At 40.8% G+C, this 70,462-nt stretch overlaps 2 protein-coding genes across 2 annotated transcripts; one reads left to right on the top strand and one right to left on the bottom strand.

Moving 5' to 3' along the window:
• Positions 1-21,762: 21,762 nt before the first annotated feature.
• Positions 21,763-22,586, top strand: LOC131292918 (putative nuclease HARBI1). Its single transcript, XM_058321017.1, has 3 exons — positions 21,763-21,875; positions 21,935-22,367; positions 22,437-22,586. The coding sequence occupies exons 1-3, from the start codon at positions 21,763-21,765 to the stop codon at positions 22,584-22,586; spliced, it is 696 nt and encodes a 231-aa protein (XP_058177000.1).
• Positions 22,587-23,031: 445 nt separating this feature from the next.
• On the bottom strand, positions 23,032-23,810 carry LOC131292917 (uncharacterized). Its single transcript, XM_058321016.1, has 2 exons — positions 23,640-23,810; positions 23,032-23,559 (listed from the first exon to the last, which is right to left on the bottom strand). Exons 1-2 carry the CDS (start codon positions 23,808-23,810, stop codon positions 23,032-23,034), a joined length of 699 nt encoding a protein of 232 aa, XP_058176999.1.
• Positions 23,811-70,462: the final 46,652 nt, after the last annotated feature.

The raw sequence follows: 70,462 nt of genomic DNA, 5'->3' as shown, positions 1-70,462 counted from the left end.
TGTTTGGACGTGGTTAGAATTACGAACAAAGTGCTTCAAAGAACGTTGAAAGTTGTTTGGACGTGGTTGGAATTACGAACAAAGTGCTTCGAAGCACGTTGAAAGTTGTTTGGACGTGGTTAGAATTACGAACAAAGTGCTTCGAAGAACGTTGAAAGTTGTTTGGACGTGGTTAGAATTACGAACAAAGTGCTTCGAAGCACGTTGAAAGTTGTTTGGACGTGGTTGGAACTACGAACAAAGTGCTTCGAAGCACGTTGAAAGTTGTTTGGACGTGGTTAGAATTACGAACAAAGTGCTTCGAACCACGTTGAAAGTTGTTTGGACGTGGTTGGAACTACGAACAAAGTGCATCGAAGCACGTTGAAAGTTGTTTGGACGTGATTAGAATTACAAACAAAGTGCTTCGAAGCACGTTGAAAGTTGTTTGGACGTGATTAGAATTACAAACAAAGTGCTTCGAAGCACGTTGAAAGTTGTTTGGACGTGGTTGGAATTACGAACAAAGTGCTTCGAAGCACGTTGAAAGTTGTTTGGACGTGGTTAGAATTACGAACAAAGTGCTTCAAAGAACGTTGAAATTTGTTTGGACGTGGTTAGAATTACGAACAAAGTGCTTCGAAGCAAGTTGAAAGTTGTTTGGACGTGGTTAGAATTACGAACAAAGTGCTTCAAAGAACGTTGAAAGTTGTTTGGACGTGGTCAGAATTACGAACAAAGTGCTTCGAAGCACGTTGAAAGTTGTTTGGACGTGATTAGAATTACAAACAAAGTGCTTCGAAGCACGTTGAAAGTTGTTTGGACGTGGTTGGAATTACGAACAAAGTGCTTCGAAGCACGTTGAAAGTTGTTTGGACGTGGTTAGAATTACGAACAAAGTGCTTCAAAGAACGTTGAAATTTGTTTGGACGTGGTTAGAATTACGAACAAAGTGCTTCGAAGCACGTTGAAAGTTGTTTGGACGTGGTTGGAACTACGAACAAAGTGCATCGAAGCACGTTGAAAGTTGTTTGGACGTGGTTAGAATTACGAACAAAGTGCTTCGAAGAACGTTGAAAGTTGTTTGGACGTGGTTAGAATTACGAACAAAGTGCTTCGAAGCACGTTGAAAGTTGTTTGGACGTGGTTAGAATTATGAACAAAGTGCTTCGAAGAACGTTGAAAGTTGTTTGGACGTGGTTAGAATTACGAACAAAGTGCTTCGAAGCACGTTGAAAGTTGTTTGGACGTGGTTGGAACTACGAACAAAGTGCATCGAAGCACGTTGAAAGTTGTTTGGACGTGGTTAGAATTACGAACAAAGTGCTTCGAAGCACGTTGAAAGTTGTTTGGACGTGGTTAGAATTACGAACAAAGTGCTTCGAAGCACGTTGAAAGTTGTTTGGACGTGGTTAGAATTATGAACAAAGTGCTTCGAAGAACGTTGAAAGTTGTTTGGACGTGGTTAGAATTACGAACAAAGTGCTTCGAAGCACGTTGAAAGTTGTTTGGACGTGGTTGGAACTACGAACAAAGTGCATCGAAGCACGTTGAAAGGTGTTTGGACGTGGTTAGAATTACGAACAAAGTGCTTCGAAGCACGTTGAAAGTTGTTTGGACGTGGTTAGAATTACGAACAAAGTGCTTCGAAGCACGTTGAAAGTTGTTTGGACGTGGTTAGAATTATGAACAAAGTGCTTCGAAGAACGTTGAAAGTTGTTTGGACGTGGTTAGAATTACGAACAAAGTGCTTCGAACCACGTTGAAAGTTGTTTGGACGTGGTTAGAATTACGAACAAAGTGCTTCGAAGCACGTTGAAAGTTGTTTGGACGTGGTTAGAATTATGAACAAAGTGCTTCGAAGAACGTTGAAAGTTGTTTGGACGTGGTTGGAACTACGAACAAAGTGCATCGAAGCACGTTGAAAGTTGTTTGGACGTGGTTAGAATTACGAACAAAGTGCTTCGAAGCACGTTGAAAGTTGTTTGGACGTGGTTAGAATTACGAACAAAGTGCTTCGAAGCACGTTGAAAGTTGTTTGGACGTGGTTAGAATTACGAACAAAGTGCTTCGAACCACATTGAAAGTTGTTTGGACGTGGTCAGAATTACGAACAAAGTGCTTCGAAGCACGTTGAAAGTTGTTTGGACGTGGTCAGAATTACGAACAAAGTGCTTCGAAGCACGTTGAAAGTTGTTTGGACGTGGTCAGAATTACGAACAAAGTGCTTCGAAGCACGTTGAAAGTTGTTTGGACGTGGTTGGAACTACGAACAAAGTGCATCGAAGCACGTTGAAAGTTGTTTGGACGTGGTTAGAATTACGAACAAAGTGCTTCGAAGCACGTTGAAAGTTGTTTGGACGTGGTCAGAATTACGAACAAAGTGCTTCGAAGCACGTTGAAAGTTGTTTGGACGTGGTCAGAATTACGAACAAAGTGCTTCGAAGCACGTTGAAAGTTGTTTGGACGTGGTTGGAACTACGAACAAAGTGCATCGAAGCACGTTGAAAGTTGTTTGGACGTGGTTAGAATTACGAACAAAGTGCTTCGAACCACGTTGAAAGTTGTTTGGACGTGGTAAGAATTACGAAGAAAGTGCTTCGAAGCACGTTGAAAGTTGTTTGGACGTGGTCAGAATTACGAACAAAGTGCTTCGAAGCACGTTGAAAGTTGTTTGGACGTGGTCAGAATAACGAACAAAGTGCTTCGAAGCACGTTGAAAGTTGTTTGGACGTGGTTAGAATTACGAACAAAGTGCTTCGAAGCACGTTGAAAGTTGTTTGGACGTGGTTGGAACTACGAACAAAGTGCATCGAAGCACGTTGAAAGTTGTTTGGACGTGGTTAGAATTACGAACAAAGTGCTTCGAAGAACGTTGAAAGTTGTTTGGACGTGGTTAGAATTACGAACAAAGTGCTTCGAACCACGTTGAAAGTTGTTTGGACGTGGTTAGAATTACGAACAAAGTGCTTCGAAGCACGTTGAAAGTTGTTTGGACGTGGTTAGAATTATGAACAAAGTGCTTCGAAGAACGTTGAAAGTTGTTTGGACGTGGTTGGAACTACGAACAAAGTGCATCGAAGCACGTTGAAAGTTGTTTGGACGTGGTTAGAATTACGAACAAAGTGCTTCGAAGCACGTTGAAAGTTGTTTGGACGTGGTTACAATTATGAACAAAGTGCTTCGAAGCACTTTTAAAGTTGTTTGGACGTGGTTAGAATTACGAACAAAGTGCTTCGAAGCACGTTGAAAGTTGTTTGGACGTGGTTAGAAGTACGAACAAAGTGCTTCGAACCACATTGAAAGTTGTTTGGACGTGGTCAGAATTACGAACAAAGTGCTTCGAAGCACGTTGAAAGTTGTTTGGACGTGGTCAGAATTACGAACAAAGTGCTTCGAAGCACGTTGAAAGTTGTTTGGACGTGGTCAGAATTACGAACAAAGTGCTTCGAAGCACGTTGAAAGTTGTTTGGACGTGGTTACAATTATGAACAAAGTGCTTCGAAGCACTTTTAAAGTTGTTTGGACGTGGTTAGAATTACGAACAAAGTGCTTCGAAGCACGTTGAAAGTTGTTTGGACATGGTTAGAATTACGAACAAAGTGCTTCGAAGCACTTTTAAAGTTGTTTGGACGTGGTTAGAATTACGAACAAAGTGCTTCGAAGCACGTTGAAAGTTGTTTGGACGTGGTTAGAAGTACGAACAAAGTGCTTCGAACCACATTGAAAGTTGTTTGGACGTGGTCAGAATTACGAACAAAGTGCTTCGAAGCACGTTGAAAGTTGTTTGGACGTGGTCAGAATTACGAACAAAGTGCTTCGAAGCACGTTGAAAGTTGTTTGGACGTGGTTGGAACTACGAACAAAGTGCTTCGAAGCACGTTGAAAGTTGTTTGGACGTGGTTACAATTATGAACAAAGTGCTTCGAAGCACTTTTAAAGTTGTTTGGACGTGGTTAGAATTACGAACAAAGTGCTTCGAAGCACGTTGAAAGTTGTTTGGACATGGTTAGAATTACGAACAAAGTGCTTCGAAGCACGTTGAAAGTTGTTTGGACGTGGTCAGAATTACGAACAAAGTGCTTCGAAGCACGTTGAAAGTTGTTTGGACGTGATTAGAATTATGAACAAAGTGCTTCGAAGCACTTTTAAAGTTGTTTGGACGTGGTTAGAATTACGAACAAAGTGCTTCGAACCACATTGAAAGTTGTTTGGACGTGGTCAGAATTACGAACAAAGTGCTTCGAAGCACGTTGAAAGTTGTTTGGACGTGGTCAGAATTACGAACAAAGTGCTTCGAAGCACGTTGAAAGTTGTTTGGACGTGGTCAGAATTACGAACAAAGTGCTTCGAAGCACGTTGAAAGTTGTTTGGACGTGGTTACAATTATGAACAAAGTGCTTCGAAGCACTTTTAAAGTTGTTTGGACGTGGTTAGAATTACGAACAAAGTGCTTCGAAGCACGTTGAAAGTTGTTTGGACATGGTTAGAATTACGAACAAAGTGCTTCGAACCACATTGAAAGTTGTTTGGACGTGGTCAGAATTACGAACAAAGTGCTTCGAAGCACGTTGAAAGTTGTTTGGACGTGGTCAGAATTACGAACAAAGTGCTTCGAAGCACGTTGAAAGTTGTTTGGACGTGGTTACAATTATGAACAAAGTGCTTCGAAGAACGTTGAAAGTTGTTTGGACGTGGTTGGAACTACGAACAAAGTGCATCGAAGCACGTTGAAAGTTGTTTGGACGTGGTTAGAATTACGAACAAAGTGCTTCGAAGCACGTTGAAAGTTGTTTGGACGTGGTCAGAATTACGAACAAAGTGCTTCGAAGCACGTTGAAAGTTGTTTGGACGTGGTCAGAATTACGAACAAAGTGCTTCGAAGCACGTTGAAAGTTGTTTGGACGTGGTTGGAACTACGAACAAAGTGCATCGAAGCACGTTGAAAGTTGTTTGGACGTGGTTAGAATTACGAACAAAGTGCTTCGAACCACGTTGAAAGTTGTTTGGACGTGGTAAGAATTACGAAGAAAGTGCTTCGAAGCACGTTGAAAATTGTTTGGACGTGGTCAGAATTACGAACAAAGTGCTTCGAAGCACGTTGAAAGTTGTTTGGACGTGGTCAGAATAACGAACAAAGTGCTTCGAAGCACGTTGAAAGTTGTTTGGACGTGGTTACAATTATGAACAAAGTGCTTCGAAGCACTTTTAAAGTTGTTTGGACGTGGTTAGAATTACGAACAAAGTGCTTCGAAGCACGTTGAAAGTTGTTTGGACGTGGTTAGAAGTACGAACAAAGTGCTTCGAACCACATTGAAAGTTGTTTGGACGTGGTCAGAATTACGAACAAAGTGCTTCGAAGCACGTTGAAAGTTGTTTGGACGTGGTCAGAATTACGAACAAAGTGCTTCGAAGCACGTTGAAAGTTGTTTGGACGTGGTCAGAATTACGAACAAAGTGCTTCGAAGCACGTTGAAAGTTGTTTGGACGTGGTTACAATTATGAACAAAGTGCTTCGAAGCACTTTTAAAGTTGTTTGGACGTGGTTAGAATTACGAACAAAGTGCTTCGAAGCACGTTGAAAGTTGTTTGGACATGGTTAGAATTACGAACAAAGTGCTTCGAAGCACTTTTAAAGTTGTTTGGACGTGGTTAGAATTACGAACAAAGTGCTTCGAAGCACGTTGAAAGTTGTTTGGACGTGGTTAGAAGTACGAACAAAGTGCTTCGAACCACATTGAAAGTTGTTTGGACGTGGTCAGAATTACGAACAAAGTGCTTCGAAGCACGTTGAAAGTTGTTTGGACGTGGTCAGAATTACGAACAAAGTGCTTCGAAGCACGTTGAAAGTTGTTTGGACGTGGTCAGAATTACGAACAAAGTGCTTCGAAGCACGTTGAAAGTTGTTTGGACGTGGTTACAATTATGAACAAAGTGCTTCGAAGCACTTTTAAAGTTGTTTGGACGTGGTTACAATTATGAACAAAGTGCTTCGAAGCACTTTTAAAGTTGTTTGGACGTGGTTAGAATTACGAACAAAGTGCTTCGAAGCACTTTTAAAGTTGTTTGGACGTGGTTAGAATTACGAACAAAGTGCTTCGAAGCACGTTGAAAGTTGTTTGGACGTGGTTAGAAGTACGAACAAAGTGCTTCGAACCACATTGAAAGTTGTTTGGACGTGGTCAGAATTACGAACAAAGTGCTTCGAAGCACGTTGAAAGTTGTTTGGACGTGGTCAGAATTACGAACAAAGTGCTTCGAAGCACGTTGAAAGTTGTTTGGACGTGGTCAGAATTACGAACAAAGTGCTTCGAAGCACGTTGAAAGTTGTTTGGACGTGGTTACAATTATGAACAAAGTGCTTCGAAGCACTTTTAAAGTTGTTTGGACGTGGTTAGAATTACGAACAAAGTGCTTCGAAGCACGTTGAAAGTTGTTTGGACATGGTTAGAATTACGAACAAAGTGCTTCGAAGCACGTTGAAAGTTGTTTGGACGTGGTCAGAATTACGAACAAAGTGCTTCGAAGCACGTTGAAAGTTGTTTGGACGTGATTAGAATTATGAACAAAGTGCTTCGAAGCACTTTTAAAGTTGTTTGGACGTGGTTAGAATTACGAACAAAGTGCTTCGAACCACATTGAAAGTTGTTTGGACGTGGTCAGAATTACGAACAAAGTGCTTCGAAGCACGTTGAAAGTTGTTTGGACGTGGTCAGAATTACGAACAAAGTGCTTCGAAGCACGTTGAAAGTTGTTTGGACGTGGTCAGAATTACGAACAAAGTGCTTCGAAGCACGTTGAAAGTTGTTTGGACGTGGTTACAATTATGAACAAAGTGCTTCGAAGCACTTTTAAAGTTGTTTGGACGTGGTTAGAATTACGAACAAAGTGCTTCGAAGCACGTTGAAAGTTGTTTGGACATGGTTAGAATTACGAACAAAGTGCTTCGAACCACATTGAAAGTTGTTTGGACGTGGTCAGAATTACGAACAAAGTGCTTCGAAGCACGTTGAAAGTTGTTTGGACGTGGTCAGAATTACGAACAAAGTGCTTCGAAGCACGTTGAAAGTTGTTTGGACGTGGTTACAATTATGAACAAAGTGCTTCGAAGAACGTTGAAAGTTGTTTGGACGTGGTTGGAACTACGAACAAAGTGCATCGAAGCACGTTGAAAGTTGTTTGGACGTGGTTAGAATTACGAACAAAGTGCTTCGAACCACGTTGAAAGTTGTTTGGACGTGGTAAGAATTACGAAGAAAGTGCTTCGAAGCACGTTGAAAATTGTTTGGACGTGGTCAGAATTACGAACAAAGTGCTTCGAAGCACGTTGAAAGTTGTTTGGACGTGGTCAGAATAACGAACAAAGTGCTTCGAAGCACGTTGAAAGTTGTTTGGACGTGGTTAGAATTACGAACAAAGTGCTTCGAAGCACGTTGAAAGTTGTTTGGACGTGGTCAGAATTACGAACAAAGTGCTTCGAAGCACGTTGAAAGTTGTTTGGACGTGGCTGGAACTACGAACAAAGTGCATCGAAGCACGTTGAAAGTTGTTTGGACGTGGTTAGAATTACGAACAAAGTGCTTCGAAGCACGTTGAAAGTTGTTTGGACGTGGTCAGAATTACGAACAAAGTGCTTCAAAGAACGTTGAAAGTTGTTTGGACGTGGTTAGAATTACGAACAAAGTGCTTCAAAGAACGTTGAAAGTTGTTTGGACGTGGTTAGAATTACGAACAAAGTGCTTCGAAGCACGTTGAAAGTTGTTTGGACATGGTTAGAATTACGAACAAAGTGCTTCGAAGCACGTTGAAAGTTGTTTGGACGTGGTCAGAATTACGAACAAAGTGCTTCGAAGCACGTTGAAAGTTGTTTGGACGTGGTTGGAACTACGAACAAAGTGCATCGAAGCACGTTGAAAGTTGTTTGGACGTGGTTAGAATTACGAACAAAGTGCTTCGAAGCACGTTGAAAGTTGTTTGGACGTGGTCAGAATTACGAACAAAGTGCTTCGAAGCACGTTGAAAGTTGTTTGGACGTGGTTAGAATTACGAACAAAGTGCTTCAAACCACATTGAAAGTTGTTTGGACGTGGTCAGAATTACGAACAAAGTGCTTCGAAGCACGTTGAAAGTTGTTTGGACGTGGTCAGAATTACGAACAAAGTGCTTCGAAGCACGTTGAAAGTTGTTTGGACGTGGTTGGAACTACGAACAAAGTGCATCGAAGCACGTTGAAAGTTGTTTGGACGTGGTCAGAATTACGAACAAAGTGCTTCGAAGCACGTTGAAAGTTGTTTGGACGTGGTTGGAACTACGAACAAAGTGCATCGAAGCACGTTGAAAGTTGTTTGGACGTGGTTAGAATTACGAACAAAGTGCTTCGAAGCACGTTGAAAGTTGTTTGGACGTGGTCAGAATTACGAACAAAGTGCTTCGAAGCACGTTGAAAGTTGTTTGGACGTGGTTAGAATTACGAACAAAGTGCTTCAAACCACATTGAAAGTTGTTTGGACGTGGTCAGAATTACGAACAAAGTGCTTCGAAGCACGTTGAAAGTTGTTTGGACGTGGTTAGAATTACGAACAAAGTGCTTCGAAGCACGTTGAAAGTTGTTTGGACGTGGTTGGAATTACGAACAAAGTGCTTCGAAGAACGTTGAAAGTTGTTTGGACGTGGTTAGAATTACGAACAAAGTGCTTCGAAGAACGTTGAAAGTTGTTTGGACGTGGTTAGAATTACGAACAAAGTGCTTCGAAGCACGTTGAAAGTTGTTTGGACGTGGTTGGAACTACGAACAAAGTGCATCGAAGCACGTTGAAAGTTGTTTGGACGTGGTTAAAATTACGAACAAAGTGTTTCGAAGCACGTTGAAAGTTGTTTGGACGTGGTTACAATTACGAACAAAGTGTTTCGAAGCACGTTGAAAGATGTTTGGACGTGGTCAGAACCACGAACAAAGTGCTTCGAAGCACGTTGAAAGTTGTTTGGACGTGGTTAGAATTACGAACAAAGTGTTTCGAAGCACGTTGAAAGTTGTTTGGACGTGGTTAGAATTACGAACAAAGTGTTTCGAAGCACGTTGAAAGTTGTTTGGACGTGGTTAGAATTACGAACAAAGTGCTTCGAAGCACGTTGAAAGTTGTTTGGACGTGGCTGGAACTACGAACAAAGTGCATCGAAGCACGTTGAAAGTTGTTTGGACGTGGTTAGAATTACGAACAAAGTGCTTCGAAGCACGTTGAAAGTTGTTTGGACGTGGTCAGAATTACGAACAAAGTGCTTCAAAGAACGTTGAAAGTTGTTTGGACGTGGTTAGAATTACGAACAAAGTGCTTCAAAGAACGTTGAAAGTTGTTTGGACGTGGTTAGAATTACGAACAAAGTGCTTCGAAGCACGTTGAAAGTTGTTTGGACATGGTTAGAATTACGAACAAAGTGCTTCGAAGCACGTTGAAAGTTGTTTGGACGTGGTCAGAATTACGAACAAAGTGCTTCGAAGCACGTTGAAAGTTGTTTGGACGTGGTTGGAACTCCGAACAAAGTGCATCGAAGCACGTTGAAAGTTGTTTGGACGTGGTTAGAATTACGAACAAAGTGCTTCGAAGCACGTTGAAAGTTGTTTGGACGTGGTCAGAATTACGAACAAAGTGCTTCGAAGCACGTTGAAAGTTGTTTGGACGTGGTTAGAATTACGAACAAAGTGCTTCAAACCACATTGAAAGTTGTTTGGACGTGGTCAGAATTACGAACAAAGTGCTTCGAAGCACGTTGAAAGTTGTTTGGACGTGGTCAGAATTACGAACAAAGTGCTTCGAAGCACGTTGAAAGTTGTTTGGACATGGTTAGAATTACGAACAAAGTGCTTCGAAGCACGTTGAAAGTTGTTTGGACGTGGTCAGAATTACGAACAAAGTGCTTCGAAGCACGTTGAAAGTTGTTTGGACGTGGTTGGAAGTACGAACAAAGTGCATCGAAGCACGTTGAAAGTTGTTTGGACGTGGTTAGAATTACGAACAAAGTGCTTCGAAGCACGTTGAAAGTTGTTTGGACGTGGTCAGAATTACGAACAAAGTGCTTCGAAGCACGTTGAAAGTTGTTTGGACGTGGTTAGAATTACGAACAAAGTGCTTCAAACCACATTGAAAGTTGTTTGGACGTGGTCAGAATTACGAACAAAGTGCTTCGAAGCACGTTGAAAGTTGTTTGGACGTGGTTAGAATTACGAACAAAGTGCTTCGAAGCACGTTTAAAGTTGTTTGGACGTGGTTGGAATTACGAACAAAGTGCTTCGAAGAACGTTGAAAGTTGTTTGGACGTGGTTAGAATTACGAACAAAGTGCTTCGAAGAACGTTGAAAGTTGTTTGGACGTGGTTAGAATTACGAACAAAGTGCTTCGAAGCACGTTGAAAGTTGTTTGGACGTGGTTGGAACTACGAACAAAGTGCATCGAAGCACGTTGAAAGTTGTTTGGACGTGGTTAAAATTACGAACAAAGTGTTTCGAAGCACGTTGAAAGTTGTTTGGACGTGGTTACAATTACGAACAAAGTGTTTCGAAGCACGTTGAAAGATGTTTGGACGTGGTCAGAACCACGAACAAAGTGCTTCGAAGCACGTTGAAAGTTGTTTGGACGTGGTTAGAATTACGAACAAAGTGCTTCGAAGCACGTTGAAAGTTGTTTGGACGTGGTTAGAATTACGAACAAAGTGCTTCGAAGCACCTTGAAAGTTGTTTGGACGTGGTTAGAATTACGAACAAAGTGCTTCGAAGCACGTTGAAATTTGTTTATACGTGGTTAAAATTACGAACAAAGTGTTTCGAAGCACCTTGAAAGTTGTTTGGACGTGGCTAGAATTACGAAAAAAGTGCTTCGAAGCACCTTGAAAGTTGTTTGGACGTGGTTAGAATTACGAACAAAGTGTTTCGAAGCACGTTGAAAGTTGTTTGGACGTGGTTAGAATTACGAACAAAGTGCTTCGAAGCACGTTGAAAGTTGTTTGGACGTGGTTAGAATTACGAACAAAGTGCTTCGAAGCACGTTGAAAGTTGTTTGGACGTGGTCAGAATAACGAACAAAGTGTTTCGAAGCACGTTGAAAGTTGTTTGGACGTGGTTGGAATTACGAACAAAGTGCTTCGAAGCACGTTGAAAGTTGTTTGGACGTGGTTGGAACTACGAACAAAGTGCATCGAAGCACGTTGAAAGTTGTTTGGACGTGGTTAGAATTACGAACAAAGTGCTTCGAAGCACGTTGAAAGTTGTTTGGACGTGGTTAGAATTACGAACAAAGTGCTTCGAAGCACGTTGAAAGTTGTTTGGACGTGGTTAGAATTACGAACAAAGTGCTTCAAACCACATTGAAAGTTGTTTGGACGTGGTCAGAATTACGAACAAAGTGCTTCGAAGCACGTTGAAAGTTGTTTGGACGTGGTTAAAATTACGAACAAAGTGTTTCGAAGCACGTTGAAAGTTGTTTGGACGTGGTTACAATTACGAACAAAGTGTTTCGAAGCACGTTGAAAGATGTTTGGACGTGGTCAGAACCACGAACAAAGTGCTTCGAAGCACGTTGAAAGTTGTTTGGACGTGGTTAGAATTACGAACAAAGTGCTTCGAAGCACGTTGAAAGTTGTTTGGACGTGGTTAGAATTACGAACAAAGTGTTTCGAAGCACGTTGAAAGTTGTTTGGACGTGGTTAGAATTACGAACAAAGTGCTTCGAAGCACGTTGAAATTTGTTTATACGTGGTTAAAATTACGAACAAAGTGTTTCGAAGCACCTTGAAAGTTGTTTGGACGAGGCTAGAATTACGAAAAAAGTGCTTCGAAGCACCTTGAAAGTTGTTTGGACGTGGTTAGAATTACGAACAAAGTGTTTCGAAGCACGTTGAAAGTTGTTTGGACGTGGTTAGAATTACGAACAAAGTGCTTCGAAGCACGTTGAAAGTTGTTTGGACGTGGTTAGAATTACGAACAAAGTGCTTCGAAGCACGTTGAAAGTTGTTTGGACGTGGTCAGAATAACGAACAAAGTGTTTCGAAGCACGTTGAAAGTTGTTTGGACGTGGTTGGAATTACGAACAAAGTGCTTCGAAGCACGTTGAAAGTTGTTTGGACGTGGTTGGAACTACGAACAAAGTGCATCGAAGCACGTTGAAAGTTGTTTGGACGTGGTTAGAATTACGAACAAAGTGCTTCGAAGCACGTTGAAAGTTGTTTGGACGTGGTCAGAATTACGAACAAAGTGCTTCGAAGCACGTTGAAAGTTGTTTGGACGTGGTTAGAATTACGAACAAAGTGCTTCAAACCACATTGAAAGTTGTTTGGACGTGGTCAGAATTACGAACAAAGTGCTTCGAAGCACGTTGAAAGTTGTTTGGACGTGGTCAGAATTACGAACAAAGTGCTTCGAAGCACGTTGAAAGTTGTTTGGACGTGGTTAGAATTACGAACAAAGTGCTTCGAAGCACGTTGAAAGTTGTTTGGACGTGGTTAGAATTACGAACAAAGTGTTTCGAAGCACGTTGAAAGTTGTTTGGACGTGGTTAGAATTACGAACAAAGTGTTTCGAAGCACGTTGAAAGTTGTTTGGACGTTGTTAGAATTACGAACAAAGTGCTTCGAAGCACGTTGAAAGTTGTTTGGACGTGGTTAGAATTACGAACAAAGTGTTTCGAAGCACGTTGAAAGTTGTTTGGACGTGGTTAGAATTACGAACAAAGTGTTTCGAAGCACGTTGAAAGTTGTTTGGACGTGGTTAGAATTACGAACAAAGTGCTTCGAAGCACGTTGAAAGTTGTTTGGACGTGGTTAGAATTACGAACAAAGTGTTTCGAAGCACGTTGAAAGTTGTTTGGACGTGGTTAGAATTACGAACAAAGTGCTTCGAAGCACGTTGAAAGTTGTTTGGACGTGGTTAGAATTACGAACAAAGTGTTTCGAAGCACGTTGAAAGTTGTTTGGACGTGGTAAGAATTACGAACCAAGTGCTTCGAAGCACGTTGAAAGTTCTTTGGACGTGGTAAGAATAACGAACCAAGTGCTTCGAAGCACGTCGAAAGATCTTTGGACGTGGTAAGAATTACGAACCAAGTGCTTCGAAGCACGTTGAAAGTTATTTGGACGTGGTTAGAATTACGAACAAAGTTTTTCGAAGCACGTTGAAAGTTGTTTGGACGTGGTTAGAATTACGAACAAAGTGTTTCGAAGCACGTTGAAAGTTGTTTGGACGTGGTTAGAATTACGAACAAAGTGCTTCGAAGCACGTTGAAAGTTGTTTGGACGTGGTTAGAATTACGAACAAAGTGCTTCGAAGCACGTTGAAAGTTGTTTGGACGTGGTTAGAATTACGAACAAAGTGTTTCGAAGCACGTTGAAAGTTGTTTGGACGTGGTTAGAATTACGAACAAAGTGCTTCGAAGCACGTTGAAAGTTGTTTGGACGCGGTTAGAATTACGAACAAAGTGTTTCGAAGCACGTTGAAAGTTGTTTGGACGTGGTTAGAATTACGAACAAAGTGCTTCGAAGCACGTTGAAAGTTGTTTGGACGTGGTTAGAATTACGAACAAAGTGTTTCGAAGCACGTTGAAAGTTGTTTGGACGTGGTTAGAATTACGAACAAAGTGTTTCGAAGCACGTTGAAAGTTGTTTGGACGTGGTTAGAATTACGAACAAAGTGCTTCGAAGCACGTTGAAAGTTGTTTGGACGTGGTAAGAATTACGAACCAAGTGCTTCGAAGCACGTTGAAAGTTGTTTGGACGTGGTAAGAATTACGAACCAAGTGCTTCGAAGCACGTTGAAAGTTATTTGGACGTGGTTAGAATTACGAACAAAGTGCTTCGAAGCACGTTGAAAGTTGTTTGGACGTGGTTAGAATTACGAACAAAGTGTTTCGAAGCACGGTGAAAGTTGTTTGGACGTGGTTAGAATTACGAACAAAGTGCTTCGAAGCACGTTGAAAGTTGTTTGGACGTGGTTAGAATTACGAACAAAGTGTTTCGAAGCACGTTGAAAGTTGTTTGGACGTGGTTAGAATTACGAACAAAGTGCTTCGAAGCACGTTGAAAGTTGTTTGGACGTGGTTAGAATTACGAACAAAGTGTTTCGAAGCACGTTGAAAGTTGTTTGGACGTGGTTAGAATTACGAACAAAGTGCTTCGAAGCACGTTGAAAGTTATTTGGACGTGGTTAGAATTACGAACAAAGTGTTTCGAAGCACGTTGAAAGTTGTTTGGACGTGGTTAGAATTACGAACAAAATGTTTCGAAGCACGTTGAAAGTTGTTTGGACGTGGTTAGAATTACGAACAAAATGTTTCGAAGCACGTTGAAAGTTGTTTGGACGTGGTTAGAATTACGAACAAAGTGTTTCGAAGCACGTTGAAAGTTGTTTGGACGTGGTTAGAATTACGAACAAAGTGCTTCGAAGCACGTTGAAAGTTGTTTGGACGTGGTTAGAATTACGAACAAAGTGTTTCGAAGCACGTTGAAAGTTGTTTGGACGTGGTTAGAATTACGAACAAAGTGCTTCGAAGCACGTTGAAAGTTGTTTGGACGCGGTTAGAATTACGAACAAAGTGTTTCGAAGCACGTTGAAAGTTGTTTGGACGTGGTTAGAATTACGAACAAAGTGCTTCGAAGCACGTTGAAAGTTGTTTGGACGTGGTTAGAATTACGAACAAAGTGTTTCGAAGCACGTTGAAAGTTGTTTGGACGTGGTTAGAATTACGAACAAAGTGTTTCGAAGCACGTTGAAAGTTATTTGGACGTGGTTAGAATTACGAACAAAGTGCTTCGAAGCACGTTGAAAGTTGTTTGGACGTGGTAAGAATTACGAACCAAGTGCTTCGAAGCACGTTGAAAGTTGTTTGGACGTGGTAAGAATTACGAACCAAGTGCTTCGAAGCACGTTGAAAGTTATTTGGACGTGGTTAGAATTACGAACAAAGTGCTTCGAAGCACGTTGAAAGTTGTTTGGACGTGGTTAGAATTACGAACAAAGTGTTTCGAAGCACGGTGAAAGTTGTTTGGACGTGGTTAGAATTACGAACAAAGTGCTTCGAAGCACGTTGAAAGTTGTTTGGACGTGGTTAGAATTACGAACAAAGTGTTTCGAAGCACGTTGAAAGTTGTTTGGACGTGGTTAGAATAAAGAACAAAGTGCTTCGAAGCACGTTGAAAGTTGTTTGGACGTGGTTAGAATTACGAACAAAGTGTTTCGAAGCACGTTGAAAGTTGTTTGGACGTGGTTAGAATTACGAACAAAGTGCTTCGAAGCACGTTGAAAGTTGTTTGGACGTGGTTAGGATAACGAACAAAGTGTTTCGAAGCACGTTGAAAGTTGTTTGGACGTGGTAAGAATTACGAACCAAGTGCTTCGAAGCACGTTGAAAGTTGTTTGGACGTGGTAAGAATTACGAACCAAGTGCTTCGAAGCACGTTGAAAGTTATTTGGACGTGGTTAGAATTACGAACCAAGTACTTCGAAGCACGTTGAAAGTTGTTTGGACGTGGTTAGAATTACGAACAAAGTGCTTCGAAGCACGTTGAAAGTTCTTTGGACGTGGTAAGAATAACGAACCAAGTGCTTCGAAGCACGTCGAAAGATCTTTGGACGTGGTAAGAATTACGAACCAAGTGCTTCGAAGCACGTTGAAAGTTATTTGGACGTGGTTAGAATTACGAACAAAGTGCTTCGAAGCACGTTGAAAGTTGTTTGGACGTGGTTAGAATTACGAACAAAGTGTTTCGAAGCACGTTGAAAGTTGTTTGGACGTGGTTAGAATTACGAACAAAGTGCTTCGAAGCACGTTGAAAGTTGTTTGGACGTGGTTGGAATAACGAACAAAGTGTTTTGAAGCACGTTGAAAGTTGTTTGGACGTGGTTAGAATTACGAACAAAGTGCTTCGAAGCACGTTGAAAGTTGTTTGGACGTGGTTAGAATTACGAACAAAGTGTTTCGAAGCACGTTGAAAGTTGTTTGGACGCGGCTAGAATTACGAACAAAGTGTTTCGAAGCACGTTGAAAGTTGTTTGGACGTGGTTAGAATTACGAACAAAGTGCTTCGAAGCACGTTGAAAGTTGTTTGGACGTGGTTAGAATTACGAACAAAGTGTTTCGAAGCACGTTGAAAGTTGTTTGGACGTGGTTAGAATTACGAACAAAGTGCTTCGAAGCACGTTGAAAGTTGTTTGGACGTGGTTAGAATTACGAACAAAGTGTTTCGAAGCACGTTGAAAGTTGTTTGGACGTGGTTAGAATTACGAACAAAGTGTTTCGAAGCACGTTGAAAGTTGTTTGGACGTGGTTAGAATTACGAACAAAGTGCTTCGAAGCACGTTGAAAGTTGTTTGGACGTGGTTAGAATTACGAACAAAGTGTTTCGAAGCACGTTGAAAGTTATTTGGACGTGGTTAGAATAACGAACAAAGTGCTTCGAAGCACGTTGAAAGTTGTTTGGACGTGGTAAGAATTACGAACCAAGTGCTTCGAAGCACGTTGAAAGTTGTTTGGACGTGGTAAGAATTACGAACCAAGTGCTTCGAAGCACGTTGAAAGTTATTTGGACGTGGTTAGAATTACGAACAAAGTGCTTCGAAGCACGTTGAAAGTTGTTTGGACGTGGTTAGAATTACGAACAAAGTGTTTCGAAGCACGGTGAAAGTTGTTTGGACGTGGTTAGAATTACGAACAAAGTGCTTCGAAGCACGTTGAAAGTTGTTTGGACGTGGTTAGAATTACGAACAAAGTGCTTCGAAGCACGTTGAAAGTTGTTTGGACGTGGTTAGAATTACGAACAAAGTGCTTCGAAGCACGTTGAAAGTTGTTTGGACGTGGTTAGAATTACGAACAAAGTGTTTCGAAGCACGTTGAAAGTTGTTTGGACGTGGTTAGAATTACGAACAAAGTGCTTCGAAGCACGTTGAAAGTTGTTTGGACGTGGTAAGAATTACGAACCAAGTGCTTCGAAGCACGTTGAAAGTTGTTTGGACGTGGTAAGAATTACGAACCAAGTGCTTCGAAGCACGTTGAAAGTTATTTGGACGTGGTTAGAATTACGAACAAAGTGCTTCGAAGCACGTTGAAAGTTGTTTGGACGTGGTTAGAATTACGAACAAAGTGTTTCGAAGCACGTTGAAAGTTGTTTGGACGTGGTTAGAATTACGAACAAAGTGTTTCGAAGCACGTTAAAAGTTGTTTGGACGTGGTTAGAATTACGAACAAAGTGCTTCGAAGCACGTTGAAAGTTGTTTGGACGTGGTTAGAATTACGAACAAAGTGCTTCGAAGCACGTTGAAAGTTGTTTGGACGTGGTTAGAATTACGAACAAAGTGTTTCGAAGCACGTTGAAAGTTGTTTGGACGCGGTTAGAATTACGAACAAAGTGTTTCGAAGCACGTTGAAAGTTGTTTGGACGTTGTTAGAATTACGAACAAAGTGCTTCGAAGCACGTTGAAAGTTGTTTGGACGTGGTTAGAATTACGAACAAAGTGTTTCGAAGCACGTTGAAAGTTGTTTGGACGTGGTTAGAATTACGAACAAAGTGTTTCGAAGCACGTTGAAAGTTGTTTGGACGTGGTTAGAATTACGAACAAAGTGCTTCGAAGCACGTTGAAAGTTGTTTGGACGTGGTTAGAATTACGAACAAAGTGTTTCGAAGCACGTTGAAAGTTGTTTGGACGTGGTTAGAATTACGAACAAAGTGCTTCGAAGCACGTTGAAAGTTGTTTGGACGTGGTTAGAATTACGAACAAAGTGTTTCGAAGCACGTTGAAAGTTGTTTGGACGTGGTTAGAATTACGAACAAAGTGCTTCGAAGCACGTTGAAAGTTGTTTGGACGTGGTAAGAATTACGAACCAAGTGCTTCGAAGCACGTTGAAAGTTGTTTGGACGTGGTAAGAATTACGAACCAAGTGCTTCGAAGCACGTTGAAAGTTATTTGGACGTGGTTAGAATTACGAACAAAGTGCTTCGAAGCACGTTGAAAGTTGTTTGGACGTGGTTAGGATAACGAACAAAGTGTTTCGAAGCACGTTGAAAGTTGTTTGGACGTGGTTAGAATTACGAACAAAGTGTTTCGAAGCACGTTAAAAGTTGTTTGGACGTGGTTAGAATTACGAACAAAGTGCTTCGAAGCACGTTGAAAGTTGTTTGGACGTGGTTAGAATTACGAACAAAGTGCTTCGAAGCACGTTGAAAGTTGTTTGTACGTGGTTAGAATTACGAACAAAGTGTTTCGAAGCACGTTGAAAGTTGTTTGGACGCGGTTAGAATTACGAACAAAGTGTTTCGAAGCACGTTGAAAGTTGTTTGGACGTTGTTAGAATTACGAACAAAGTGCTTCGAAGCACGTTGAAAGTTGTTTGGACGTGGTTAGAATTACGATCAATGTGTTTCGAAGCACGTTGAAAGTTGTTTGGACGTGGTTAGAATTACGAACAAAGTGTTTCGAAGCACGTTGAAAGTTGTTTGGACGTGGTTAGAATTACGAACAAAGTGCTTCGAAGCACGTTGAAAGTTGTTTGGACGTGGTTAGAATTACGAACAAAGTGTTTCGAAGCACGGTGAAAGTTGTTTGGACGTGGTTAGAATTACGAACAAAGTGCTTCGAAGCACGTTGAAAGTTGTTTGGACGTGGTTAGAATTACGAACAAAGTGTTTCGAAGCACGTTGAAAGTTGTTTGGACGTGGTTAGAATTACGAACAAAGTGTTTCGAAGCACGTTGAAAGTTGTTTGGACGTGGTTAGAATTACGAACAAAGTGCTTCGAAGCACGTTGAAAGTTGTTTGGACGTGGTTAGAATTACGAACAAAGTGTTTCGAAGCACGGTGAAAGTTGTTTGGACGTGGTTAGAATTACGAACAAAGTGTTTCGAAGCACGTTGAAAGTTGTTTGGACGTGGTTAGAATTACGAACAAAGTGCTTCGAAGCACGTTGAAAGTTGTTTGGACGTGGTTAGAATTACGAACAAAGTGTTTCGAAGCACGTTGAAAGTTGTTTGGACGTGGTTAGAATTACGATCAATGTGTTTCGAAGCACGTTGAAAGTTGTTTGGACGTGGTTAGAATTACGAACAAAGTGTTTCGAAGCACGTTGAAAGTTGTTTGGACGTGGTTAGAATTACGAACCAAGTGCTTCGAAGCACGTTGAAAGTTGTTTGGACGTGGTAAGAATTACGAACCAAGTGCTTCGAAGCACGTTGAAAGTTGTTTGGACGTGGTTAGAATTACGAACAAAGTGTTTCGAAGCACGTTGAAAGTTGTTTGGACGTGGTTAGAATTACGAACAAAGTGTTTCGAAGCACGTTAAAAGTTGTTTGGACGTGGTTAGAATTACGAACAAAGTGCTTCGAAGCACGTTGAAAGTTGTTTGGACGTGGTTAGAATTACGAACAAAGTTTTTCGAAGCACGTTGAAAGTTGTTTGGACGTGGTTGGAATAACGAACAAAGTGTTTTGAAGCACGTTGAAAGTTGTTTGGACGTGGTTAGAATTACGAACAAAGTGCTTCGAAGCACGTTGAAAGTTGTTTGGACGTGGTTAGAATTACGAACAAAGTGTTTCGAAGCACGTTGAAAGTTGTTTGGACGTGGTTAGAATTACGAACAAAGTGCTTCGAAGCACGTTGAAAGTTGTTTGGACGTGGTTAGAATTACGAACAAAGTGTTTCGAAGCACGTTGAAAGTTGTTTGGACGTGGTTAGAATTACGAACAAAGTGTTTCGAAGCACGTTGAAAGTTGTTTGGACGTGGTTAGAATTACGAACAAAGTGCTTCGAAGCACGTTGAAAGTTGTTTGGACGTGGTTAGAATTACGAACAAAGTGTTTCGAAGCACGTTGAAAGTTGTTTGGACGTGGTTAGAATTACGAACAAAGTGCTTCGAAGCACGTTGAAAGTTGTTTGGACGTGGTTAGAATTACGAACAAAGTGTTTCGAAGCACGTTGAAAGTTGTTTGGACGTGGTTAGAATTACGAACAAAGTGCTTCGAAGCACGTTGAAAGTTGTTTGGACGTGGTTAGAATTACGAACAAAGTGTTTCGAAGCACGTTGAAAGTTGTTTGGACGTGGTTAGAATTACGAACAAAGTGCTTCGAAGCACGTTGAAAGTTGTTTGGACGTGGTTAGAATTACGAACAAAGTGTTTCGAAGCACGTTGAAAGTTGTTTGGACGTGGTTAGAATTACGAACAAAGTGCTTCGAAGCACGTTGAAAGTTGTTTGGACGTGGTTAGAATTACGAACAAAGTGCTTCGAAGCACGTTGAAAGTTGTTTGGACGTGGTTAGAATTACGAACAAAGTGTTTCGAAGCACGTTGAAAGTTGTTTGGACGTGGTTAGAATTACGAACAAAGTGTTTCGAAGCACGTTGAAAGTTGTTTGGACGTGGTTAGAATTACGAACAAAGTGCTTCGAAGCACGTTGAAAGTTGTTTGGACGTGGTTAGAATTACGAACAAAGTGTTTCGAAGCACGTTGAAAGTTGTTTGGACGTGGTTAGAATTACGAACAAAGTGTTTCGAAGCACGTTGAAAGTTGTTTGGACGTGGTTAGAATTACGAACAAAGTGTTTCGAAGCACGTTGAAAGTTGTTTGGACGTGGTTAGAATTACGAACAAAGTGTTTCGAAGCACGTTGAAAGTTGTTTGGACGTGGTTAGAATTACGAACAAAGTGCTTCGAAGCACGTTGAAAGTTGTTTGGACGTGGTTAGAATTACGAACAAAGTGTTTCGAAGCACGTTGAAAGTTGTTTGGACGTGGTTAGAATTACGAACAAAGTGCTTCGAAGCACGTTGAAAGTTGTTTGGACGTGGTTAGAATTACGAACAAAGTGTTTCGAAGCACGTTGAAAGTTGTTTGGACGTGGTTAGAACTACGGACAAAGTGCTTCGAAGCACGTTGAAAGTTGTTTGGACGTGGTTAGAATTACGAACAAAGTGTTTCGAAGCACGTTGAAAGTTGTTTGGACGTGGTTAGAATTACGAACAAAGTGCTTCGAAGCACGTTGAAAGTTGTTTGGACGTGGTTAGAATTACGAACAAAGTGTTTCGAAGCACGTTGAAAGTTGTTTGGACGTGGTTAGAATTACGAACAAAGTGCTTCGAAGCACGTTGAAAGTTGTTTGGACGTGGTTAGAATTACGAACAAAGTGTTTCGAAGCACGTTGAAAGTTGTTTGGACGTGGTTAGAATTACGAACAAAGTGCTTCGAAGCACGTTGAAAGTTGTTTGGACGTGGTTAGAATTACGAACAAAGTGTTTCGAAGCACGTTGAAAGTTGTTTGGACGTGGTTAGAATTACGAACAAAGTGTTTCGAAGCACGTTGAAAGTTGTTTGGACGTGGTTAGAATTACGAACAAAGTGCTTCGAAGCACGTTGAAAGTTGTTTGGACGTGGTTAGAATTACGAACAAAGTGTTTCGAAGCACGTTGAAAGTTGTTTGGACGTGGTTAGAATTACGAACAAAGTGCTTCGAAGCACGTTGAAAGTTGTTTGGACGTGGTTAGAATTACGAACAAAGGCTGGTATCGCGAACGAATCGATCGAGACGATTTCGATCAAAAGAATTAGTCGAACGAAATCTAAATCTACTCGAAATAGCTATCGGCAACGGGGTTTCTGTTTCGATCGATGAACTATGGGCGTTCGTAAAGTCGAGCAGCAAGCGAGCTGTCAGATCGATGTTGTTTACGTTTGTGGTATCACGCAACGCTGCTGTGTTTTGTATAATTAAGTGAGTCAATTGATGTGATGTGAGTCAAAAATTGATTGAAATCGAATTTATACATGATTTCTTCGACGTTTTTTATAAACGATGTTGAAGCGGATGCAATCGACCTGGCGAAACATCGTAGGAAATTACGGAAGGAAATTAATCCTTTGCATTTGTCGGAGATAGCGTAAGTTACAAACACTGCAAAGAAAAATCTGTTGATGAATAATAATTGTCAAAATTCAGTTTTAGGAAAAATTTCCGTATCAGCAAGAAGCTGTTCATTCAAATCCGAGACAAAATTGCACCCAACATCGGTCCACACCACCCTCGGGGACTTTCTGTAAGCGAAAAGCTTGCAGCAACGCTAAAGTTTTTAGCCCAGGGGTCGTATCAACTTGGAGTGGGAAATGATTTCACCGTGCCGATGGCTCAATCTACATTTTCCGAAACGTTGAACGAAACATTACGGACGTTGGAGCAGCATCTCAAACCATATATCACCCTGGAAATGAGTGACAGGGAAAAGGAAGAGGCTCGTAGATTTTTCTATGATAAGTCGGGTATTCCTGGGATAACGATGGCTGTGGACGGCACACACATTAGAATCGTTGCTCCAAAGGAAAATCCAGTCATGTACTTTAATAGAAAGGGGTTTTACAGCCTCAATGCTTTAATGGTAAGTTTTGTTTAATCAAATATCACGGTACAAACAATGTATATTTATTACAACTTAAATTTATTACAGATTTGTGACAATAACAGCATAATCCGATATGTAAACGCACGTTATGGTGGATCAAACCACGATGCCTTTATTTTGAATTCCAGTCCTGCTATGGATTATTTTGACGCCCAGTGGAGAAATGGCGAAAGGCTTTCTAAACTACTTGGTTAGTAAAACGATATTGCCACGTTTATAAATAATTAATTCAATATCATGCTTCTAGGCGATTCTGCTTATCCAGCGAAACCCTGGTTGATAAAACCGTACGGAAATGCTGAGTCAAACTCAGAACATTCTGTATTTAATACAAATCACGCTAAAGGTCGTGTAATAATCGAAAAAACTTTCGGAATGTTGAAAGGCAGATTCCGATGCATAAACGGGGAGAGACAACTACATTATAGTCCATCAAAATGTGCTCGCATAGTTAATGTGTGTGTTGCGTTATACAATTTGTGCATATTGAATGGTATTCCTGATGATGAGTAAAATAATTTTATTCTTTTAGTATTAAAAACACACCATTTGTAACAAACCATCACTTTTTTATTTCTATTGAGTACATAATTCCATTTAATTCCTTTTCATTTATGACTAACTACTACTTACTAACTATTTAATTATTTTTTTTCAAGTGACTTAATATTTCCTGCTGAAAATTCAAGCTACCTTCTACAAACATTTTAATGGCACCAACTAGTTCTGTGAGTTGGTTTACGATTTCAGCGTTTTGGTTCACAATAACTTCTTGAAAGTTAGTCTTACTCTTTGGTACTGATGGACGCTGAACTTTCTGCTGGTTGTCTGCTGCTTGTGATCCTTCTTGATTTTGATGCTGAAGCTCCTCTTCTGCTGAAGAGATGATTGGTTGATTTTGATGCTGAAGATCTTGACGAGGTGGAAGCTCCTCTAGATGAAAATCCTGTGCCAGCTGCTGATCGCCTTTCTGATGTCCCACTGGAACTCCAATGCAAATGGTATCCTCTACACCTTCCGCATTGGTTTTAATATTGGTTACATTAAGGATTCTTTCCTCAATCTCGGTAAAAGTACAAGATGCCGCGATACCACCTCCGGTTTTATTCCGTTCTTGTACCATCTGAGTGTACTTTTTCTTAACATTGGATTTTTTGTCGGCCCATGCCTGAAATACAAAAGTATCAATAGTATTTTGTTAAGAAAGAATTAAACTAAAGATTATTTAAACTTAAGGACAATTCTTACCTTTCTCCATCCTGTTTTATCTTTTGAAGGGCCCAAAGGATTTAACTCTTTGCAGACTTCTCCCCAGAACGCAGACGGATTGGAGCAAATCCCTTTCGCTACTTCGGGATTTTGCTCCATAATTTGGACCAGTTTCTCCATCTGGTCCTTAGTAAAGCGTGAACTTTCCATAACGCGACATTACTAGAATCACTACTGAGCTGAAAATGAATTTGCTAACACCAAGCTTCTCCTTTTATAGGCGAATCACCATATCCACGACAGAGGAAACTATACCTAACTTACCTAGAATATTTGGAACAACTTTCTGAAACATTTTGAAGTGAAAAATTTCTTACAAATTTGTCGTGCACCACGCACCTGGCATCACCTTGCACTTGGCATCGGGCATGTGGTATCAGGCATCGTCGTGTCCAGCTCAATTTTCCTAGTAGATTTTTGAAAAGTATGGGGTACCAATAATTTTTTACGAATTTGTTGTGCACCACGCAGCTGGGATCGGGCATAGGGTATCAGGCATCGTCGTGCCCAGCTCAATTTTCCTAGTAGATTTTGGAAAAGTATGAGGTACCAATATTTTTTTACGAATTTGTTGTGCACCACGCAGCTGCTCCGGTCATGGGGTATAAGCCATCGTCGCACCCAGCTCAATTTTCTTAGTATGTATATTTCGGATAACATGGGGTACCAATAATTTTTATGAATCCGAATAATTGAACCCAATTTGTAAAAACATCAAAAATTACTTTAATACGCATTCGTTGAATCTGTTTATTTAAAGGAAACATGATTGCAAATGCTTATGCGACCGCTCTCGATAGCTCTCGACCTGTCTAAATCATTTCGATCGAGAAAAGGCGTATGCGATAGGAATTTTCGATCGAAATCGAGTCAAATGTTGACTGCTTGAAAATTTATAGATCGTTTGCTTCTACGTTTCGATCGCGATAGGTCTTTGTCATTCCGATGAAGCAAATGAACCAAAAATGAACACTTTTCGACAGGTTCATGCAGTCGATCGAATTCGAAACCGTTCGCGATACCAGCCAAAGTGTTTCGAAGCACGTTGAAAGTTGTTTGGACGTGGTTAGAATTACGAACAAAGTGCTTCGAAGCACGTTGAAAGTTGTTTGGACGTGGTTAGAATTACGAACAAAGTGTTTCGAAGCACGTTGAAAGTTGTTTGGACGTGGTTAGAATTACGAACAAAGTGCTTCGAAGCACGTTGAAAGTTGTTTGGACGTGGTTAGAATTACGAACAAAGTGTTTCGAAGCACGTTGAAAGTTGTTTGGACGTGGTTAGAATTACGAACAAAGTGTTTCGAAGCACGTTGAAAGTTGTTTGGACGTGGTTAGAATTACGAACAAAGTGCTTCGAAGCACGTTGAAAGTTGTTTGGACGTGGTTAGAATTACGAACAAAGTTTTTCGAAGCACGTTGAAAGTTGTTTGGACGGGATGAGAATAACGAACAAAGTGTTTCGAAGCACGTTGAAAGTTGTTTGGACGTGGTTAGAATTACGAACAAAGTGTTTCGAAGCACGTTGAAAGTTGTTTGGACGTGGTTAGAATTACGAACAAAGTGCTTCGAAGCACGTTGAAAGTTGTTTGGACGTGGTTAGAATTACGAACAAAGTGTTTCGAAGCACGTTGAAAGTTGTTTGGACGTGGTTAGAATTACGAACAAAGTGCTTCGAAGCACGTTGAAAGTTGTTTGGACGTGGTTAGAATTACGAACAAAGTGCTTCGAAGCACGTTGAAAGTTGTTTGGACGTGGTTAGAATTACGAACAAAGTTTTTCGAAGCACGTTGAAAGTTGTTTGGACGGGATGAGAATTACGAACAAAGTGTTTCGAAGCACGTTGAAAGTTGTTTGGACGTGGTTAGAATTACGAACAAAGTGTTTCGAAGCACGTTGAAAGTTGTTTGGACGTGGTTAGAATTACGAACAAAGTGTTTCGAAGCACGTTGATAGTTGTTTGGACGTTGTTAGAATTACGAACAAAGTGCTTCGAAGCACGTTGAAAGTTGTTTGGACGTGGTTAGAATTACGAACAAAGTTTTTCGAAGCACGTTGAAAGTTGTTTGGACGGGATGAGAATTACGAACAAAGTGTTTCGAAGCACGTTGAAAGTTGTTTGGACGTGGTTAGAATTACGAACAAAGTGTTTCGAAGCACGTTGAAAGTTGTTTGGACGTGGTTAGAATTACGAACAAAGTGCTTCGAAGCACGTTGAAAGTTGTTTGGACGTGGTTAGAATTACGAACAAAGTGTTTCGAAGCACGTTGAAAGTTGTTTGGACGTGGTTAGAATTACGAACAAAGTGCTTCGAAGCACGTTGAAAGTTGTTTGGACGTGGTAAGAATTACGAACAAAGTGTTTCGAAGCACGTTGAAAGTTGTTTGGACGTGGTTAGAATTACGAACAAAGTGTTTCGAAGCACGTTGAAAGTTGTTTGGACGTGGTTAGAATTACGAACAAAGTGCTTCGAAGCACGTTGAAAGTTGTTTGGACGTGGTTAGAACTACGGACAAAGTGCTTCGAAGCACGTTGAAAGTTGTTTGGACGTGGTTAGAATTACGAACAAAGTGCTTCGAAGCACGTTGAAAGTTGTTTGGACGTGGTTAGAACTACGGACAAAGTGCTTCGAAGCACGTTGAAAGTTGTTTGGACGTGGTTAGAATTACGAACAAAGTGCTTCGAAGCACGTTAAAAGTTGTTTGGACGTGGTGAGAATTACGAACAAAGTGCTTCGAAGCACGTTGAAAGTTGTTTGGACGTGGTTAGAACTACGGACAAAGTGCTTCGAAGCACGTTGAAAGTTGTTTGGACGTGGTTAGAATTACGAACAAAGTGTTTCGAAGCACGTTGAAAGTTGTTTGGACGTGGTTAGAATTACGAACAAAGTGCTTCGAAGCACGTTGAAAGTTGTTTGGACGTGGTTAGAATTACGAACAAAGTGTTTCGAAGCACGTTGAAAGTTGTTTGGACGTGGTTAGAATTACGAACAAAGTGCTTCGAAGCACGTTGAAAGTTGTTTGGACGTGGTAAGAATTACGAACAAAGTGTTTCGAAGCACGTTGAAAGTTGTTTGGACGTGGTTAGAATTACGAACAAAGTGTTTCGAAGCACGTTGAAAGTTGTTTGGACGTGGTTAGAATTACGAACAAAGTGCTTCGAAGCACGTTGAAAGTTGTTTGGACGTGGTTAGAACTACGGACAAAGTGCTTCGAAGCACGTTGAAAGTTGTTTGGACGTGGTTAGAATTACGAACAAAGTGCTTCGAAGCACGTTGAAAGTTGTTTGGACGGGATGAGAATTACGAACAAAGTGTTTCGAAGCACGTTGAAAGTTGTTTGGACGTGGTGAGAATTACGAACAAAGTGCTTCGAAGCACGTTGAAAGTTGTTTGGACGTGGTTAGAACTACGGACAAAGTGCTTCGAAGCACGTTGAAAGTTGTTTGGACGTGGTTAGAATTACGAACAAAGTGTTTCGAAGCACGTTGATAGTTGTTTGGACGTTGTTAGAATTACGAACAAAGTGCTTCGAAGCACGTTGAAAGTTGTTTGGACGTGGTTAGAATTACGAACAAAGTTTTTCGAAGCACGTTGAAAGTTGTTTGGACGGGATGAGAATTACGAACAAAGTGTTTCGAAGCACGTTGAAAGTTGTTTGGACGTGGTTAGAATTACGAACAAAGTGTTTCGAAGCACGTTGAAAGTTGTTTGGACGTGGTTAGAATTACGAACAAAGTGCTTCGAAGCACGTTGAAAGTTGTTTGGACGTGGTTAGAATTACGAACAAAGTGTTTCGAAGCACGTTGAAAGTTGTTTGGACGTGGTTAGAATTACGAACAAAGTGCTTCGAAGCACGTTGAAAGTTGTTTGGACGTGGTAAGAATTACGAACAAAGTGTTTCGAAGCACGTTGAAAGTTGTTTGGACGTGGTTAGAATTACGAACAAAGTGTTTCGAAGCACGTTGAAAGTTGTTTGGACGTGGTTAGAATTACGAACAAAGTGCTTCGAAGCACGTTGAAAGTTGTTTGGACGTGGTTAGAACTACGGACAAAGTGCTTCGAAGCACGTTGAAAGTTGTTTGGACGTGGTTAGAATTACGAACAAAGTGCTTCGAAGCACGTTGAAAGTTGTTTGGACGTGGTTAGAACTACGGACAAAGTGCTTCGAAGCACGTTGAAAGTTGTTTGGACGTGGTTAGAATTACGAACAAAGTGCTTCGAAGCACGTTAAAAGTTGTTTGGACGTGGTGAGAATTACGTACAAAGTGCTTCGAAGCACGTTGAAAGTTGTTTGGACGTGGTTAGAACTACGGACAAAGTGCTTCGAAGCACGTTGAAAGTTGTTTGGACGTGGTTAGAATTACGAACAAAGTGTTTCGAAGCACGTTGAAAGTTGTTTGGACGTGGTTAGAATTACGAACAAAGTGCTTCGAAGCACGTTGAAAGTTGTTTGGACGTGGTTAGAATTACGAACAAAGTGTTTCGAAGCACGTTGAAAGTTGTTTGGACGTGGTTAGAATTACGAACAAAGTGCTTCGAAGCACGTTGAAAGTTGTTTGGACGTGGTAAGAATTACGAACAAAGTGTTTCGAAGCACGTTGAAAGTTGTTTGGACGTGGTTAGAATTACGAACAAAGTGTTTCGAAGCACGTTGAAAGTTGTTTGGACGTGGTTAGAATTACGAACAAAGTGCTTCGAAGCACGTTGAAAGTTGTTTGGACGTGGTTAGAACTACGGACAAAGTGCTTCGAAGCACGTTGAAAGTTGTTTGGACGTGGTTAGAATTACGAACAAAGTGCTTCGAAGCACGTTGAAAGTTGTTTGGACGGGATGAGAATTACGAACAAAGTGTTTCGAAGCACGTTGAAAGTTGTTTGGACGTGGTGAGAATTACGAACAAAGTGCTTCGAAGCACGTTGAAAGTTGTTTGGACGTGGTTAGAACTACGGACAAAGTGCTTCGAAGCACGTTGAAAGTTGTTTGGACGTGGTTAGAATTACGAACAAAGTGTTTCGAAGCACGTTGAAAGTTGTTTGGACGTGGTGAGAATTACGAACAAAGTGCTTCGAAGCACAGTGAAAGTTGTTTGGACGTGGTTAGAATTACGAACAAAGTGTTTCGAAGCACGTTGAAAGTTGTTTGGACGAGATGAGAATTACGAACAAAGTGTTTCGAAGCACGTTGAAAGTTGTTTGGACGTTGTAAGAATTACGAACAAAGTTTTTCGAAGCACGTTAAAAGTTGTTTGGACGTGGTGAGAATTACGAACAAAGTGCTTCGAAGCACGTTGAAAGTTGTTTGGACGTGGTGAGAATTACGAACAAAGTGTTTCGAAGCACGTTGAAAGTTGTTTGGACGTTGTAAGAATTACGAACAAAGTGTTTCGAAGCACGTTGAAAGTTGTTTGGACGTGGTGAGAATTACGAACAAAGTGTTTCGAAGCACGTTGAAAGTTGTTTGGACGTTGTAAGAATTACGAACAAAGTGTTTCGAAGCACGTTGAAAGTTGTTTGGACGAGATGAGAATTACGAACAAAGTGTTTCGAAGCACGTTGAAAGTTGTTTGGACGTTGTAAGAATTACGAACAAAGTTTTTCGAAGCACGTTAAAAGTTGTTTGGACGTGGTGAGAATTACGAACAAAGTGCTTCGAAGCACGTTGAAAGTTGTTTGGACGTGGTTAGAATTACGAACAAAGTGCTTCGAAGCACGTTGAAAGTTGTTTGGACGTGGTTAGAACTACGGACAAAGTGCTTCGAAGCACGTTGAAAGTTGTTTGGACGTGGTTAGAATTACGAACAAAGTGCTTCGAAGCACGTTAAAAGTTGTTTGGACGTGGTGAGAATTACGAACAAAGTGCTTCGAAGCACGTTGAAAGTTGTTTGGACGTGGTTAGAACTACGGACAAAGTGCTTCGAAGCACGTTGAAAGTTGTTTGGACGTGGTTAGAATTACGAACAAAGTGTTTCGAAGCACGTTGAAAGTTGTTTGGACGTGGTTAGAATTACGAACAAAGTGCTTCGAAGCACGTTGAAAGTTGTTTGGACGTGGTTAGAATTACGAACAAAGTGTTTCGAAGCACGTTGAAAGTTGTTTGGACGTGGTTAGAATTACGAACAAAGTGCTTCGAAGCACGTTGAAAGTTGTTTGGACGTGGTAAGAATTACGAACAAAGTGTTTCGAAGCACGTTGAAAGTTGTTTGGACGTGGTTAGAATTACGAACAAAGTGTTTCGAAGCACGTTGAAAGTTGTTTGGACGTGGTTAGAATTACGAACAAAGTGCTTCGAAGCACGTTGAAAGTTGTTTGGACGTGGTTAGAACTACGGACAAAGTGCTTCGAAGCACGTTGAAAGTTGTTTGGACGTGGTTAGAATTACGAACAAAGTGCTTCGAAGCACGTTGAAAGTTGTTTGGACGGGATGAGAATTACGAACAAAGTGTTTCGAAGCACGTTGAAAGTTGTTTGGACGTGGTGAGAATTACGAACAAAGTGCTTCGAAGCACGTTGAAAGTTGTTTGGACGTGGTTAGAACTACGGACAAAGTGCTTCGAAGCACGTTGAAAGTTGTTTGGACGTGGTTAGAATTACGAACAAAGTGTTTCGAAGCACGTTGAAAGTTGTTTGGACGTGGTGAGAATTACGAACAAAGTGCTTCGAAGCACAGTGAAAGTTGTTTGGACGTGGTTAGAATTACGAACAAAGTGTTTCGAAGCACGTTGAAAGTTGTTTGGACGAGATGAGAATTACGAACAAAGTGTTTCGAAGCACGTTGAAAGTTGTTTGGACGTTGTAAGAATTACGAACAAAGTTTTTCGAAGCACGTTAAAAGTTGTTTGGACGAGATGAGAATTACGAACAAAGTGTTTCGAAGCACGTTGAAAGTTGTTTGGACGTTGTAAGAATTACGAACAAAGTTTTTCGAAGCACGTTAAAAGTTGTTTGGACGTGGTGAGAATTACGAACAAAGTGTTTCGAAGCACGTTGAAAGTTGTTTGGACGTGGTGAGAATTACGAACAAAGTGTTTCGAAGCACGTTGAAAGTTGTTTGGACGTTGTAAGAATTACGAACAAAGTGTTTCGAAGCACGTTGAAAGTTGTTTGGACGAGATGAGAATTACGAACAAAGTGTTTCGAAGCACGTTGAAAGTTGTTTGGACGTTGTAAGAATTACGAACAAAGTTTTTCGAAGCACGTTAAAAGTTGTTTGGACGTGGTGAGAATTACGAACAAAGTGCTTCGAAGCACGTTGAAAGTTGTTTGGACGTGGTTAGAATTACGAACAAAGTGCTTCGAAGCACGTTGAAAGTTGTTTGGACGTGGTTAGAACTACGGACAAAGTGCTTCGAAGCACGTTGAAAGTTGTTTGGACGTGGTTAGAATTACGAACAAAGTGCTTCGAAGCACGTTAAAAGTTGTTTGGACGTGGTGAGAATTACGAACAAAGTGCTTCGAAGCACGTTGAAAGTTGTTTGGACGTGGTTAGAACTACGGACAAAGTGCTTCGAAGCACGTTGAAAGTTGTTTGGACGTGGTTAGAATTACGAACAAAGTGTTTCGAAGCACGTTGAAAGTTGTTTGGACGTGGTTAGAATTACGAACAAAGTGCTTCGAAGCACGTTGAAAGTTGTTTGGACGTGGTTAGAATTACGAACAAAGTGTTTCGAAGCACGTTGAAAGTTGTTTGGACGTGGTTAGAATTACGAACAAAGTGTTTCGAAGCACGTTGAAAGTTGTTTGGACGTGGTAAGAATTACGAACAAAGTGTTTCGAAGCACGTTGAAAGTTGTTTGGACGTGGTTAGAATTACGAACAAAGTGTTTCGAAGCACGTTGAAAGTTGTTTGGACGTGGTTAGAATTACGAACAAAGTGCTTCGAAGCACGTTGAAAGTTGTTTGGACGTGGTTAGAACTACGGACAAAGTGCTTCGAAGCACGTTGAAAGTTGTTTGGACGTGGTTAGAATTACGAACAAAGTGCTTCGAAGCACGTTGAAAGTTGTTTGGACGTGGTTAGAATTACGAACAAAGTGTTTCGAAGCACGTTAAAAGTTGTTTGGACGTGGTGAGAATTACGAACAAAGTGCTTCGAAGCACGTTGAAAGTTGTTTGGACGTGGTTAGAACTACGGACAAAGTGCTTCGAAGCACGTTGAAAGTTGTTTGGACGTGGTTAGAATTACGAACAAAGTGTTTCGAAGCACGTTGAAAGTTGTTTGGACGTGGTGAGAATTACGAACAAAGTGCTTCGAAGCACAGTGAAAGTTGTTTGGACGTTGTAAGAATTACGAACAAAGTGTTTCGAAGCACGTTGAAAGTTGTTTGGACGAGATGAGAATTACGAACAAAGTGTTTCGAAGCACGTTGAAAGTTGTTTGGACGTTGTAAGAATTACGAACAAAGTTTTTCGAAGCACGTTAAAAGTTGTTTGGACGTGGTGAGAATTACGAACAAAGTGCTTCGAAGCACGTTGAAAGTTGTTTGGACGTGGTTAGAATTACGAACAAAGTTTTTCGAAGCACGTTGAAAGTTGTTTGGACGGGATGAGAATTACGAACAAAGTGTTTCGAAGCACGTTGAAAGTTGTTTGGACGTGGTTAGAATTACGAACAAAGTGTTTCGAAGCACGTTGAAAGTTGTTTGGACGTGGTTAGAATTACGAACAAAGTGTTTCGAAGCACGTTGAAAGTTGTTTGGACGTGGTTAGAATTACGAACAAAGTGCTTCGAAGCACGTTGAAAGTTGTTTGGACGTGGTTAGAATTACGAACAAAGTTTTTCGAAGCACGTTGAAAGTTGTTTGGACGGGATGAGAATTACGAACAAAGTGTTTCGAAGCACGTTGAAAGTTGTTTGGACGTGGTTAGAATTACGAACAAAGTTTTTCGAAGCACGTTAAAAGTTGTTTGGACGTGGTGAGAATTACGAACAAAGTGTTTCGAAGCACGTTGAAAGTTGTTTGGACGTGGTTAGAATTACGAACAAAGTGCTTCGAAGCACGTTGAAAGTTGTTTGGACGTGGTAAGAATTACGAACAAAGTGCTTCGAAGCACGTTGAAAGTTGTTTGGACGTGGTTAGAATTACGAACAAAGTGCTTCGAAGCACGTTGAAAGTTGTTTGGACGTGGTTAGAATTACGAACAAAGTGTTTCGAAGCACGTTGAAAGTTGTTTGGACGTGGTTAGAATTACGAACAAAGTGTTTCGAAGCACGTTGAAAGTTGTTTGGACGTGGTTAGAATTACGAACAAAGTGCTTCGAAGCACGTTGAAAGTTGTTTGGACGTGGTTAGAATTACGAACAAAGTTTTTCGAAGCACGTTGAAAGTTGTTTGGACGGGATGAGAATAACGAACAAAGTGTTTCGAAGCACGTTGATAGTTGTTTGGACGTGGTTAGAATTACGAACAAAGTGCTTCGAAGCACGTTGAAAGTTGTTTGGACGTGGTTAGAATTACGAACAAAGTGTTTCGAAGCACGTTGAAAGTTGTTTGGACGTGGTTAGAATTACGAACAAAGTGCTTCGAAGCACGTTGAAAGTTGTTTGGACGTGGTTAGAATTACGAACAAAGTGCTTCGAAGCACGTTGAAAGTTGTTTGGACGTGGTAAGAATTACGAACAAAGTGCTTCGAAGCACGTTGAAAGTTGTTTGGACGTGGTTAGAATTACGAACAAAGTGTTTCGAAGCACGTTGAAAGTTGTTTGGACGGGATGAGAATTACGAACAAAGTGTTTCGAAGCACGTTGAAAGTTGTTTGGACGTGGTTAGAATTACGAACAAAGTGTTTCGAAGCACGTTGAAAGTTGTTTGGACGTGGTTAGAATTACGAACAAAGTGTTTCGAAGCACGTTGAAAGTTGTTTGGACGTGGTTAGAATTACGAACAAAGTGCTTCGAAGCACGTTGAAAGTTGTTTGGACGTGGTTAGAATTACGAACAAAGTGTTTCGAAGCACGTTGAAAGTTGTTTGGACGTGGTTAGAATTACGAACAAAGTGTTTCGAAGCACGTTGAAAGTTGTTTGGACGTGGTTAGAATTACGAACAAAGTGCTTCGAAGCACGTTGAAAGTTGTTTGGACGTGGTTAGAATTACGAACAAAGTTTTTCGAAGCACGTTGAAAGTTGTTTGGACGGGATGAGAATTACGAACAAAGTGTTTCGAAGCACGTTGAAAGTTGTTTGGACGTGGTTAGAATTACGAACAAAGTGTTTCGAAGCACGTTGAAAGTTGTTTGGACGTGGTTAGAATTACGAACAAAGTGCTTCGAAGCACGTTGAAAGTTGTTTGGACGTGGTTAGAACTACGGACAAAGTGCTTCGAAGCACGTTGAAAGTTGTTTGGACGTGGTTAGAATTACGAACAAAGTGTTTCGAAGCACGTTGAAAGTTGTTTGGACGTGGTTAGAATTACGAACAAAGTTTTTCGAAGCACGTTGAAAGTTGTTTGGACGGGATGAGAATTACGAACAAAGTGTTTCGAAGCACGTTGAAAGTTGTTTGGACGTGGTTAGAATTACGAACAAAGTGTTTCGAAGCACGTTGAAAGTTGTTTGGACGTGGTTAGAATTACGAACAAAGTGCTTCGAAGCACGTTGAAAGTTGTTTGGACGTGGTTAGAACTACGGACAAAGTGCTTCGAAGCACGTTGAAAGTTGTTTGGACGTGGTTAGAATTACGAACAAAGTGCTTCGAAGCACGTTGAAAGTTGTTTGGACGTGGTTAGAATTACGAACAAAGTGTTTCGAAGCACGTTGAAAGTTGTTTGGACGTGGTTAGAATTACGAACAAAGTGCTTCGAAGCACGTTGAAAGTTGTTTGGACGTGGTTAGAACTACGGACAAAGTGCTTCGAAGCACGTTGAAAGTTGTTTGGACGTGGTAAGAATTACGAACAAAGTGCTTCGAAGCACGTTGAAAGTTGTTTGGACGTGGTTAGAATTACGAACAAAGTGTTTCGAAGCACGTTGAAAGTTGTTTGGACGTGGTTAGAATTACGAACAAAGTGTTTCGAAGCACGTTGAAAGTTGTTTGGACGTGGTTAGAATTACGAACAAAGTGTTTCGAAGCACGTTGAAAGTTGTTTGGACGTGGTTAGAATTACGAACAAAGTTTTTCGAAGCACGTTGAAAGTTGTTTGGACGGGATGAGAATTACGAACAAAGTGCTTCGAAGCACGTTGAAAGTTGTTTGGACGTGGTTAGAATTACGAACAAAGTGTTTCGAAGCACGTTGAAAGTTGTTTGGACGGGATGAGAATTACGAACAAAGTGTTTCGAAGCACGTTGAAAGTTGTTTGGACGTGGTTAGAATTACGAACAAAGTGTTTCGAAGCACGTTGAAAGTTGTTTGGACGTGGTTAGAATTACGAACAAAGTGTTTCGAAGCACGTTGAAAGTTGTTTGGACGTGGTTAGAATTACGAACAAAGTGCTTCGAAGCACGTTGAAAGTTGTTTGGACGTGGTTAGAATTACGAACAAAGTGTTTCGAAGCACGTTGAAAGTTGTTTGGACGTGGTTAGAATTACGAACAAAGTGTTTCGAAGCACGTTGAAAGTTGTTTGGACGTGGTTAGAATTACGAACAAAGTGCTTCGAAGCACGTTGAAAGTTGTTTGGACGTGGTTAGAACTACGGACAAAGTGCTTCGAAGCACGTTGAAAGTTGTTTGGACGTGGTTAGAATTACGAACAAAGTGCTTCGAAGCACGTTGAAAGTTGTTTGGACGTGGTTAGAATTACGAACAAAGTGTTTCGAAGCACGTTGAAAGTTGTTTGGACGTGGTTAGAATTACGAACAAAGTGCTTCGAAGCACGTTGAAAGTTGTTTGGACGTGGTTAGAATTACGAACAAAGTGTTTCGAAGCACGTTGAAAGTTGTTTGGACGTGGTTAGAATTACGAACAAAGTGTTTCGAAGCACGTTGAAAGTTGTTTGGACGTGGTTAGAATTACGAACAAAGTGTTTCGAAGCACGTTGAAAGTTGTTTGGACGTGGTTAGAATTACGAACAAAGTTTTTCGAAGCACGTTGAAAGTTGTTTGGACGGGATGAGAATTACGAACAAAGTGTTTCGAAGCACGTTGAAAGTTGTTTGGACGTGGTTAGAATTACGAACAAAGTGTTTCGAAGCACGTTGAAAGTTGTTTGGACGTGGTTAGAATTACGAACAAAGTGCTTCGAAGCACGTTGAAAGTTGTTTGGACGTGGTTAGAACTACGGACAAAGTGCTTCGAAGCACGTTGAAAGTTGTTTGGACGTGGTTAGAATTACGAACAAAGTGCTTCGAAGCACGTTGAAAGTTGTTTGGACGTGGTTAGAACTACGGACAAAGTGCTTCGAAGCACGTTGAAAGTTGTTTGGACGTGGTAAGAATTACGAACAAAGTGCTTCGAAGCACGTTGAAAGTTGTTTGGACGTGGTTAGAATTACGAACAAAGTGTTTCGAAGCACGTTGAAAGTTGTTTGGACGTGGTGAGAATTACGAACAAAGTGCTTCGAAGCACAGTGAAAGTTGTTTGGACGTTGTAAGAATTACGAACAAAGTGTTTCGAAGCACGTTGAAAGTTGTTTGGACGAGATGAGAATTACGAACAAAGTGTTTCGAAGCACGTTGAAAGTTGTTTGGACGTTGTAAGAATTACGAACAAAGTTTTTCGAAGCACGTTAAAAGTTGTTTGGACGTGGTGAGAATTACGAACAAAGTGCTTCGAAGCACGTTGAAAGTTGTTTGGACGTGGTTAGAATTACGAACAAAGTTTTTCGAAGCACGTTGAAAGTTGTTTGGACGGGATGAGAATTACGAACAAAGTGTTTCGAAGCACGTTGAAAGTTGTTTGGACGTGGTTAGAATTACGAACAAAGTGTTTCGAAGCACGTTGAAAGTTGTTTGGACGTGGTTAGAATTACGAACAAAGTGTTTCGAAGCACGTTGAAAGTTGTTTGGACGTGGTTAGAATTACGAACAAAGTGCTTCGAAGCACGTTGAAAGTTGTTTGGACGTGGTTAGAATTACGAACAAAGTGTTTCGAAGCACGTTGAAAGTTGTTTGGACGTGGTTAGAATTACGAACAAAGTGTTTCGAAGCACGTTGAAAGTTGTTTGGACGTGGTTAGAATTACGAACAAAGTGCTTCGAAGCACGTTGAAAGTTGTTTGGACGTGGTTAGAATTACGAACAAAGTTTTTCGAAGCACGTTGAAAGTTGTTTGGACGGGATGAGAATTACGAACAAAGTGTTTCGAAGCACGTTGAAAGTTGTTTGGACGTGGTTAGAATTACGAACAAAGTGTTTCGAAGCACGTTGAAAGTTGTTTGGACGTGGTTAGAATTACGAACAAAGTGCTTCGAAGCACAGTGAAAGTTGTTTGGACGTGGTTAGAACTACGGACAAAGTGCTTCGAAGCACGTTGAAAGTTGTTTGGACGTGGTTAGAATTACGAACAAAGTGCTTCGAAGCACGTTGAAAGTTGTTTGGACGTGGTTAGAATTACGAACAAAGTGTTTCGAAGCACGTTGAAAGTTGTTTGGACGTGGTTAGAATTACGAACAAAGTGCTTCGAAGCACGTTGAAAGTTGTTTGGACGTGGTTAGAACTACGGACAAAGTGCTTCGAAGCACGTTGAAAGTTGTTTGGACGTGGTAAGAATTACGAACAAAGTGCTTCGAAGCACGTTGAAAGTTGTTTGGACGTGGTTAGAATTACGAACAAAGTGTTTCGAAGCACGTTGAAAGTTGTTTGGACGTGGTTAGAATTACGAACAAAGTGCTTCGAAGCACGTTGAAAGTTGTTTGGACGTGGTTAGAATTACGAACAAAGTGTTTCGAAGCACGTTGAAAGTTGTTTGGACGTGGTGAGAATTACGAACAAAGTGCTTCGAAGCACAGTGAAAGTTGTTTGGACGTTGTAAGAATTACGAACAAAGTGTTTCGAAGCACGTTGAAAGTTGTTTGGACGTTGTAAGAATTACGAACAAAGTTTTTCGAAGCACGTTAAAAGTTGTTTGGACGTGGTGAGAATTACGAACAAAGTGCTTCGAAGCACGTTGAAAGTTGTTTGGACGTGGTTAGAATTACGAACAAAGTTTTTCGAAGCACGTTGAAAGTTGTTTGGACGGGATGAGAATTACGAACAAAGTGTTTCGAAGCACGTTGAAAGTTGTTTGGACGTGGTTAGAATTACGAACAAAGTGTTTCGAAGCACGTTGAAAGTTGTTTGGACGTGGTTAGAATTACGAACAAAGTGCTTCGAAGCACGTTGAAAGTTGTTTGGACGTGGTTAGAATTACGAACAAAGTGCTTCGAAGCACGTTGAAAGTTGTTTGGACGTGGTTAGAACTACGGACAAAGTGCTTCGAAGCACGTTGAAAGTTGTTTGGACGGGATGAGAATTACGAACAAAGTGTTTCGAAGCACGTTGAAAGTTGTTTGGACGTGGTTAGAATTACGAACAAAGTGTTTCGAAGCACGTTGAAAGTTGTTTGGACGTGGTTAGAATTACGAACAAAGTGCTTCGAAGCACGTTGAAAGTTGTTTGGACGTTGTAAGAATTACGAACAAAGTGTTTCGAAGCACGTTGAAAGTTGTTTGGACGTTGTAAGAATTACGAACAAAGTTTTTCGAAGCACGTTAAAAGTTGTTTGGACGTGGTGAGAATTACGAACAAAGTGCTTCGAAGCACGTTGAAAGTTGTTTGGACGTGGTTAGAATTACGAACAAAGTTTTTCGAAGCACGTTGAAAGTTGTTTGGACGGGATGAGAATTACGAACAAAGTGTTTCGAAGCACGTTGAAAGTTGTTTGGACGTGGTTAGAATTACGAACAAAGTGTTTCGAAGCACGTTGAAAGTTGTTTGGACGTGGTTAGAATTACGAACAAAGTGCTTCGAAGCACGTTGAAAGTTGTTTGGACGTGGTTAGAATTACGAACAAAGTGCTTCGAAGCACGTTGAAAGTTGTTTGGACGTGGTTAGAACTACGGACAAAGTGCTTCGAAGCACGTTGAAAGTTGTTTGGACGTGGTAAGAATTACGAACAAAGTGCTTCGAAGCACGTTGAAAGTTGTTTGGACGTGGTTAGAATTACGAACAAAGTGTTTCGAAGCACGTTGAAAGTTGTTTGGACGTGGTTAGAATTACGAACAAAGTGCTTCGAAGCACGTTGAAAGTTGTTTGGACGTGGTTAGAATTACGAACAAAGTGTTTCGAAGCACGTTGAAAGTTGTTTGGACGTGGTGAGAATTACGAACAAAGTGCTTCGAAGCACAGTGAAAGTTGTTTGGACGTTGTAAGAATTACGAACAAAGTGTTTCGAAGCACGTTGAAAGTTGTTTGGACGTTGTAAGAATTACGAACAAAGTTTTTCGAAGCACGTTAAAAGTTGTTTGGACGTGGTGAGAATTACGAACAAAGTGCTTCGAAGCACGTTGAAAGTTGTTTGGACGTGGTTAGAATTACGAACAAAGTTTTTCGAAGCACGTTGAAAGTTGTTTGGACGGGATGAGAATTACGAACAAAGTGTTTCGAAGCACGTTGAAAGTTGTTTGGACGTGGTTAGAATTACGAACAAAGTGTTTCGAAGCACGTTGAAAGTTGTTTGGACGTGGTTAGAATTACGAACAAAGTGTTTCGAAGCACGTTGAAAGTTGTTTGGACGTGGTTAGAATTACGAACAAAGTGCTTCGAAGCACGTTGAAAGTTGTTTGGACGTGGTTAGAATTACGAACAAAGTGTTTCGAAGCACGTTGAAAGTTGTTTGGACGTGGTTAGAATTACGAACAAAGTGTTTCGAAGCACGTTGAAAGTTGTTTGGACGTGGTTAGAATTACGAACAAAGTGCTTCGAAGCACGTTGAAAGTTGTTTGGACGTGGTTAGAATTACGAACAAAGTTTTTCGAAGCACGTTGAAAGTTGTTTGGACGGGATGAGAATTACGAACAAAGTGTTTCGAAGCACGTTGAAAGTTGTTTGGACGGGATGAGAATTACGAACAAAGTGTTTCGAAGCACGTTGAAAGTTGTTTGGACGTGGTTAGAATTACGAACAAAGTGCTTCGAAGCACGTTGAAAGTTGTTTGGACGTGGTTAGAACTACGGACAAAGTGCTTCGAAGCACGTTGAAAGTTGTTTGGACGTGGTTAGAATTACGAACAAAGTGCTTCGAAGCACGTTGAAAGTTGTTTGGACGTGGTTAGAATTACGAACAAAGTGTTTCGAAGCACGTTGAAAGTTGTTTGGACGTGGTTAGAATTACGAACAAAGTGCTTCGAAGCACGTTGAAAGTTGTTTGGACGTGGTTAGAACTACGGACAAAGTGCTTCGAAGCACGTTGAAAGTTGTTTGGACGTGGTAAGAATTACGAACAAAGTGCTTCGAAGCACGTTGAAAGTTGTTTGGACGTGGTTAGAATTACGAACAAAGTGTTTCGAAGCACGTTGAAAGTTGTTTGGACGTGGTTAGAATTACGAACAAAGTGCTTCGAAGCACGTTGAAAGTTGTTTGGACGTGGTTAGAATTACGAACAAAGTGTTTCGAAGCACGTTGAAAGTTGTTTGGACGTGGTGAGAATTACGAACAAAGTGCTTCGAAGCACAGTGAAAGTTGTTTGGACGTTGTAAGAATTACGAACAAAGTGTTTCGAAGCACGTTGAAAGTTGTTTGGACGAGATGAGAATTACGAACAAAGTGTTTCGAAGCACGTTGAAAGTTGTTTGGACGTTGTAAGAATTACGAACAAAGTTTTTCGAAGCACGTTAAAAGTTGTTTGGACGTGGTGAGAATTACGAACAAAGTGCTTCGAAGCACGTTGAAAGTTGTTTGGACGTGGTTAGAATTACGAACAAAGTTTTTCGAAGCACGTTGAAAGTTGTTTGGACGGGATGAGAATTACGAACAAAGTGTTTCGAAGCACGTTGAAAGTTGTTTGGACGTGGTTAGAATTACGAACAAAGTGTTTCGAAGCACGTTGAAAGTTGTTTGGACGTGGTTAGAATTACGAACAAAGTGTTTCGAAGCACGTTGAAAGTTGTTTGGACGTGGTTAGAATTACGAACAAAGTGCTTCGAAGCACGTTGAAAGTTGTTTGGACGTGGTTAGAATTACGAACAAAGTTTTTCGAAGCACGTTGAAAGTTGTTTGGACGGGATGAGAATTACGAACAAAGTGTTTCGAAGCACGTTGAAAGTTGTTTGGACGTGGTTAGAATTACGAACAAAGTGTTTCGAAGCACGTTGAAAGTTGTTTGGACGTGGTTAGAATTACGAACAAAGTGCTTCGAAGCACGTTGAAAGTTGTTTGGACGTGGTTAGAACTACGGACAAAGTGCTTCGAAGCACGTTGAAAGTTGTTTGGACGTGGTTAGAATTACGAACAAAGTGCTTCGAAGCACGTTGAAAGTTGTTTGGACGTGGTTAGAACTACGGACAAAGTGCTTCGAAGCACGTTGAAAGTTGTTTGGACGTGGTAAGAATTACGAACAAAGTGCTTCGAAGCACGTTGAAAGTTGTTTGGACGTGGTTAGAATTACGAACAAAGTGTTTCGAAGCACGTTGAAAGTTGTTTGGACGTGGTGAGAATTACGAACAAAGTGCTTCGAAGCACAGTGAAAGTTGTTTGGACGTTGTAAGAATTACGAACAAAGTTTTTCGAAGCACGTTGAAAGTTGTTTGGACGGGATGAGAATTACGAACAAAGTGTTTCGAAGCACGTTGAAAGTTGTTTGGACGTTGTAAGAATTACGAACAAAGTTTTTCGAAGCACGTTAAAAGTTGTTTGGACGTGGTGAGAATTACGAACAAAGTGTTTCGAAGCACGTTGAAAGTTGTTTGGACGTGGTTAGAATTACGAACAAAGTGCTTCGAAGCACGTTGAAAGTTGTTTGGACGTGGTAAGAATTACGAACAAAGTGCTTCGAAGCACGTTGAAAGTTGTTTGGACGTGGTTAGAATTACGAACAAAGTGCTTCGAAGCACGTTGAAAGTTGTTTGGACGTGGTTAGAATTACGAACAAAGTGTTTCGAAGCACGTTGAAAGTTGTTTGGACGTGGTTAGAATTACGAACAAAGTGTTTCGAAGCACGTTGAAAGTTGTTTGGACGTGGTTAGAATTACGAACAAAGTGCTTCGAAGCACGTTGAAAGTTGTTTGGACGTGGTTAGAATTACGAACAAAGTTTTTCGAAGCACGTTGAAAGTTGTTTGGACGGGATGAGAATAACGAACAAAGTGTTTCGAAGCACGTTGAAAGTTGTTTGGACGTGGTTAGAATTACGAACAAAGTGTTTCGAAGCACGTTGAAAGTTGTTTGGACGTGGTTAGAATTACGAACAAAGTGCTTCGAAGCACGTTGAAAGTTGTTTGGACGTGGTTAGAATTACGAACAAAGTGTTTCGAAGCACGTTGAAAGTTGTTTGGACGTGGTTAGAATTACGAACAAAGTGTTTCGAAGCACGTTGAAAGTTGTTTGGACGTGGTTAGAATTACGAACAAAGTGCTTCGAAGCACGTTGAAAGTTGTTTGGACGTGGTTAGAATTACGAACAAAGTGCTTCGAAGCACGTTGAAAGTTGTTTGGACATGGTTAGAATTACGAACAAAGTTTTTCGAAGCACGTTGAAAGTTGTTTGGACGGGATGAGAATTACGAACAAAGTGTTTCGAAGCACGTTGAAAGTTGTTTGGACGTGGTTAGAATTACGAACAAAGTGTTTCGAAGCACGTTGAAAGTTGTTTGGACGTGGTTAGAATTACGAACAAAGTGTTTCGAAGCACGTTGATAGTTGTTTGGACGTTGTTAGAATTACGAACAAAGTGCTTCGAAGCACGTTGAAAGTTGTTTGGACGTGGTTAGAATTACGAACAAAGTGCTTCGAAGCACGTTGAAAGTTGTTTGGACGTGGTTAGAACTACGGACAAAGTGCTTCGAAGCACGTTGAAAGTTGTTTGGACGTGGTAAGAATTACGAACAAAGTGCTTCGAAGCACGTTGAAAGTTGTTTGGACGTGGTTAGAATTACGAACAAAGTGTTTCGAAGCACGTTGAAAGTTGTTTGGACGTGGTGAGAATTACGAACAAAGTGCTTCGAAGCACAGTGAAAGTTGTTTGGACGTGGTAAGAATTACGAACAAAGTGCTTCGAAGCACGTTGAAAGTTGTTTGGACGGGATGAGAATTACGAACAAAGTGTTTCGAAGCACGTTGAAAGTTGTTTGGACGTTGTAAGAATTACGAACAAAGTTTTTCGAAGCACGTTAAAAGTTGTTTGGACGTGGTGAGAATTACGAACAAAGTGTTTCGAAGCACGTTGAAAGTTGTTTGGACGTGGTTAGAATTACGAACAAAGTGCTTCGAAGCACGTTGAAAGTTGTTTGGACGTGGTAAGAATTACGAACAAAGTGCTTCGAAGCACGTTGAAAGTTGTTTGGACGTGGTTAGAATTACGAACAAAGTGGTTCGAAGCACGTTGAAAGTTGTTTGGACGTGGTTAGAACTACGGACAAAGTGCTTCGAAGCACGTTGAAAGTTGTTTGGACGTGGTTAGAATTACGAACAAAGTGTTTCGAAGCACGTTGAAAGTTGTTTGGACGTGGTTAGAATTACGAACAAAGTGCTTCGAAGCACGTTGAAAGTTGTTTGGACGTGGTTAGAATTACGAACAAAGTGCTTCGAAGCACGTTGAAAGTTGTTTGGACGGGATGAGAATTACGAACAAAGTGTTTCGAAGCACGTTGAAAGTTGTTTGGACGTTGTAAGAATTACGAACAAAGTTTTTCGAAGCACGTTAAAAGTTGTTTGGACGTGGTGAGAATTACGAACAAAGTGTTTCGAAGCACGTTGAAAGTTGTTTGGACGTGGTTAGAATTACGAACAAAGTGTTTCGAAGCACGTTGAAAGTTGTTTGGACGTGGTTAGAATTACGAACAAAGTGCTTCGAAGCACGTTGAAAGTTGTTTGGACGTGGTTAGAACTACGGACAAAGTGGTTCGAAGCACGTTGAAAGTTGTTTGGACGTGGTTAGAATTACGAACAAAGAGCTTCGAAGCACGTTGAAAGTTGTTTGGACGTGGTTAGAATTACGAACAAAGTGCTTCGAAGCACGTTGAAAGTTGTTTGGACGTGGTTAGAATTACGAACAAAGTGTTTCGAAGCACGTTGAAAGTTGTTTGGACGTGGTTAGAATTACGAACAAAGTGCTTCGAAGCACGTTGAAAGTTGTTTGGACGTGGTTAGAATTACGAACAAAGTGTTTCGAAGCACGTTGAAAGTTGTTTGGACGTGGTTAGAATTACGAACAAAGAGCTTCGAAGCACGTTGAAAGTTGTTTGGACGTGGTTAGAATTACGAACAAAGTGCTTCGAAGCACAGTGAAAGTTGTTTGGACGTTGTAAGAATTACGAACAAAGTGTTTCGAAGCACGTTGAAAGTTGTTTGGACGTGGTTAGAATTACGAACAAAGTGCTTCGAAGCACGTTGAAAGTTGTTTGGACGTGGTTAGAATTACGAACAAAGTGTTTCGAAGCACGTTGAAAGTTGTTTGGACGTGGTTAGAATTACGAACAAAGTGCTTCGAAGCACGTTGAAAGTTGTTTGGACGTGGTTAGAATTACTGGACAAAGTTTTTCGAAGCACGTTGAAAGTTGTTTGGACGTGGTAAGAATTACGAACAAAGTGCTTCGAAGCACGTTGAAAGTTGTTTGGACGTGGTTAGAATTACGAACAAAGTGCTTTGAAGCACGTTGAAAGTTGTTTGGACGTGGTTAGAATTACGAACAAAGTGTTTCGAAGCACGTTGAAAGTTGTTTGGACGTGGTTAGAATTACGAACAAAGTGCTTCGAAGCACGTTGAAAGTTGTTTGGACGTGGTTAGAATTACGAACAAAGTGTTTCGAAGCACGTTGAAAGTTGTTTGGACGTGGTTAGAATTACGAACAAAGTGCTTCGAAGCACGTTGAAAGTTGTTTGGACGTGGTTAGAACTACGGACAAAGTGGTTCGAAGCACGTTGAAAGTTGTTTGGACGTGGTTAGAATTACGAACAAAGAGCTTCGAAGCACGTTGAAAGTTGTGTGGACGTGGTTAGAATTACGAACAAAGTGCTTCGAAGCACAGTGAAAGTTGTTTGGACGTTGTAAGAATTACGAACAAAGTGTTTCGAAGCACGTTGAAAGTTGTTTGGACGTGGTTAGAATTACGAACAAAGTGCTTCGAAGCACGTTGAAAGTTGTTTGGACGTGGTTAGAATTACGAACAAAGTGCTTCGAAGCACGTTGAAAGTTGTTTGGACGTGGTTAGAATTACGAACAAAGTGTTTCGAAGCACGTTGAAAGTTGTTTGGACGTGGTTAGAATTACGAACAAAGTGCTTCGAAGCACGTTGAAAGTTGTTTGGACGTGGTTAGAATTACTGGACAAAGTTTTTCGAAGCACGTTGAAAGTTGTTTGGACGTGGTAAGAATTACGAACAAAGTGCTTCGAAGCACGTTGAAAGTTGTTTGGACGTGGTTAGAATTACGAACAAAGTGCTTTGAAGCACGTTGAAAGTTGTTTGGACGTGGTTAGAATTACGAACAAAGTGTTTCGAAGCACGTTGAAAGTTGTTTGGACGTTGTAAGAATTACGAACCAAGTGCTTCGAAGCACGTTGAAAGTTGTTTGGACGTGGTTAGAATTACGGACAAAGTTTTTCGAAGCACGTTGAAAGTTGTTTGGACGTGGTTAGAATTACGAACAAAGTGCTTCGAAGCACGTTGAAAGTTGTTTGGACGTGGTTAGAATTACGGACAAAGTGCTTCGAAGCACGTTGAAAGTTGTTTGGACGTTGTAAGAATTACGAACCAAGTGCTTCGAAGCACGTTGAAAGTTGTTTGGACGTGGTTAGAATTACGGACAAAGTTTTTCGAAGCACGTTGAAAGTTGTTTGGACGTGGTTAGAATTACGAACAAAGTGCTTCGAAGCACGTTGAAAGTTGTTTGGACGTGGTTAGAATTACGGACAAAGTGCTTCGAAGCACGTTGAAAGTTGTTTGGACGTGGTTAGAATTACGAACAAAGTGCTTCGAAGCACAGTGAAAGTTGTTTGGACGTTGTAAGAATTACGAACAAAGTGTTTCGAAGCACGTTGAAAGTTGTTTGGACGTGGTTAGAATTACGAACAAAGTGCTTCGAAGCACGTTGAAAGTTGTTTGGACGTGGTTAGAATTACGAACAAAGTGTTTCGAAGCACGTTGAAAGTTGTTTGGACGTGGTTAGAATTACGAACAAAGTGCTTCGAAGCACGTTGAAAGTTGTTTGGACGTGGTTAGAATTACTGGACAAAGTTTTTCGAAGCACGTTGAAAGTTGTTTGGACGTGGTAAGAATTACGAACAAAGTGCTTCGAAGCACGTTGAAAGTTGTTTGGACGTGGTTAGAATTACGAACAAAGTGCTTTGAAGCACGTTGAAAGTTGTTTGGACGTGGTTAGAATTACGAACAAAGTGTTTCGAAGCACGTTGAAAGTTGTTTGGACGTGGTTAGAATTACGAACAAAGTGCTTCGAAGCACGTTGAAAGTTGTTTGGACGTGGTTAGATTTACGAACAAAGTGCTTCGAAGCACGTTGAACGTTGTTTGGACGTGGTTGGAATTACGAACAAAGTGCTTCGAAGCACGTTGAACGTTGTTTGGACGTGGTTGGAATTACGAACAAAGTGCTTCGAACCACGTTGAAAGTTGTTTGGACGTGGTTAGAATTACGAACAAAGTGCTTCGAAGCACGTTGAAAGTTGTTTGGACGTGGTTAGAACTACGGACAAAGTGGTTCGAAGCACGTTGAAAGTTGTTTGGACGTGGTTAGAATTACGAACAAAGAGCTTCGAAGCACGTTGAAAGTTGTTTGGACGTGGTTAGAATTACGAACAAAGTGCTTCGAAGCACAGTGAAAGTTGTTTGGACGTTGTAAGAATTACGAACAAAGTGTTTCGAAGCACGTTGAAAGTTGTTTGGACGTGGTTAGAATTACGAACAAAGTGCTTCGAAGCACGTTGAAAGTTGTTTGGACGTGGTAAGAATTACGAACAAAGTGCTTCGAAGCACGTTGAAAGTTGTTTGGACGTTGTAAGAATTACGAACCAAGTGCTTCGAAGCACGTTGAAAGTTGTTTGGACGTGGTTAGAATTACGGACAAAGTTTTTCGAAGCACGTTGAAAGTTGTTTGGACGTGGTTAGAATTACGAACAAAGTGCTTCGAAGCACGTTGAAAGTTGTTTGGACGTGGTTAGAATTACGGACAAAGTGCTTCGAAGCACGTTGAAAGTTGTTTGGACGTGGTTAGAATTACGAACAAAGTGCTTCGAAGCACGTTGAAAGTTGTTTGGACGTGGTTAGAATTACGAACAAAGTGTTTCGAAGCACGTTGAAAGTTGTTTGGACGTGGTAAAAATTACGAACAAAGTGCTTCGAAGCACGTTGAAAGTTGTTTGGACGTGGTTAGAATTACGGACAAAGTTTTTCGAAGCACGTTGAAAGTTGTTTGGACGTGGTGAGAATTACGAACAAAGTGTTTCGAAGCACGTTGAAAGTTGTTTGGACGTGGTAAGAATTACGAACAAAGTGCTTCGAAGCACGTTGAAAGTTGTTTGGACGTGGTTAGAATTACGAACAAAGTGCTTCGAAGCACGTTGAAAGTTGTTTGGACGTGGTTAGAATTACGAACAAAGTGTTTCGAAGCACGTTGAAAGTTGTTTGGACGTGGTTAGAATTACGAACAAAGAGCTTCGAAGCACGTTGAAAGTTGTTTGGACGTGGTTAGAATTACGGACAAAGTTTTTCGAAGCACGTTGAAAGTTGTTTGGACGTGGCTAGAATTACGAAAAAAGTGCTTCGAAGCACCTTGAAAGTTGTTTGGACGTGGCTAGAATTACGAAAAAAGTGCTTCGAAGCACCTTGAAAGTTGTTTGGACGTGGCAAGAATTACGAAAAAAGTGCTTCGAAGCACCTTGTAAGTTGTTTGGACGTGGCTAGAATCACGAAAAAAGTGCTTCGAAGCACCTTGAAAGTTGTTTGGACGTGGCTAGAATTACGAAAAAAGTGCTTCGATGCACCTTGAAAATTGTTTGGACGTAGCTAGAATTACGAAAAAAGTGCTTCGAAGCACTTTGAAAGTTGTTTGGACGTGGCTAGAATTACGAAAAAAGTGCTTCGAAGCACTTTGAAAGTTGTTTGGACGTGGCTAGAATTACGAAAAAAGTGCTTCGCAGCACTTTGAAAGTTGTTTGGACGTGGCTAGAATTACGAAAAAAGTGCTTCGAAGCACCTTGAAAGTTGTTTGGACGTGGCTAGAATTACGAAAAAAGTGCTTCGAAGCACCTTGAAAGTTGTTTGGACGTGGCAAGAATTACGAAAAAAGTGCTTCGAAGCACCTTGAAAGTTGTTTGGACGTGGCTAGAATCACGAAAAAAGTGCTTCGAAGCACCTTGAAAGTTGTTTGGACGTGGCTAGAATTACGAAAAAAGTGCTTCGAAGCACCTTGAAAGTTGTTTGGACGTGGCTAGAATTTCGAAAAAAGTGCTTCGAAGCACTTTGAAAGTTGTTTGGACGTGGCTAGAATCACGAAAAAAGTGCTTCGAAGCACTTTGAAAGTTGTTTGGACGTGGCTAGAATTACGAAAAAAGTGCTTCGAAGCACCTTGAAAGTTGTTTGGACGTGGCTAGAATTACGAAAAAAGTGCTTCGAAGCACCTTGAAAGTTGTTTGGACGTGGCAAGAATTACGAAAAAAGTGCTTCGAAGCACCTTGAAAGTTGTTTGGACGTGGCAAGAATTACGAAAAAAGTGCTTCGAAGCACCTTGTAAGTTGTTTGGACGTGGCTAGAATTTCGAAAAAAGTGCTTCGAAGCACTTTGAAAGTTGTTTGGACGTGGCTAGAATCACGAAAAAAGTGCTTCGAAGCACTTTGAAAGTTGTTTGGACGTGGCTAGAATTACGAAAAAAGTGCTTCGAAGCACCTTGAAAGTTGTTTGGACGTGGCAAGAATTACGAAAAAAGTGCTTCGAAGCACCTTGAAAGTTGTTTGGACGTGTCAAGAATTACGAAAAAATGCTTCGATGCACCTTGAAAGTTGTTTGGACGTGGCAAGAATTACGAAAAAAGTGCTTCGAAGCACCTTGAAAGTTGTTTGGACGTGGCTTGAATTACGAAAAAAGTGCTTCGAAGCACCTTGAAAGCTGTTTGGACGTGGCAAGAATTACGAAAAAAGTTGAAAGTTGTTTGGACGTGGCTAGAATTACGAAAAAAGTGCTTCGAAGCACTTTGAAAGTTGTTTGGACGTGGCTAGAATTACGAAAAAAGTGCTTCGAAATACTTTGAAAGTTGTTTGGACGTGGCTTGAATTACGAAAAAAGTGCTTCGAAGCACTTTGAAAGTTGTTTGGACGTGGCTAGAATTACGAAAAAAGTGCTTTGAAGCACTTTGAAAGTTGTTTGGACGTGGCTAGAATTACGAAAAAAGTGCTTCGAAGCACCTTGAAAGTTTTTTGGGCGTGGCTAGAATTACGAAAAAAGCGCTTCGAAGTACCTTGTAAGTTGTTTGGACGTGGCTAGAATTTCGAAAAAAGTGCTTCGAAGCACTTTGAAAGTTGTTTGGACGTGGCTAGAATTACGAAAAAAGTGCTTCGAAGCACCTTGAAAGCTGTTTGGACGTGGCAAGAATTACGAAAAAAGTGCTTCGAAGCACTTTGAAAGTTGTTTGGACGTGGCTTGAATTACGAAAAAAGTGCTTCGAAGCACCTTGAAAGCTGTTTGGACGTGGCAAGAATTACGAAAAAAGTGCTTCGAAGCACCTTGAAAGTTGTTTGGACGTGGCTAGAATTACGAAAAAAGTGCTTCGAAGCACCTTGAAAGTTGTTTGGACGTAGCTAGAATTACGAAAAAAGTGCTTCGAAGCACTTTGAAAGTTGTTTGGACGTGGCTAGAATTTCGAAAAAAAGCTTCGAAGCACTTTGAAAGTTGTTTGGACGTGGCTAGAATTACGAAAAAAGTGCTTCGAAGCACCTTGAAATTTGTTTGGACGTGGCTAGAATTACGAAAAAAGTGCTTCGAAGCACTTTGAAAGTTATTTGGACGTGGCAAGAATTACGAAAAAAGTGCTTCGAAGCACCTTGAAAGTTGTTTGGACGTGGCTAGAATTACGAAAAAAGTGCTTCGAAGCACCTTGAAAGTTGTTTGGACGTGGCAAGAATTACGAAAAAAGTGCTTCGAAGCACCTTGAAAGTTGTTTGGATGTAGCTAGAATTACGAAACAAGTGCTTCGAAGCATCTTGAAAGTTGTTTGAACGTGGCTAGAATTACGAAAAAAGTGCTTCGAAGCACCTTGAAAGTTGTTTGGACGTAGCTAGAATTACGAAAAAAGTGCTTCGAAGCACTTTGAAAGTTGTTTGGACGTGGCTAGAATTTCGAAAAAAAAGCTTCGAAGCACTTTGAAAGTTGTTTGGACGTGGCTAGAATTACGAAAAAAGTGCTTCGAAGCACCTTGAAATTTGTTTGGACGTGGCAAGAATTACGAAAAAAGTGCTTCGAAGCACCTTGAAAGTTGTTTGGACGTGGCTAGAATTACGAAAAAAGTGCTTCGAAGCACCTTGAAAGTTGTTTGGACGTGGCTAGAATTACGAAAAAAGCGCTTCGAAGCACCTTGTAAGTTGTTTGGACGTGGCTAGAATTACGAAAAAAGTGCTTCGAAGCACTTTGAAAGTTGTTTGGACGTGGCTAGAATTACGAAAAAAGTGCTTCGAAGCACTTTGAAAGTTGTTTGGACGTGGCTAGAATTACGAAAAAAGTGCTTCGAAGCACCTTGAAAGTTATTTGGACGTGGCAAGAATTACGAAAAAAGTGCTTCGAAGCACCTTGAAAGTTGTTTGGACGTGGCAAGAATTACGAAAAAAGTGCTTCGAAGCACCTTGAAAGTTGTTTGGACGTGGCTAGAATTACGAAAAAAGTGCTTCGAAGCACCTTGAAAGTTGTTTGGACGTGGCTAGAATCACGAAAAAAGTGCTTCGAAGCACCTTGAAAGTTTTTTGGACGTGGCAAGAATTACGAAAAAAGTGCTTCGAAGCACTTTGAAAGTTGTTTGGACGTGGCTAGAATTACGAAAAAAGTGCTTCGAAGCACTTTGAAAGTTGTTTGGACGTGGCTAGAATTACGAAAAAAGTGCTTCGAAGCACTTTGAAAGTTATTTGGACGTGGCAAGAATTACGAAAAAAGTGCTTCGCAGCACCTTGATAGTTGTTTGGACGTGGCTAGAATTACGAAAAAAGTGCTTCGAAGCACTTTGAAAGTTGTTTGGACGTGGCTAGAATTACGAAAAAAGTGCTTCGAAGCACTTTGAAAGTTATTTGGACGTGGCAAGAATTACGAAAAAAGTGCTTCGAAGCACCTTGAAAGTTGTTTGGACGTGGCTAGAATTACGAAAAAAGTGCTTCGAAGCACCTTGAAAGTTGTTTGGACGTGGCTAGAATTACGAAAAAAGTGCTTCGAAGCACTTTGAAAGTTATTTGGACGTGGCTAGAATTACGAAAAAAGTGCTTCGAAGCACCTTGAAAGTTGTTTGGACGTGGCTAGAATTACGAAAAAAGTGCTTCGAAGCACCTTGAAAGTTGTTTGGACGTGGCTAGAATTACGAAAAAAGCGCTTCGAAGCACCTTGAAAGTTATTTGGACGTGGCAAGAATTACGAAAAAAGTGCTTCGCAGCACCTTGATAGTTGTTTGGACGTGGTAAGAATTGCGAAAAAAGTGCTTCGAAGCACCTTGAAAGTTTTTTGGACGTGGCTAGAATTACGAAAAAAGTGCTTCGAAGCACTTTGAAAGTTGTTTGGACGTGGCTAGAATTACGAAAAAAGTGCTTCGAAGCACCTTGAAAGTTATTTGGACGTGGCAAGAATTACGAAAAAAGTGCTTCGCAGCACCTTGATAGTTGTTTGGACGTGGCTAGAATTACGAAAAAAGTGCTTCGAAGCACTTTGAAAGTTGTTTGGACGTGGCTAGAATTACGAAAAAAGTGCTTCGAAGCACCTTGAATGTTGTTTGGACGTGGCTAGAATCACGAAAAAAGTGCTTCGAAGCACTTTGAAAGTTGTTTGGACGTGGCTAGAATTACGAAAAAAGTGCTTCGAAGCACTTTGAAAGTTGTTTGGACGTGGCTAGAATTACGAAAAAAGTGCTTCGAAGCACCTTGAAAGTTATTTGGACGTGGCAAGAATTACGAAAAAAGTGCTTCGCAGCACCTTGATAGTTGTTTGGACGTGGCTAGAATTACGAAAAAAGTGCTTCGAAGCACTTTGAAAGTTGTTTGGACGTGGCTAGAATTACGAAAAAAGTGCTTCGAAGCACTTTGAAAGTTGTTTGGACGTGGTTGGAATTACGAACAAAGTGCTTCGAACCACGTTGAAAGTTGTTTGGACCTGGTTAAAATTACGAACAAAGTGCTTCGAACCACGTTGAAAGTTGTTTGGACGTGGTTAGAATTACGAACAAAGTGCTTCGAAGCACGTTGAAAGTTGTTTGGACGTGGTTAAAATTACGAACAAAGTGCTTCGAAGCACGTTGAAAGTTGTTTGGACGTGGTTAAAATTACGAACAAAGTGCTTCGAAGAACGTTGAAAGTTGTTTGGACGTGGTTAGAATTACGAACAAAGTGCTTCGAAGCACGTTGAAAGTTGTTTGGACGTGGTCAGAATTACGAACAAAGTGCTTCGAAGCACGTTGAAAGTTGTTTGGACGTGGTAAGAATTACGAACAAAGTGCTTCGAAGCACGTTGAAAGTTGTTTGGACGTGGTCAGAATTACGAACAAAGTGCTTCGAAGCACGTTGAAAGTTGTTTGGACGTGGTTAGAATTACGAACAAAGTGCTTCGAAGCACGTTGAAAGTTGTTTGGACGTGGTCAAAATTACGAACAAAGTGCTTCGAAGCACGTTGAAAGTTGTTTGGACGTGGTCAGAATTACGAACAAAGTGCTTCAAAGAACGTTGAAAGTTGTTTGGACGTGGTTAGAATTACGAACAAAGTGCTTCGAAGCACGTTGAAAGTTGTTTGGACGTGGTCAGAATTACGAACAAAGTGCTTCGAAGCACGTTGAAAGTTGTTTGGACGTGGTCAGAATTACGAACAAAGTGCTTCGAAGCACGTTGAAAGTTGTTTGGACCTGGTTAAAATTACGAACAAAGTGCTTCGAAGCACGTTGAAAGTTGTTTGGACGTGGTCAGAATTACGAACAAAGTGCTTCGAAGCACGTTGAAAGTTGTTTGGACCTGGTTAAAATTACGAACAAAGTGCTTTGAAGCACGTTGAAAGTTGTTTGGACGTGGTTAGAATTACGAACAAAGTGCTTTGAAGCACGTTGAAAGTTGTTTGGACGTGGTTACAATTACGAACAAAGTGCTTCGAAGCACGTTGAAAGTTGTTTGGACGTGGTCAGAATTACGAACAAAGTGCTTCGAAGCACGTTGAAAGTTGTTTGGACGTGGTTAGAATTACGAACAAAGTGCTTCGAAGCACGTTGAAAGTTGTTTGGACGTGGTTAAAATTACGAACAAAGTGCTTCGAAGCACGTTGAAAGTTGTTTGGACGTGGTCAGAATTACGAACAAAGTGCTTCGAAGAACGTTGAAAGTTGTTTGGACGTGGTTAGAATTACGAACAAAGTGCTTCGAAGCACGTTGAAAGTTGTTTGGACGTGGTCAGAATTACGAACAAAGTGCTTCGAAGCACGTTGAAAGTTGTTTGGACCTGGTTAAAATTACGAACAAAGTGCTTCGAAGCACGTTGAAAGTTGTTTGGACGTGGTTAGAATTACGAACAAAGTGCTTCGAACCACGTTGAAAGTTGTTTGGACCTGGTTAAAATTACGAACAAAGTGCTTCGAACCACGTTGAAAGTTGTTTGGACGTGGTTAGAATTACGAACAAAGTGCTTCGAAGCACGTTGAAAGTTGTCTGGACGTGGTCAGAATTACGAACAAAGTGCTTCGAAGCACGTTGAAAGTTGTTTGGACGTGGTCAGAATTACGAACAAAGTGCTTCGAAGCACGTTGAAAGTTGTTTGGACGTGGTTAGAATTACGAACAAAGTGCTTCGAACCACGTTGAAAGTTGTTTGGACGTGGTCAAAATTACGAACAAAGTGCTTCGAAGCACGTTGAAAGTTGTTTGGACGTGGTCAGAATTACGAACAAAGTGCTTCAAAGAACGTTGAAAGTTGTTTGGACGTGGTTAGAATTACGAACAAAGTGCTTCGAAGCACGTTGAAAGTTGTTTGGACGTGGTCAGAATTACGAACAAAGTGCTTCGAAGCACGTTGAAAGTTGTTTGGACGTGGTCAGAATTACGAACAAAGTGCTTCGAAGCACGTTGAAAGTTGTTTGGACCTGGTTAAAATTACGAACAAAGTGCTTCGAAGCACGTTGAAAGTTGTTTGGACGTGGTTAAAATTACGAACAAAGTGCTTCGAAGAACGTTGAAAGTTGTTTGGACGTGGTTAGAATTACGAACAAAGTGCTTCGAAGCACGTTGAAAGTTGTTTGGACGTGGTCAGAATTACGAACAAAGTGCTTCGAAGCACGTTGAAAGTTGTTTGGACGTGGTAAGAATTACGAACAAAGTGCTTCGAAGCACGTTGAAAGTTGTTTGGACGTGGTCAGAATTACGAACAAAGTGCTTCGAAGCACGTTGAAAGTTGTTTGGACGTGGTTAGAATTACGAACAAAGTGCTTCGAAGCACGTTGAAAGTTGTTTGGACGTGGTTAAAATTACGAACAAAGTGCTTCGAAGCACGTTGAAAGTTGTTTGGACGTGGTCAGAATTACGAACAAAGTGCTTCAAAGAACGTTGAAAGTTGTTTGGACGTGGTTAGAATTACGAACAAAGTGCTTCGAAGCACGTTGAAAGTTGTTTGGACGTGGTCAGAATTACGAACAAAGTGCTTCGAAGCACGTTGAAAGTTGTTTGGACCTGGTTAAAATTACGTACAAAGTGCTTCGAAGCACGTTGAAAGTTGTTTGGACGTGGTTAGAATTACGAACAAAGTGCTTCGAACCACGTTGAAAGTTGTTTGGACCTGGTTAAAATTACGAACAAAGTGCTTCGAAGCACGTTGAAAGTTGTTTGGACGTGGTTAGAATTACGAACAAAGTGCTTCGAAGCACGTTGAAAGTTGTCTGGACGTGGTCAGAATTACGAACAAAGTGCTTCGAAGCACGTTGAAAGTTGTTTGGACGTGGTCAGAATTACGAACAAAGTGCTTCGAAGCACGTTGAAAGTTGTTTGGACGTGATTAGAATTACGAACAAAGTGCTTCGAAGCACGATGAAAGTTGTTTGGACGTGGTTAAAATTACGAACAAAGTGCTTCGAAGCACGTTGAAAGTTGTTTGGACGTGGTTGGAATTACGAACAAAGTGCTTCGAACCACGTTGAAAGTTGTTTGGACCTGGTTAAAATTACGAACAAAGTGCTTCGAAGCACGTTGAAAGTTGTTTGGACGTGGTTAAAATTACGAACAAAGTGCTTCGAAGCACGTTGAAAGTTGTTTGGACGTGGTCAGAATTACGAACAAAGTGCTTCGAAGAACGTTGAAAGTTGTTTGGACGTGGTTAGAATTACGAACAAAGTGCTTCGTAGCACGTTGAAAGTTGTTTGGACGTGGTCAGAATTACGAACAAAGTGCTTCGAAGCACGTTGAAAGTTGTTTGGACGTGGTAAGAATTACGAACAAAGTGCTTCGAAGCACGTTGAAAGTTGTTTGGACCTGGTTAAAATTACGAACAAAGTGCTTCGAAGCACGTTGAAAGTTGTTTGGACGTGGTTAGAATTACGAACAAAGTGCTTCGAAGCACGTTGAAAGTTGTTTGGACGTGGTTAAAATTACGAACAAAGTGCTTCGAAGCACGCTGAAAGTTGTTTGGACGTGGTCAGAATTACGAACAAAGTGCTTCGAAGCACGTTGAAAGTTGTTTGGACCTGGTTAAAATTACGAACAAAGTGCTTCGAAGCACGTTGAAAGTTGTTTGGACGTGGTTAGAATTACGAACAAAGTGCTTCGAACCACGTTGAAAGTTGTTTGGACCTGGTTAAAATTACGAACAAAGTGCTTCGAACCACGTTGAAAGTTGTTTGGACGTGGTTAGAATTACGAACAAAGTGCTTCGAAGCACGTTGAAAGTTGTCTGGACGTGGTCAGAATTACGAACAAAGTGCTTCGAAGCACGTTGAAAGTTGTTTGGACGTGGTCAGAATTACGAACAAAGTGCTTCGAAGCACGTTGAAAGTTGTTTGGACGTGATTAGAATTACGAACAAAGTGCTTCGAAGCACGATGAAAGTTGTTTGGACGTGGTTAAAATTACGAACAAAGTGCTTCGAAGCACGTTGAAAGTTGTTTATACGTGGTTGGAATTACGAACAAAGTGCTTCGAACCACGTTGAAAGTTGTTTGGACCTGGTTAAAATTACGAACAAAGTGCTTCGAAGCACGTTGAAAGTTGTTTGGACGTGGTTAAAATTACGAACAAAGTGCTTCGAAGCACGTTGAAAGTTGTTTGGACGTGGTTAGAATTACGAACAAAGTGCTTCGAAGCACGTTGAAAGTTGTTTGGACGTGGTCAGAATTACGAACAAAGTGCTTCGAAGCACGTTGAAAGTTGTTTGGACGTGGTAAGAATTACGAACAAAGTGCTTCGAAGTACGTTGAAAGTTGTTTGGACGTGGTCAGAATTACGAACAAAGTGCTTCGAAGCACGTTGAAAGTTGTTTGGACGTGGTTGGAACTACGAACAAAGTGCTTCGAAGCACGTTGAAAGTTGTTTGGACGTGGTCAGAATTACGAACAAAGTGCTTCAAAGAACGTTGAAAGTTGTTTGGACGTGGTTAGAATTACGAACAAAGTGCTTCGAAGCACGTTGAAAGTTGTTTGGACCTGGTTAAAATTACGAACAAAGTGCTTCGAAGCACGTTGAAAGTTGTTTGGACGTGGTTAAAATTACGAACAAAGTGCTTCGAAGCACGTTGAAAGTTGTTTGGACGTGGTTAAAATTACGAACAAAGTGCTTCGAAGAACGTTGAAAGTTGTTTGGACGTGGTTAGAATTACGAACAAAGTGCTTCGAAGCACGTTGAAAGTTGTTTGGACGTGGTTAGAATTACGAACAAAGTGCTTCAAAGAACGTTGAATGTTGTTTGGACGTGGTTAGAATTACGAACAAAGTGCTTCGAAGCACGTTGAAAGTTGTTTGGACGTGGTTGGAACTACGAACAAAGTGCTTCGAAGCACGTTGAAAGTTGTTTGGACGTGGTCAGAATTACGAACAAAGTGCTTCAAAGAACGTTGAAAGTTGTTTGGACGTGGTTAGAATTACGAACAAAGTGCTTCGAAGCACGTTGAAAGTTGTTTGGACCTGGTTAAAATTACGAACAAAGTGCTTCGAAGCACGTTGAAAGTTGTTTGGACGTGGTTAAAATTACGAACAAAGTGCTTCGAAGCACGTTGAAAGTTGTTTGGACGTGGTTAAAATTACGAACAAAGTGCTTCGAAGAACGTTGAAAGTTGTTTGGACGTGGTTAGAATTACGAACAAAGTGCTTCGAAGCACGTTGAAAGTTGTTTGGACGTGGTCAGAATTACGAACAAAGTGCTTCGAAGCACGTTGAAAGTTGTTTGGACGTGGTAAGAATTACGAACAAAGTGCTTCGAAGCACGTTGAAAGTTGTTTGGACCTGGTTAAAATTACGAACAAAGTGCTTCGAAGCACGTTGAAAGTTGTTTGGACGTGGTTAGAATTACGAACAAAGTGCTTCGAAGCACGTTGAAAGTTGTTTGGACGTGGTTAAAATTACGAACAAAGTGCTTCGAAGCACGTTGAAAGTTGTTTGGACGTGGTCAGAATTACGAACAAAGTGCTTCAAAGAACGTTGAAAGTTGTTTGGACGTGGTTAGAATTACGAACAAAGTGCTTCGAAGCACGTTGAAAGTTGTTTGGACGTGGTCAGAATTACGAACAAAGTGCTTCGAAGCACGTTGAAAGTTGTTTGGACCTGGTTAAAATTACGAACAAAGTGCTTCGAAGCACGTTGAAAGTTGTTTGGACGTGGTTAGAATTACGAACAAAGTGCTTCGAACCACGTTGAAAGTTGTTTGGACCTGGTTAAAATTACGAACAAAGTGCTTCGAAGCACGTTGAAAGTTGTTTGGACGTGGTTAGAATTACGAACAAAGTGCTTCGAAGCACGTTGAAAGTTGTCTGGACGTGGTCAGAATTACGAACAAAGTGCTTCGAAGCACGTTGAAAGTTGTTTGGACGTGGTCAGAATTACGAACAAAGTGCTTCGAAGCACGTTGAAAGTTGTTTGGACGTGATTAGAATTACGAACAAAGTGCTTCGAAGCACGATGAAAGTTGTTTGGATGTGGTTAAAATTACGAACAAAGTGCTTCGAAGCACGTTGAAAGTTGTTTGGACGTGGTTGGAATTACGAACAAAGTGCTTCGAACCACGTTGAAAGTTGTTTGGACCTGGTTAAAATTACGAACAAAGTGCTTCGAAGCACGTTGAAAGTTGTTTGGACGTGGTTAAAATTACGAACAAAGTGCTTCGAAGCACGTTGAAAGTTGTTTGGACGTGGTTAAAATTACGAACAAAGTGCTTCGAAGAACGTTGAAAGTTGTTTGGACGTGGTTAGAATTACGAACAAAGTGCTTCGAAGCACGTTGAAAGTTGTTTGGACGTGGTCAGAATTACGAACAAAGTGCTTCGAAGCACGTTGAAAGTTGTTTGGACGTGGTAAGAATTACGAACAAAGTGCTTCGAAGCACGTTGAAAGTTGTTTGGACGTGGTCAGAATTACGAACAAAGTGCTTCGAAGCACGTTGAAAGTTGTTTGGACGTGGTTAAAATTACGAACAAAGTGCTTCGAAGCACGTTGAAAGTTGTTTGGACGTGGTCAGAATTACGAACAAAGTGCTTCAAAGAACGTTGAAAGTTGTTTGGACGTGGTTAGAATTACGAACAAAGTGCTTCGAAGCACGTTGAAAGTTGTTTGGACCTGGTTAAAATTACGAACAAAGTGCTTCGAAGCACGTTGAAAGTTGTTTGGACGTGGTTAAAATTACGAACAAAGTGCTTCGAAGCACGTTGAAAGTTGTTTGGACGTGGTTAAAATTACGAACAAAGTGCTTCGAAGAACGTTGAAAGTTGTTTGGACGTGGTTAGAATTACGAACAAAGTGCTTCGAAGCACGTTGAAAGTTGTTTGGACGTGGTCAGAATTACGAACAAAGTGCTTCGAAGCACGTTGAAAGTTGTTTGGACGTGGTTAAAATTACGAACAAAGTGCTTCGAAGAACGTTGAAAGTTGTTTGGACGTGGTCAGAATTACGAACAAAGTGCTTCGAAGCACGTTGAAAGTTGTTTGGACGTGGTCAGAATTACGAACAAAGTGCTTCGAAGCACGTTGAAAGTTGTTTGGACCTGGTTAAAATTACGAACAAAGTGCTTCGAAGCACGTTGAAAGTTGTTTGGACGTGGTTAGAATTACGAACAAAGTGCTTCGAAGCACGTTGAAAGTTGTTTGGACGTGGTTAAAATTACGAACAAAGTGCTTCGAAGCACGTTGAAAGTTGTTTGGACGTGGTCAGAATTACGAACAAAGTGCTTCAAAGAACGTTGAAAGTTGTTTGGACGTGGTTAGAATTACGAACAAAGTGCTTCGAAGCACGTTGAAAGTTGTTTGGACGTGGTTAGAATTACGAACAAAGTGCTTCGAACCACGTTGAAAGTTGTTTGGACCTGGTTAAAATTACGAACAAAGTGCTTCGAACCACGTTGAAAGTTGTTTGGACGTGGTTAGAATTACGAACAAAGTGCTTCGAAGCACGTTGAAAGTTGTCTGGACGTGGTAAGAATTACGAACAAAGTGCTTCGAAGCACGTTGAAAGTTGTTTGGACGTGGTCAGAATTACGAACAAAGTGCTTCGAAGCACGTTGAAAGTTGTTTGGACGTGATTAGAATTACGAACAAAGTGCTTCGAAGCACGATGAAAGTTGTTTGGACGTGGTTAAAATTACGAACAAAGTGCTTCGAAGCACGTTGAAAGTTGTTTGGACGTGGTTGGAATTACGAACAAAGTGCTTCGAACCACGTTGAAAGTTGTTTGGACCTGGTTAAAATTACGAACAAAGTGCTTCGAAGCACGTTGAAAGTTGTTTGGACGTGGTTAAAATTACGAACAAAGTGCTTCGAAGCACGTTGAAAGTTGTTTGGACGTGGTTAAAATTACGAACAAAGTGCTTCGAACCACGTTGAAAGTTGTTTGGACGTGGTTAGAATTACGAACAAAGTGCTTCGAAGCACGTTGAAAGTTGTTTGGACGTGGATAGAATTACGAACAAAGTGCTTCGAAGCACGTTGAAAGTTGTTTGGACGTGGTTAGAATTACGAACAAAGTGCTTCGAAGCACGTTGAAAGTTGTTTGGACTTGGTTAGAATTACGAACAAAGTGCTTCGAAGCACGTTGAAAGTTGTTTGGACGTGGTTAGAATTACGAAGAAAGTGCTTCGAAGCACGTTGAAAGTTGTTTGAACGTGGTTAGAATTACGAAGAAAGTGCTTCGAAGCACGTTGAAAATTGTTTGGACGTGGTTAGAATTACGAACAAAGTGCTTCGAAGAACGTTGAAAGTTGTTTGGACGTGGTTAGAATTACGAACAAAGTGCTTCGAAGCACGTTGAAAGTTGTTTGGACGTGGTTGGAACTACGAACAAAGTGCATCGAAGCACGTTGAAAGTTGTTTGGACGTGGTTAGAATTACGAACAAAGTGCTTCGAAGCACGTTGAAAGTTGTTTGGACGTGGTTGGAACTACGAACAAAGTGCTTCGAAGCACGTTGAAAGTTGTTTGGACGTGGTTAGAATTACGAACAAAGTGCTTCGAAGAACGTTGAAAGTTGTTTGGACGTGGTTAGAATTACGAACAAAGTGCTTCGAAGCACGTTGAAAGTTGTTTGGACGTGGTTGGAACTACGAACAAAGTGCATCGAAGCACGTTGAAAGTTGTTTGGACGTGGTTAGAATTACTAACAAAGTGCTTCGAAGCACGTTGAAAGTTGTTTGGACGTGGTTGGAACTACGAACAAAGTGCATCGAAGCACGTTGAAAGTTGTTTGGACGTGGTTAGAATTACGAACAAAGTGCATCGAAGAACGTTGAAAGTTGTTTGGACGTGGTTAGAATTACGAACAAAGTGCTTCAAAGAACGTTGAAAGTTGTTTGGACGTGGTTAGAATTACGAACAAAGTGCTTCGAAGCACGTTGAAAGTTATTTGGACGTGGTTAGAATTACGAACAAAGTTCTTCGAAGCACGTTGAAAGTTGTTTGGACGTGGTTAGAATTACGAACAAAGTGCTTCGAAGCACGTTGAAAGTTGTTTGGACGTGGTTAGAATTACGAACAAAGTGCTTCGAAGAACGTTGAAAGTTGTTTGGACGTGGTTAGAATTACGAACAAAGTGCTTCAAAGAACGTTGAAAGTTGTTTGGACGTGGTCAGAATTACGAACAAAGTGCTTCGAAGCACGTTGAAAGTTGTTTGGACGTGGTTAGAATTACGAACAAAGTGCTTCGAAACACTTTGAAAGTTGTTTGGACGTGGTCAGAATTACGAACAAAGTGCTTCAAAGCACGTTGAAAGTTGTTTGGACGTGGTTGGAACTACGAACAAAGTGCATCGAAGCACGTTGAAAGTTGTTTGGACGTGGTTAGAATTACGAACAAAGTGCTTCGAAGCACGTTGAAAGTTGTTTGGACGTGGTCAGAATTACGAACAAAGTGCTTCGAAGCACGTTGAAAGTTGTTTGGACGTGGTTAGAATTACGAACAAAGTGCTTCGAAGCACGTTGAAAGTTGTTTGGACGTGGTCAGAATTACGAACAAAGTGCTTCGAAGCACGTTGAAAGTTGTTTGGACGTGGTTAGAATTACGAACAAAGTGCTTCGAAGAACGTTGAAAGTTGTTTGGACGTGGTTAGAATTACGAACAAAGTGCTTCAAAGAACGTTGAAAGTTGTTTGGACGTGGTCAGAATTACGAACAAAGTGCTTCGAAGCACGTTGAAAGTTGTTTGGACGTGGTTAAAATTACGAACAAAGTGCTTCGAAGCACGTTGAAAGTTGTTTGAACCTGGTTAGAATTACGAACAAAGTGCTTCGAAGCACGTTGAAAGTTGTTTGGACGTGGTTAGAATTACGAAGAAAGTGCTTCGAAGCACGTTGAAAGTTGTTTGGACGTGGTTGGAACTACGAACAAAGTGCATCGAAGCACGTTGAAAGTTGTTTGGACGTGGTTAGAATTACGAACAAAGTGCTTCGAAGCACGTTGAAAGTTGTTTGGACGTGGTTGGAACTACGAACAAAGTGCATCGAAGCACGTTGAAAGTTGTTTGGACGTGGTTAGAATTACGAACAAAGTGCTTCGAAGAACGTTGAAAGTTGTTTGGACGTGGTTAGAATTACGAACAAAGTGCTTCGAAGCACGTTGAAAGTTGTTTGGACGTGGTTGGAACTACGAACAAAGTGCATCGAAGCACGTTGAAAGTTGTTTGGACGTGGTTAGAATTACGAACAAAGTGCTTCGAAGCACGTTGAAAGTTGTTTGGACGTGGTTGGAACTACGAACAAAGTGCTTCGAAGCACGTTGAAAGTTGTTTGGACGTGGTTAGAATTACGAACAAAGTGCTTCGAAGAACGTTGAAAGTTGTTTGGACGTGGTTAGAATTACGAACAAAGTGCTTCGAAGCACGTTGAAAGTTGTTTGGACGTGGTTGGAACTACGAACAAAGTGCATCGAAGCACGTTGAAAGTTGTTTGGACGTGGTTAGAATTACTAACAAAGTGCTTCGAAGCACGTTGAAAGTTGTTTGGACGTGGTTGGAACTACGAACAAAGTGCATCGAAGCACGTTGAAAGTTGTTTGGACGTGGTTAGAATTACGAACAAAGTGCATCGAAGAACGTTGAAAGTTGTTTGGACGTGGTTAGAATTACGAACAAAGTGCTTCAAAGAACGTTGAAAGTTGTTTGGACGTGGTTAGAATTACGAACAAAGTGCTTCGAAGCACGTTGAAAGTTATTTGGACGTGGTTAGAATTACGAACAAAGTTCTTCGAAGCACGTTGAAAGTTGTTTGGACGTGGTTAGAATTACGAACAAAGTGCTTCGAAGCACGTTGAAAGTTGTTTGGACGTGGTTAGAATTACGAACAAAGTGCTTCGAAGAACGTTGAAAGTTGTTTGGACGTGGTTAGAATTACGAACAAAGTGCTTCAAAGAACGTTGAAAGTTGTTTGGACGTGGTCAGAATTACGAACAAAGTGCTTCGAAGCACGTTGAAAGTTGTTTGGACGTGGTTAGAATTACGAACAAAGTGCTTCGAAGCACTTTGAAAGTTGTTTGGACGTGGTCAGAATTACGAACAAAGTGCTTCAAAGCACGTTGAAAGTTGTTTGGACGTGGTTGGAACTACGAACAAAGTGCATCGAAGCACGTTGAAAGTTGTTTGGACGTGGTTAGAATTACGAACAAAGTGCTTCGAAGCACGTTGAAAGTTGTTTGGACGTGGTCAGAATTACGAACAAAGTGCTTCGAAGCACGTTGAAAGTTGTTTGGACGTGGTTAGAATTACGAACAAAGTGCTTCGAAGCACGTTGAAAGTTGTTTGGACGTGGTCAGAATTACGAACAAAGTGCTTCGAAGCACGTTGAAAGTTGTTTGGACGTGGTTAGAATTACGAACAAAGTGCTTCGAAGAACGTTGAAAGTTGTTTGGACGTGGTTAGAATTACGAACAAAGTGCTTCAAAGCACGTTGAAAGTTGTTTGGACGTGGTCAGAATTACGAACAAAGTGCTTCGAAGCACGTTGAAAGTTGTTTGGACGTGGTTAGAATTACGAACAAAGTGCTTCGAAGCACTTTGAAAGTTGTTTGGACGTGGTCAGAATTACGAACAAAGTGCTTCAAAGCACGTTGAAAGTTGTTTGGACGTGGTTGGAACTACGAACAAAGTGCATCGAAGCACGTTGAAAGTTGTTTGGACGTGGTTAGAATTACGAACAAAGTGCTTCGAAGCACGTTGAAAGTTGTTTGGACGTGGTTAGAATTACGAACAAAGTGCTTCGAAGCACGTTGAAAGTTGTTTGGACGTGGTTAGAATTACGAACAAAGTGCTTCGAAGCACGTTGAAAGTTGTTTGGACGTGGTCAGAATTACGAACAAAGTGCTTCGAAGCACGTTGAAAGTTGTTTGGACGTGGTTAGAATTACGAACAAAGTGCTTCGAAGCACGTTGAAAGTTGTTTGGACGTGGTCAGAATTACGATCAAAGTGCTTCGAAGCACGTTGAAAGTTGTTTGGACGTGGTTAGAATTACGAACAAAGTGCTTCAAAGAACGTTGAAAGTTGTTTGGACGGGGTTAGAATTACGAACAAAGTGCTTCGAAGCACGTTGAAAGTTGTTTGGACGTGGTTAGAATTACGAACAAAGTGCTTCGAAGCACGTTGAAAGTTGTTTGGACGTGGTTAGAATTACGAACAAAGTGCTTCGAAGCACGTTGAAAGTTGTTTGGACGTGGTCAGAATTACGAAGAAAGTGCTTCGAAGCACGTTGAAAGTTGTTTGGACGTGGTTGGAACTACGAACAAAGTGCATCGAAGCACGTTGAAAGTTGTTTGGACGTGGTTAGAATTACGAACAAAGTGCTTCGAAGCACGTTGAAAGTTGTTTGGACGTGGTTGGAACTACGAACAAAGTGCATCGAAGCACGTTGAAAGTTGTTTGGACGTGGTAAGAATTACGAACAAAGTGCTTCGAAGAACGTTGAAAGTTGTTTGGACGTGGTTAGAATTACGAACAAAGTGCTTCAAAGAACGTTGAAAGTTGTTTGGACGTGGTTAGAATTACGAACAAAGTGCTTCGAAGCACGTTGAAAGTTGTTTGGACGTGGTTGGAACTACGAACAAAGTGCATCGAAGCACGTTGAAAGTTGTTTGGACGTGGTCAGAATTACGAACAAAGTGCTTCGAAGCACGTTGAAAGTTGTTTGGACGTGGTTAGAATTACGAACAAAGTGCTTCGAAGCACGTTGAAAATTGTTTCTACGTGGTTAGAATTACGAACAAAGTGCTTCGAAGCACGTTGAAAGTTGTTTGGACGTGGTAACAATTACGAACAAAGTGCTTCGAAGCACGTTGTAAGTTGTTTGGACGTGGTTAGAAGTACGAACAAAGTGCTTCGAAGCACGTTGAAAATTGTTTCTACGTGGTTAGAATTACGAACAAAGTGCATCGAAGCACGTTGAAAGTTGTTTGGACGTGGTTAGAATTACGAACAAAGTGCTTCGAAGCACGTTGAAAGTTGTTTGGACGTGGTTGGAACTACGAACAAAGTGCATCGAAGCACGTTGAAAGTTGTTTGGACGTGGTCAGAATTACGAACAAAGTGCTTCGAAGCACGTTGAAAATTGTTTCTACGTGGTTAGAATTACGAACAAAGTGCTTCGAAGCACGTTGAAAATTGCTTGGATGTGGTTAGAATTACGAACAAAGTGCTACGAAGCATGTTGTAAGTTGTTTGGACGTGTTTAGAATTACGAACACAGTGCTTCGAAGCACGTTGAAAATTGTTTCTACGTGGTTAGAATTACGAACAAAGTGTTTCGAAGCACTTTGAAAGTTGTTTAGACGTGGTTAGAAATACGAACAAAGTGTTTCGAAGCACTTTGAAAGTTGTTTAGACGTGGTTAGAATTACGAACAAAGTGCTTCGCTTCACGTTGAAAGTTGTTTGGACGTGGTAAGAGTTACGAACAAAGTGCTTCGAACCACGTTGAAAGTTGTTTGGACGTGGTTAGAATTACGAACAAAGTGCTTCGAAGCACGTTGAAAGTTGTTTGGACGTGGTTAGAATTACGAACAAAGTGCTTCGAAGCACGTTGAAAGTTGTTTGGACGTGGTTAGAATTACGAACAAAGTGCTTCGAAGCACGTTGAAAGTTGTTTGGACGTGGTTAGAATTACGAACAAAGTGCTTCGAAGCACGTTGAAAGTTGTTTGGACGTGGTCAGAATTACGAACAAAGTGCTTCGAAGCACGTTGAAAGTTGTTTGGACGTGGTTAGAATTACGAACAAAGTGCTTCGAAGCACGTTGAAAGTTGTTTGGACGTGGTCAGAATTACGATCAAAGTGCTTCGAAGCACGTTGAAAGTTGTTTGGACGTGGTTAGAATTACGAACAAAGTGCTTCGAAGAACGTTGAAAGTTGTTTGGACGTGGTTAGAATTACGAACAAAGTGCTTCAAAGAACGTTGAAAGTTGTTTGGACGTGGTTAGAATTACGAACAAAGTGCTTCGAAGCACGTTGAAAGTTGTTTGGACGTGGTTGGAACTACGAACAAAGTGCATCGAAGCACGTTGAAAGTTGTTTGGACGTGGTCAGAATTACGAACAAAGTGCTTCGAAGCACGTTGAAAATTGTTTCTACGTGGTTAGAATTACGAACAAAGTGCTTCGAAGCACGTTGAAAATTGCTTGGATGTGGTTAGAATTACGAACAAAGTGCTACGAAGCATGTTGTAAGTTGTTTGGATGTGGTAAGAATAACGAACAAAGTGCTTCGAAGCACGTTGAAAATTGTTTCTACGTGGTTAGAATTACGAACAAAGTGCTTCGAAGCACGTTGAAAGTTGTTTGGACGTGGTTAGAATTACGAACAAAGTGTTTCGAAGCACTTTGAAAGTTGTTTAGACGTGGTTAGAATTACGAACAAAGTGCTTCGAAGCACGTTGAAAGTTGTTTGGACGTGGTAAGAGTTACGAACAAAGTGCTTCGAACCACGTTGTAAGTTGTTTGGACGTGGTTAGAATTACGAACAAAGGGCTTCGAAGCACGTTGAAAATTGCTTGGATGTGGTTAGAATTACGAACAAAGTGCTTCGAAGCATGTTGTAAGTTGTTTGGATGTGGTAAGAATAACGAACAAAGTGTTTCGAAGCACGTTAAAAGTTGTTTGGACGTAGTTAGAATTACAAACAAAGTGCTTCGAAGCACGTTGAAAGTTGTTTGGACGTGGTTAGAATTACGAACACAGTGCTTCGAACCACGTTGTAAGTTGTTTGGACGTGGTTAGAATTACGAACAAAGTGCTTCGAAGCACGTTGAAAATTGCTTGGATGTGGTTAGAATTACGAACAAAGTGCTTCGAAGCACGTTGAAAATTGTTTCTACGTGGTTAGAATTACGAACAAAGTGCTTCGAACCACGTTGAAAGTTGTTTGGACGTTGTTAGAATTACGAACAAAGTGCTTCGAAGCACGTTGAAAGTTGTTTGGACGTGGTTGGAACTACGAACAAAGTGCATCGAAGCACGTTGAAAGTTGTTTGGACGTGGTTAGAATTACGAACAAAGTGCTTCGAAGCACGTTGAAAGTTGTTTGGACGTGGTTGGAACTACGAACAAAGTGCATCGAAGCACGTTGAAAGTTGTTTGGACGTGGTTAGAATTACGAACAAAGTGCTTCGAAGAACGTTGAAAGTTGTTTGGACGTGGTTAGAATTACGAACAAAGTGCTTCAAAGAACGTTGATAGTTGTTTGGACGTGGTTAGAATTACGAACAAAGTGCTTCGAAGCACGTTGAAAGTTGTTTGGACGTGGTCAGAATTACGAACAAAGTGCTTCGAAGCACGTTGAAAGTTGTTTGGACGTGGTTAGAATTACGAACAAAGTGCTTCGAAGCACGTTGTAAGTTGTTTGGACGTGGTAACAATTACGAACAAAGTGCTTCGAAGCACGTTGTAAGTTGTTTGGACGTGGTTAGAAGTACGAACAAAGTGCTTCGAAGCACGTTGAAAATTGTTTCTACGTGGTTAGAATTACGAACAAAGTGCTTCGAAGCACGTTGAAAGTTGTTTGGACGTGGTTAGAATTACGAACAAAGTGTTTCGAAGCACTTTGAAAGTTGTTTAGACGTGGTTAGAAATACGAACAAAGTGCTTCGAACCACGTTGAAAGTTGTTTGGACGTGGTTAGAATTACGAACAAAGTGCTTCGAAGCACGTTGAAAATTGCTTGGATGTGGTTAGAATTACGAACAAAGTGCTACGAAGCATGTTGTAAGTTGTTTGGACGTGTTTAGAATTACGAACACAGTGCTTCGAAGCACGTTGAAATTGTTTCTACGTGGTTAGAATTACGAACAAAGTGCTTCGAAGCACGTTGTAAGTTGTTTGGACGTGGTTAGAAGTACGAACAAAGTGCTTCGAAGCACGTTGAAAATTGTTTCTACGTGGTTAGAATTACGAACAAAGTGCTTCGAACCACGTTGTAAGTTGTTTGGACGTGGTTAGAATTACGAACAAAGTGCTTCGAAGCACGTTGAAAATTGCTTGGATGTGGTTAGAATTACGAACAAAGTGCTACGAAGCATGTTGTAAGTTGTTTGGACGTGTTTAGAATTACGAACACAGTGCTTCGAAGCACGTTGAAATTGTTTCTACGTGGTTAGAATTACGAACAAAGTGCTTCGAAGCACGTTGAAAGTTGTTTGGACGTGGTTAGAATTACGAACAAAGTGTTTCGAAGCACTTTGAAAGTTGTTTAGACGTGGTAAGAGTTACGAACAAAGTGCTTCGAACCACGTTGTAAGTTGTTTGGACGTGGTTAGAATTACGAACAAAGTGCTTCGAAGCACGTTGAAAATTGCTTGGATGTGGTTAGAATTACGAACAAAGTGCTACGAAGCATGTTGTAAGTTGTTTGGATGTGGTAAGAATAACGAACAAAGTGCTTCGAAGCACGTTGAAAATTGTTTCTACGTGGTAAGAATTACGAACAAAGTGTTTCGAAGCACTTTGAAAGTTGTTTAGACGTGGTTAGAAATACGAACAAAGTGCTTCGAACCACGTTGAAAGTTGTTTGGACGTGGTTAGAATTACGAACAAAGTGCTTCGAAGCACGTTGAAAATTGCTTGGATGTGGTTAGAATTACGAACAAAGTGCTACGAAGCATGTTGTAAGTTGTTTGGACGTGTTTAGAATTACGAACACAGTGCTTCGAAGCACGTTGAAATTGTTTCTACGTGGTTAGAATTACGAACAAAGTGCTTCGAAGCACGTTGTAAGTTGTTTGGACGTGGTTAGAAGTACGAACAAAGTGCTTCGAAGCACGTTGAAAATTGTTTCTACGTGGTTAGAATTACGAACAAAGTGCTTCGAAGCACGTTGAAAGTTGTTTGGACGTGGTTAGAATTACGAACAAAGTGTTTCGAAGCACTTTGAAAGTTGTTTAGACGTGGTTAGAAATACGAACAAAGTGCTTCGAACCACGTTGAAAGTTGTTTGGACGTGGTTAGAATTACGAACAAAGTGCTTCGAAGCACGTTGAAAATTGCTTGGATGTGGTTAGAATTACGAACAAAGTGCTACGAAGCATGTTGTAAGTTGTTTGGACGTGTTTAGAATTACGAACACAGTGCTTCGAAGCACGTTGAAATTGTTTCTACGTGGTTAGAATTACGAACAAAGTGCTTCGAAGCACGTTGTAAGTTGTTTGGACGTGGTTAGAAGTACGAACAAAGTGCTTCGAAGCACGTTGAAAATTGTTTCTACGTGGTTAGAATTACGAACAAAGTGCTTCGAACCACGTTGTAAGTTGTTTGGACGTGGTTAGAATTACGAACAAAGTGCTTCGAAGCACGTTGAAAATTGCTTGGATGTGGTTAGAATTACGAACAAAGTGCTACGAAGCATGTTGTAAGTTGTTTGGACGTGTTTAGAATTACGAACACAGTGCTTCGAAGCACGTTGAAATTGTTTCTACGTGGTTAGAATTACGAACAAAGTGCTTCGAAGCACGTTGAAAGTTGTTTGGACGTGGTTAGAATTACGAACAAAGTGTTTCGAAGCACTTTGAAAGTTGTTTAGACGTGGTTAGAATTACGAACAAAGTGCTTCGAACCACGTTGAAAGTTGTTTGGACGTGGTTAGAATTACGAACAAAGTGCTTCGAAGCACGTTGAAAATTGCTTGGATGTGGTTAGAATTACGAACAAAGTGCTACGAAGCATGTTGTAAGTTGTTTGGATGTGGTAAGAATAACGAACAAAGTGCTTCGAAGCACGTTGAAAATTGTTTCTACGTGGTAAGAATTACGAACAAAGTGTTTCGAAGCACTTTGAAAGTTGTTTAGACGTGGTTAGAAATACGAACAAAGTGCTTCGAACCACGTTGAAAGTTGTTTGGACGTGGTTAGAATTACGAACAAAGTGCTTCGAAGCACGTTGAAAATTGCTTGGATGTGGTTAGAATTACGAACAAAGTGCTACGAAGCATGTTGTAAGTTGTTTGGACGTGTTTAGAATTACGAACACAGTGCTTCGAAGCACGTTGAAATTGTTTCTACGTGGTTAGAATTACGAACAAAGTGCTTCGAAGCACGTTGTAAGTTGTTTGGACGTGGTTAGAAGTACGAACAAAGTGCTTCGAAGCACGTTGAAAGTTGTTTCTACGTGGTTAGAATTACGAACAAAGTGCTTCGAACCACGTTGTAAGTTGTTTGGACGTGGTTAGAATTACGAACAAAGTGCTTCGAAGCACGTTGAAAATTGCTTGGATGTGGTTAGAATTACGAACAAAGTGCTACGAAGCAAGTTGTAAGTTGTTTGGACGTGTTTAGAATTACGAACACAGTGCTTCGAAGCACGTTGAAATTGTTTCTACGTGGTTAGAATTACGAACAAAGTGCTTCGAAGCACGTTGAAAGTTGTTTGGACGTGGTTAGAATTACGAACAAA

Source organism: Anopheles ziemanni, unplaced genomic scaffold (genome assembly GCF_943734765.1).
Source record: "Anopheles ziemanni unplaced genomic scaffold, idAnoZiCoDA_A2_x.2 scaffold_22_ctg1, whole genome shotgun sequence".
NCBI classification, from domain to species: domain Eukaryota; kingdom Metazoa; phylum Arthropoda; class Insecta; order Diptera; family Culicidae; genus Anopheles; species Anopheles ziemanni.
Note: the sequence above shows the minus strand (reverse complement) of the source record. Positions and strands in the feature narration are given on the sequence as shown.

Bases quoted from the DNA above. Each gene is read 5' to 3' on its own strand.
- LOC131292917 (XM_058321016.1), bottom strand. From the start codon at position 23,810: ATGGAAAGTTCACGCTTTACTAAGGACCAGATGGAGAAACTGGTCCAA. The intron at 23,560-23,639 runs GTAAGAATTGTC...TTTGTATTTCAG, and splicing joins ATAAAACAGGATGGAGAAAG to GCATGGGCCGACAAAAAATC.
- LOC131292918 (XM_058321017.1), top strand. From the start codon at position 21,763: ATGATTTCTTCGACGTTTTTTATAAACGATGTTGAAGCGGATGCAATC. The intron at 21,876-21,934 runs GTAAGTTACAAA...GTCAAAATTCAG, and splicing joins TTGCATTTGTCGGAGATAGC to TTTTAGGAAAAATTTCCGTA. The intron at 22,368-22,436 runs GTAAGTTTTGTT...AATTTATTACAG, and splicing joins ACAGCCTCAATGCTTTAATG to ATTTGTGACAATAACAGCAT.